Raw genomic sequence first — 71,061 nt, 5'->3', positions numbered from 1 at the left:
AATATGATTTGACATCCATTACTTACATTCATAAATAAAAGAAAAAAATTATTACCAACCTAAAGATGATAAAGAGTACAAAACACCTAAAAATAAAAACTAAACCCGAACTATGAAACAAACCCATTTTTCTTATTTCTTAATGTTTAAACTCATGGAATATCCTTTACAATCGCATGTAATTGATGTTTCCACACTCTTCCTAACACCCATGTAACCAGTGCTTTCATCCAACCTTCTGAAACTCTTACAAAAAAATCTATTTCTCATATAAAAATCACATAGATTGCATCTTTCATTATTCTAAAGACTGAGACTCACATTGTACTTATAAAGTCTTATTACTTGATTACCAAAAATTTCTATACATTATCAATATATTTATCCATGAAACAAACTTAATTTTTAAGTAATTCTAAACTAACAAAATTATATCACAATCCAAAATAATTTCCAATTAAAATTTGAGTCAAATTTCTAACATACTTAATACACCATCCCCTTGCATAAGGGGTCTTGTAGAATAACATCTCAAAAAGTTGTACTAATTGGTCTACTAAAATTGCAAACAAGAATATAATGAAGAAACTAATTAACCCCGTGGGTCAAAAAAAACTAATACCAGTTTAGTATTTGTTTGGTTTGATTTTTTTTTAACTTATTTATCTCTTAAAAACACAAGTAAGATCAAACAAGATTTTTTAAAAAATTCTTGAAAAAAACAACTCTTTTTAAAGAACAAAATTTTAAAAAAAAGCTTAAAGAGGAATTTTATTTTCTCTTCTTTTATAAACACATTAGTTTTTTAGGAAATATCCCTCTCTCTTAATCAATCTCCCTCTCCTTTCACTCCTTTTGCAAATCACTATTCTCCAATGTAAAATCACAATCTCTTTCTCTTTTACCTCTGTCTACAAAAGACTACTAAAAAAAAAAAAAAACCTAAGACTCAGCAACAAAATAACAAAATTTAAGATTTTTTTTATTTTTACAAAAATTAAGAAAAAAGAAAACACAAAATTCAAAGGTGCATTCATGTACTATTTAAAAGTTTTCTTTCTTATTCACTAAAAAATCTAATACTATTACTACTATATAAATTTGAGAGTTGTTTCGATTATTTATAATTTTTTTAAATTTTAACATCTAAAATCGTATATAAACTCGAAACAAATTTATTTGTCTATTAGGTAATTAAAAATGACATAAATATCATTTATAATAATTTTAACTAAACTTAAAATTTATATAATTTATTTTATCAAACAACTTATAAAACGTTTTAACTTAATTTTAAAAACTTCAAAATTACACGCCATAAAAACTTAGCAACAACAAATATTTCGAGTTTAGGCCAAGACATAATCAAACTATGTCTCATGTACGCCCATGTCGATAAACAAATATACATTTGACAGCTTGTTTTTCTATTCTCTATTTTATTTCTTTTTCATTTCTTTTTTCTTTCAATTTCTACCAATACCGGCTGGAATTTAACCTCAATGACGGAAAACGCGGACCAAAGTCTGCCCCAAGTGTCGGTGACGATAAAAATAGGCTGTCAAATTGCAAAAGAAAAAAAAAAGCAAAAGGCAATTATAAAAAGCACACCAATTTTTACCAATAAATTTGAAGAAAACAACAAATTTCTTTTTTGGGTATGCCACTTTCATTCCCAATGAAGTTTCGTTTTCAGATCTTGCTGATCCACAAAAAAGATTATTGTAATTCATTGACAAATCTTAATTTTTGAATAATGTCACTTTCTAACGATGTGAAAACATTTGCACAAATTAAAAAAAATATGAATGGAATTATTCTCTTCCCTTTTCTTTTTCAATAATAAAACTATTCCTTGATTAAATTAATCAAAATGAATATGACGATAATACGTTGCCCGCCCACATGCACATTTGTAATTAATAAATCTCCTTTCAAAACGTTGACACTTTAACATCTTTAAGATTGAGATATTTGAATTTCAAGCTTGGTGTCTTATGCACTTCGTCCGATTGTCATTTATGTTATTCTTTTACAAATTTTTACCTTAATTAAGCAATTATAGTTATATTCTTTTATATCGTCAAATATTAAGTTTATACGACAGGAAAATGTTGCTTTCAATTATTTTATTCTTTTTCTACAAGCAAATAATTCCTGAGCAGCAACTTCAATGTCAAAAATTACATGTTGCATGTGCTTTATTTTTGGCAATTTTTGTAGAAATTAGTTTGGATGGGGTTTATTTTGAAATAACAGCGACAATTGTGTTGTCTATGGTTTATAAAAGAAGTGGAAAGTCATGGTAAGAAGAGATCATGACTTGTACTTCAACTAATTATAGGTAGCAACGTAATTGTTAATTCAACTTTTTTTTTTTTTGCCATCTTTTATATCTCCTTACAAATTAAAAGAAAGAAAAATATAAATTAAAAAAAATTATTTATTACTAGTCATGTTGTGGACAAAGACCAGTGGAACGTAATAAATTACTCAAATTGGACTCAAATAGATGTTAAAAACATATTCAAAACTGATGTTTGTTTTGTTTTGCAATATCAGAGATAAATGAATTGAAATACAACTCTTTGAAGAAAGGAAAATACATATCAATGGATGATTCACAATCAATGGAAGGAGGTAATATGTCAGAGACAAGTGACCAAGTGCCATCCTAAAGTAAAGAACAGGTTCCAGTCGAAGATAGAGAACAGCTGCCAACAATAAACCCCAAACAGCCCCTTGTATTGAATTGAGTGGACCCGAAATAATATGCAGATTTGAATGGTGAACAAAATGTGTTGGTTGATGTTGGGGTGCAGGATGGTTATAGTCCAAATCTTAAACTGGTTGCGAAGAGAAATTTAAAGAGAAAACTGGAGGATCAGAATATAAAAGTAAAGGTTAATGGGAAAACGAATAAGAACTGTGGTAATTCCAAGTTGAACCAACCGTGCGCAGTAGTCCTGGATGCCAGCACCGTTCAGATAAATAAGGATTATGAGCTGGAATTGTCGAGGACTCAAGAATCCTCAAACAATTCAAGAACTTCTCAAATATTTGAGGAGAATAAATCCCAGGGTAGTTTTGTTAATGGAAACGAGACAGTATACTGATGAAATGGAACGTATAAGAGTATTGTTTGGTATGGATTGTTGTTTGATTGTTGACACAGTGGGTATTGATAGGGGTGGTGATCTGGCTTTATTATGGAGAAATAAAGTATTATTAGAAATTAAATCCTTTTCCCTTAACCATATTGATGCATAAATAATTCTTAGAAGACAGAAGTGGAGGTTAACGGGTTCTTATGGGTACCCACAAACGATAGATAGACATATGGGTTGGGATCTACTTGGAAGACTTAAGGAGAAATCTCAACTACCATGGTTGTGTTTTGGCGATTTTAACGAAATATTCTTTGTCAATGAGAAAAACGGAAGAACGAATTGAAATGAATTACGAATGAGGGAGTTTAGGTAGGTTTATAGTGAGTGTGGTTTTCTAGATTTAGGGTTCAGAGGTCTTTTATTTATGTGGTTTTCTAGATGCAGGCTTGATGAGCTTTGGCTTCCATGTCTTGGAGAAATATGTATCTACAGTATGCAGTTCACACTGAAGTTTTGGGAGTTTCGGACCATCTTGCTTTAAAGATTGACTTGTTCAGTCAACGAAAGATTAGATGGCAAAAAAGATTTTGTTTGGAAGCAGCTGGGCTAAATGATATAAATTTTGAAAAACTTATATCGGCAGTAATGGGCAATCAACACCTATCGACATTAGAATTCCTGAACAGTTAATGGTAAACCAGGGAACAAAGTTGCACCTTTAAGGGGCCTAAGATAAGGTGATCTACTCTCGCCCTTTTTATTTGTTATAGTAACGGAAGCTCTCTCTAGTTTATTAATGAATGCAACAGTTAGCAGAAGTATCTCTAGAATCAAAGCTTACAAATGAAGCCCAATTGTTACCCATTTGTTTTTCACAAACGATGGCATGATTTTGTTGAAAAATAATATATTTCATAAAGTTTAAACATTTCATATTTTCAAAATACATGAAAGGTGAATACTTTATATATGAAAACCCACTATAGGCTTGTTGCAAGTAAAGAAAATTAAGTGAGCTCGCGCACACATAAGATTGGGCCAGATCTTGAAAAATTTCAAATTTCTCTCCCTACGCCCGAATATGCACGTGGGTTGTGCTCAAGTGAATTTTTGTACCTTGGCTTTAATTTTTTTAAGCTTTTTCAGCATTTGATTGAATCCTACTCAAACTTTACCATGCTTACCTAGCTTACCTAGTTTTGCTCCAACATTTATCTGACTAAGTACTACAACGTATACCTAACTCAGTATACATGCTAACTAGGTTTTTTTTTAACTCAAGCTTTTTTCTCAACTCCATGATCTAGTGCAACATTCACTATATTTGGGGCAACATTCACTTCATTTTTTGCCTATATATACAACCTCACACCCTCACTCATAACACACACCAAAGTCTTTCATCTTCTAAGTTTTCTCTACTTATTTTCTCTGCCTCTTTTCTTTTCTAGCTGGGTTCTTTTTTTCTACTATTCTTGTCATCCCTTAATAGTATGTGCAAACTACTAAAGAATGGTCTATTGAATCCTAGAGGATAACCGTTACAATCTTTTTACATCGAGTTTTATAGTCCAAAAGGGCAAAATTTATCTTTAAGGATAGTGATACCACGCCTCAAACTTCTTCTTACTGTTTTTACGTGTTTTATTTTATATTCCTTATTTCCCATAATTTTTTCTAGCAATCTTAAGGATAATGGATTCTCACGTTGATAATGTTGTTGCCACTGTTCTTACTACTGTCTATGTTCCTACTACCGCTACCACTGTTAATGGTTCCACTATGACTCCCACTCTATTGACCATTCCTCCTATGCTTTCAGTTTCATATGCTAAACCAATTCCAGATATTTCGAAAATAGAAGTTTTTGATGGCAGAAACTTCAAAAGGTGGCAAGAAAGGATTCTTTTCAATCCTTGATGTTCCTGGGGTGGCTTTTGTACTAATTGGTTCCAAGCCAGATGATGTCAAGATGATAGAACCATGGATGCACACAAATAAGGTATGTAGGCATACAATCATTAGCACACTTTTTAATGAGTTGTTTGATGTATACAGTCCTTATAAAGAAGCATGAGAAATTTGATCAAGTTCTTGTTAGTAATGAATTTTCAACTAGTGGAGTTGATAAATGTGTGTACACAAAAACCGTTGATAGCGAATATGTAATTATTAGCTTATATATAGATGATATACTTATTTTTGGTACATGCATTGATGTGGTCAATAAAACAAAATGTTTTTTGGCTTCTAAATTTGATATGAAAGATCTAAGAGAAGCCAATGTTATTTTGGGTATTAAAATCATAAGATGTGGTAGTGGCTTAATGCTAGCACAAGAGCATTATGTTAAGAGGCTATTTAAAAAGTTTAGACATTTTGATGTCACACCTGTGAGTACTCCTTATGATAATAATATCTAATTAAAAAAATAGATGTGATAGTGTAGCTCTGTCTGAGTGTGCACAAATTATTGACAGTCTGATGCATTTGATGAATTATACTCTATCAGATATAGCTTATGCGGTGTATAGATTGAACAGATATACACAAAGTCTCAATAGAGATCATTAGACTGCCTTAAGTAAGGTGATGAAATATTTGAAAGGTACCATAAACTATGGTATTTTATATAATGGATTTACCGCTGTATTAGAACGATGCAGTGATGCTAATTGGATCTCAGATTCAAATGACACAAAATCCATGAGTGGTTATGTATTCACCTTTAGTGGGTGTGCTATAACTTGAAATCAGTCAACCAAACAATAATTGTTAAATCTACAATGAAGTCAGAATTTGTAGCTTTAGAGTTGGCTGGCAATGAGGTTAAGTGGTTGACAAACCTCTTAGTAAATATTCCATTAGGAATGAAACCAACACCTTCTATGTTTATGTATTGTGATTGCCAAGCGGCAATAGCCATTGCAAAGAATAAAACTTTCAATGGTAAAAATAGACACATTCGTTTAAAACATAATGTAGTAAAGCAGTTGCTTAGATATGAAATTATATCCATTAATTATGTGAAGTTAGAGTTGAATTTGGCCGATCCTTTGACTAAACCTTTGGGAAGAAAATTAATTAATGCTATATCGAGGAGAATGAGACTTAAGCCAAATGAGGAAATCAACAAATAATGGTAACCCAACCTATGTGATTGGAGATCCCATGAATTAGGTTCATATGGTTAATAACAAATTATTTGTTGATAAATTAATACATTATTGAAATTATTGTCCCTTCTATGGTGCGTGAGTAGTGCAAAACTGCAATGCAAGAGAGGTTGAGTTAAACTCTTAGGTGACGTTTGGTATTAGGGATGTAAGCCACATTTCCTGTAATGTGGCTTATTAAATTACATTACAGTGATTTGTTAGTGTTTGTTTTGTAACAAATCACTGCAATGTAAGATTGCAATGCAATCACATTGCAGCCAATGGATGTAATGTGATTGCAGTCCAAAACCAATGCAATCTCATTACATTGCACTCTGCAATGTTCTTAAGATAATTTTACCCTTCAACTTTATTATCTTATTAAAAATAGTTTATATATTATAATTAAAATAAATATATAATATAAGAATAAAAATTAAAATAAAATAAAATATAAAAAAATTAATATTTATATAATATAGATAAAACAAATTAAAATAAAATATATAATATAAAAAATATATTAAAGAAATGAAAAAATATAGAAAATTATAATAATAATAAAAATAAAATATATGACATTAAAAATATATTTAAATATGATATTATATAAAAATTAATAATATAAATATAAATATATTAAAATAAAATATAAAATTTATAATAATAAATAAAAATAAATATATGACATTAAAAATATATTTAAGAAATGATATTATATAAAAATATATATAAATATAAATATATTAAAAATAAAATATAAAAATATTATAATAATAAATAAAAATAAATATATGATATTAAAATATATTTAAGAAATGATATTATATAAAAATTAATAAAAAATATAATATATTAAAATAAAATATAAAATATTATAAAATAAATAAAATAATAAATATATGATATTAAAAATATATTTAAAAAATGATATTATATAAAAATTAATAATAAAAAATATAATATATTAAACTTATTTTAAGAATTAGGGGTAATTTGACAATTAGCATTACATTTCCACTAAAGTACTTGTAAACCAAACACTGCAATGTTATCTTCCCTGCATTTTAATCATTATTTTACTTACATACCAAACACTGTAATGTTATTTTCCCTGTAATCACATTGCTTGCAATCACATTTACTTGCAATCACATTACCTGTAATCACATTGCATTGTAATGTACCAAACGCCACCTTAATGCATTCCATATTCCTTTTGGGTAATGTATTATACTGTAGCATACACTTGATGGAATCAACTTATACAAGTGTGGAGTAAGGCCGCTTCTATGAGAATTATGACAAATTCTCTAGAGCACTTATGAATAACCAAGCATGCACATGGCTTATTGGCGCAAAACCACTTTGAACAGCAGAAATTGTGAGGGTGTAATGTGATTGATGCAAACTATATTTTAAATAAAGAATTTTGGTTCATATAAGTTACAAACTTTTTCAAAATTCTGTGACTTATGTTTTATTCTTTCTAGGGGTGATTCATAGCTTAAAAAGCATTAATCACGATGCATTACACTCAAATGAAATTTAACCCATTAAAACTTCTTATAAAACTTTATGAAATATATGGGGGATTGTTGAAAAATAGTATATTTCATAAGGTTCAAACATCTCACATTACCAAGATACATGAAAAGTGAATGTTTTATATATGAAAACCCACTATAGGCTTGTTCCAAGTAAGAAAAATAGAGTGGGCTCGTGCACACACAAGATTGGACCAAACTTTGAGAAATTTCAAATTTCTCCCCTTACGGGCGAATATACTCGTAGGCTATGCCCAAGTGAATTTTTATACCTTGGTTTTAATTTTTTTAAGCTTTTTCAGCTTTTGATTGAATCATACTTAAACTCTACCATATTTACTTAGCTTACTTGGTTTTGCTTCAACGTTTATCTGACTAAGTACTACAACATATACTTGACTCAGTATACATGCTGACCAGGTTTTTCTCTAACTCCTTGAGCCTTTTTCTGAACTCCCTGATATGGTGTAATGTTCACCTACTTTGGTGTTAGGTGAACGTTGACTTCATTCTTTACCTATAAATACAGCCTCACACCCTCACTCACAACACACACCAAAACCTTTCATCTTTTAAGCTTTCTTTGCTTATTTTCTCTGCCTCCTTTCTTCTCTAGTTGGATTCTTTCTTTCTTTTGTTCCTGTCATTCCTTAATAGTTTGTACAAACTACTAAAGAATGGTCTATTGAATCTTGGAGTATAATTGCTACAGTCTTTTTACACCGAGTTTTATGCTCTGAAAAAGTAAAAATTATCCTTAAGGACAGTAATACCACGCCATAGACTTCCTTTTACTGTTTTTACTTGTTTTATTTTATATTTTTTTTATAATTTTTTCTAACAGATTCTTGGGAAAGCCCAAGGCTAGAAAGCTTGAGTTCTTAAGGAGATCTTTGAAAGATATGAAACTACTTCTGGTCAGAAAATTAACTTTAAGAAATCTGTTGTTTTGTTCGGTATGAATAGTGGTGACTTTGAGAAGGAAAAAATTTATCGAATCTTGGGAATCAATAGTGGTAATTAGGGTGGGACATATCTTGGCATGCCATTGGTTTGTGGGGCTCCAAGCGACAAATCTTTAATTATGTGAAGGAAAAGGTGTTGAAGAAAATCTTAAATTGAAAGAACAAGTTGCTTTCCATTGTTGGGCATGAAGTGTTGATCAAAGCAGTGGCTCAAGCTATTCCTACCTATGTGATGAGTTGCTTCAAATTGCCTAACTCTTCATGTAGTGAGATAGATTTGACAATTGCAAAATTTGGGTGATATGGTACAAAAAATGCAACAAAAATTCACTAGAAAAGTTAGATTTCTTTGTGTATCTCAAAACACTATGGTGGTATGGGATTTCAAAATGCTAGCAAAACAAGGTTGGCGATTACAGAAAAAGGTACCCACCATTGGTTACAAAATTCTTAAGGTATGTTATTTTTCTCATGTTGCTTTTATGGATGCCCTAATAAGATCCAATCCTAGTTATATATGGCATATTATTAGGGAGAGTCAATTTGTCTTTCAAAAAAGATTAATTTAGCAAGTAAGGGATGGCAATAATATCAGGGTGTGAGTTGACAAATGGATACCATATGAAACTCTTAAGAATGTATTAGCTTGTAGTGATGAGGTTGGCGATAACATGGTTGTGAGTGAATTAATTGATGTGAATACAATGACTTGGAATGAAGAGAGATTGAGTTTGTATTTTCCATCGTATGAGTGCAGTCTTATATTATCCATAATGCTTAGCTTTAAAAGACCAAAAGATAGCCAAATTTGATTTGGCAATAAATATGGTGAGTATACGTTGAAATGGGGGTGTTGGATGCTAAGCTTTTTAATGGGAAATCCAAGGGTGGGTAGTTCATCATCAAGTATACAAGGAAATTGGAAAACATTATAGACGCTAGGTGTTATGCGGAAATTAATATTGTTTTCATGGAGAATGTTAAACAAAGCTTTATTTACAAAGGAAACCCTTATACAAAGAAACATTAATGTGAAACCATGCTGTGCATTTTGTGGAGTGGAACTGGAAACTCTTTTCCATTGTCTTGGCACCTATCAATTTGCTCAGCTATCTGGATATCGTCAAAGTGGGACTTTTGTGATTTATGCTACCATTTTGAGTCAATTATAAATTTTATCAAATGCTCTATGATCGGTTAGATAAAGAAAATGTTGAAGAGGTTGTAGGGATTTTATAGGCTACATGGAAGGCTAGAAACCCACTTATATTTAAAGAACAAAAGCTAGATTCCATGATGGTGGTAAAGATGGGCCTGGATATAGTGTAGCAATATCGATTAGCTAACACCTATTCAACAAGGAGTGATGGTTTGGAGAGAAAATGAATTTGTACTTGGACTTGCCCCAATGGTTTGAAGATCAATTCAGATGCTGCAACATTTGAAGTGAATGGCACAAAAATGGTGAGTGCTAGTTTTGTGGTTAGAAATGAAGCAAGGACAATGTATTTAGCTAGGGTTAAAAAATTCAAGCATGGATCTTTTGTGGTTGAAGTCGAATTGAAAGCCTTAGCCTAGTCTTTATATGTGTGTTGTCCAAATAAGTTAGATGTAAAGGAGGTCGAGTTGGACAATAGTGTGGTTATCAATTGGCCGTGAGAGAATAATTATAAAAGAAATGTGGGGAACATTGTTGAGGACTGTTGTCTACTTATGGAGGAACTAAGGTGCGTTGGAGCATCATATTGTGCAAGGGAAGCTAATCGTTGAGCTCATTCAATTGCCAAATTAGGAAAGATGATGCAACAAGAGAATGATTAGCTTATATGGACAAATTTAGAGGCTTTGCCAGAACAAATCTTATGAGTGTTAAGACAAGATTGGATCGGGTCACAGGAAGTAGAAGACGAGGATCGATTGTAGAGCTTTGAGATTATAGAAATACATGTTTTGAGAGTACTCTTTTCTTTATCTTTGGTTTTTTTTCCTTTGGGTTTTTCTTTAGAAAGGTTTTTAACGATGCTTTAAATTCATGTGTTATGGTCGTAACAAAGTTTACTGGGTGGAGAAGCCTTATATTGTTATATTTGTTATTCTCTAAACGTATTCTCTCTTGATGATTAATGAAATTCATCTTTCTTCGAAAAAACAAATTCAAGTGTATGATCAATTTATTTTTAATTAACATACAATATACCTATTGTTAATTGGTGCATATAATCACAAGTTAAGGTGATATTTATTGAAAATAATTTTGTAATTAAAGTATTTATTTTCTTGGATTAGATAAAAGAAATGCATAAATGTAAAATTATTTGCCTTTTGAATTGTCTCCTTTTATATTTGATGAAAATTGCACATTAAATGTAAAATTGTTCTCCAAAATAATATTAACTATTAATCAATGCCTACAAGCACACATTAATAAGACCTTTGGTAAAATAACAATTTAATTCATATTAACAATTACAATTAAATATCTATAAAAACCTTTAATTAACAAGATCCTAAAATTAATTATTATTGACTCTCAGTGTCATGAGCCAACCTTGTATTAGATGATGATAGCATAGAATTGTTTAAGAGATTGAGTCTTTTTATACCTATAAGAGAAATGTCCCACTTTCAAACAATGTAATGTCTCATGGTAACACTTCCACAAAAACTTGTTAAGTTTTTATAAGAGGAGACCTTTTAGAAAAAGAATGTCCTCACTTTTATAAGGGGTGAACAATCGGTAGATTATTGAGCTACCTCACTAGTAAACGTATGTTTGTAGCGATTCATCTAGGGCTACTCCTATAGCTAGATGATAATATGTCTTGAATCCTTTATAATCAATTTCATATTAATAAACATTTTTTCCTTTGTGACTAAGTAATTGCATATATGGCATTTAATATGGTTTTTTATTATGATATAAGTTCTTTTAATATGATTTGTTGTTATTATTAATATTAAAATAAATACAATCAAGTATTGACTAACTTGTGTAAAAGCATCCACTCAAATACTATACGAACTATCACATAAATAAAAAAACGTAATTTATGACACTCAAAATATACCATTCTTTAACCAAATAAACCAAACGTTCATCTACATAAATATGATAATTAATTATGGAGTTCATAATTTCTCAACGCCCTTTATAACTAATAAAAAATCAATATAATTTAAAATACATAATTACATTCCAACCTCTTTTGGCCTTTTGGGCGAATCCCCATCCTCCAGATGTCATTATGGACCACTTTCCATTTGGCGCATGCTTAAAAGGCTGCATTAATTGCTTTTAGTCAGATGATTGAGAGAGATCCAACTATAATGATTTGTAGAAATGTGTGGCAGTGGATTAAATCATCACCTGAAGAGTTTGTTTTTAATTCTATAAACATGAAATCCACCTGATTGGCTGCAAACTTTATATCGTTAGTGGGTCATTCATTCTTATTGTACTTTAGCCACATATGAGTGCTTGGAGTCTAGGTTGTGCACAAATATAAAGTTTGTCATTTCAAAAATAAAATTATATATAAAAGGCAAAAAGGGCAAAAGAGAAAACGCACTTCAAATTCTTTTCTTTGGGAACAAGTGATTTCTTTGCAAGGTTTACCTTTTACTACTAAAATTATCCTTTAGATATTTTTCTTTCTTTCTATTTTGGATAAAATATTTTTTTTTGATAGTCACACAGTTAGATCAATCATAAATGATACGGAGATAACAAATAATAAATTCATGAATATTAATTTTTTTGATTAATTAAACCATTGGACCATGTGTCATATACTTTAAATATTCTCTATTATTTTTAGTTTAGATGGAGAAAAAGGCTTTAGTGGCGGTGGTTATACGTTTGCGAGGTAACCTTGTATCATAAATACAACGGGAAAAAAGGTGAAATAATTTAGGTAGAGTTTTTTTTAGCAGAATTCCTATAATTTTTAATTAAAAGGGTAATATAAAATAACAATGGCAATCAATATTTGCAATAGAACTTAAAAAGAAGAATAATACGTCAAAGAATTATTTGAAAATGATGTATGCAGATAAATTTTAATCAATAATTACTAAAGGATGAAAATGTGTCATAAATTTGAAATAAAAACCAATCTAAATGAAATATAAAGATCAACTCGTTAAATTTATTGAAACTTTTGCATGAATGATTAATTGAATGAATGCGATTAATTTAAGTGGTTGGATTGCTATTCACCCTTTAAATGCCATAAATTTAACTATTTAGGTTACTATTCACCTTTTCAATGTGATTAATTTAAGTATTTTGATTACTGTTCACCTTTTAACCTTTCTAATCAAAAATTTCATAAATTTTATTTCTATAATTTCATAAATTTTTGGTTCATAAATGAAAATAAGCATAATACCTAAAATACCCATTAACTATTAAAAAAGATTAAAATAAATTTTTATTTTTTATTACTTTTAATCAAGTTTTTGTATTTTTATTTTAAATCGAATAAGTTCTTATAATTAATAGTTGATTAAAAAATTTATTAAAATGTTATTTGTAATTATACCGCATGGTATATTGATATATTATAATAGATGATGTCATAAAATATTGATATAGACATGTGACATTTTCATCATTCACAATGTGGATATTTAATGATAAATGATATTTTGATTAATGATAATTAGTTAACAATTAATTATAAATATTTACTTGATTCAAAATAAAAGTATATGAGTTTGATTAAATGCAATAGTAGAATAAAAATTTATTTAAATTTTTTAAAAATAATTTAAATGTTTTGTAAAGCATTATGACATGAAAATACTACAAAACCTGAGTTAAGAGGTTTTGAAGATAAAGGGAAAAGTATCTAGGCAAAGGTTTTTTTTTTTTTGTCTTTTAGTTGGTTCATTTTGTTTTTTTTTTTTCATTTTTTTTATTATACTTTGAGTTACAAAATAAAGATAGACGCTTAGGTCTTTCTATAAAACTCTTTGTGCTTACTAAAAATGGAACTTATGATTTCATATATGGTAGCAAAGCTAGTCCACACGATTGAGTTGAACAAATAAGTAAAGTTGATCATTGGCTATCCACCAAGGCCCAGTAGGTGTGACCCTTATGTTCGGTCCCCATCGTACTTGATTGAGCTAAACAGACATATATTTATCCTGTGAGAAAGACATTGATCTTGAGATCAAATCGGGTCTTTTACATCTTAATTTCACTATTATTCATAAGTGGCTTGAACTAATTTAATGCATTGATCATCTCATTATATATATTTTTCAATTCAGATGACAATTTTTAAGTCATTTTAAAGTATTATAAGATTCGAACTTCATATTTCTTTTTCAATTTATCACATGCATAAAAAAATTATATTTCTTTCTCGTTTTTTCATTTTTTAAAAATGTTAATATGTTGCAAGTAGTATTTTTCAAGAACTATGATGAATTTATTAAGCCACTCCTTGTTTTCAAGTATATTTTGCAGAGAAGGATCATGATCACATTGACAAGATTATAGGCTTACTTTCAAAAATAAAAATGATTGAATCATGCTCATGTCCTCAAGAACAATAGGAATTAAAATCGGGAAGCATAATTGATGTGATCGTAGTTGATGAACTGCAAGTAGTTGCCCTACGCGTTTGGCTGGTTATGAAGAAACGCATGCCAAGAATGCCGACACAGTCACATGATGAAGCAGAAGCAACGTTTTTCACATTTCTTTCAAGATGTTTTCCACTTGTGGGGGAAACTGGAATTTACATCACTACATTTTTGAATTTCGACTTCTTCAAATCCAAGCATTTAATCATTCCAAGGACACCCACATGCATGTTTGCCAATCGGTTCATTGTAATTTTTGGGTTTGGAAGTATGGATGTAGAATTATTGATGGGCTTTAAATGTGGTAGGGTTAGAGAATAGATAGGTTGTCCTGTTTTGGCCCAAATACGATATCACGTAATAATTTACGAATGCCATTCTTTTATAAGGTTATCTCATGCGGAAGGGGGCATTTACTTTTTTGTATATATTAATTATAATATTTTAATTTCTATTCTTGTTTACATCTAGCAATAATTAGGTATAATGCGCTCAAAATTTTTTGAATTATTTAAAAAATTTAAAGAAGATATTTTTTTATTACGTTTCAATGAAATTTTTATTTTTTTTAAATATTTGTAAATAAATTTTTATAATTAATAATTGACTAACTGTCATTAATCAAAATCTTATTTATCATTTTTTATATCACATGATGCTTACGTGAAGAGTGAAAATAACATGTGGTTACATCATGTTACATCATTATCCATTGTGATATATTAATGTGTCACGTCAATACTATATAATATAAATTGACAAGTAATATATTATCGAATAACAATTAGTTAATTATTAATTATGAAAATCTATTTAATATAAAATAAAAATATAAAACAATTAATTAAATATAATAAAAAAACAAAAATTTATTTAAATTTTTATGAATAATTTAAAAATTTTTTAAGATAATATATTTAATAGCTATTTGTTGTGTAATGTATTTTCATTAAGCTGATGATTTTACTTTTATGGGTATATAGTAACAATTGTGTATAGGTAGACAAATGTGATATATGTATGTATGTACATCATTTAACAATAATTATGGATATGTAGCATTACTCTGGAAAAAATAATTCCATAAATTCAAACTTTAATTTTGCACCAGCCTATCATTATTACCCAAATATATATTGTGCTAAGATTCAGATAGTTCCCGATATCATTACGTTGGTAGAATTAGAAAGAAACAATTAGGTCCGAGTTCTGACAAGAAATTGCGTTTCTTTATTTGTCAAGAAAATATCTTTCATTCATCAATAATTGGAATCTTGACTTTTCAATTCCATTTGGAGCAGCTCTATCAGGTATAACGTCATCTATCATTCTTGCACGTGGTCAAGCTGCATGCTCACTATGTTTTATATTTCAACAATTTTCGAAGTGGGAAGCCAGTAATTAATCCCATTTCATTAAAACTATATACAATTAAGTTCAATCAAACCTACAGAAAGGACGAAAAAAAAATGTCCATCCACCCTGCCTTTTGCTAAGCCCACATGGGCAACTTATGCATGACAAGGAAATTACTTCGTTAATTAACAGCTTCTTGTAAATTCCCAAATCCCAGTTGTAATATATTAACGTAAAGCTTTCTTCCAACAATGGGTTTTGGAAATCTCTTTCACAACATTAATCCTCAAGAAAATTGATTAGAAGCTGAAGGAGCATTTAGATCATAAATAGATTAATTTCCACGTAATTATTAACAATTTTGTGGCTGTCTAATGCAAGGCGGTGTATATAATAAACTTAGAAAAATTAAATGATGATGCCGGTTTAGGGGTACATATTATCAAGTAGAATGAGAAAGATTATAATATATATGAATGAAATCTCTTGTTGTCAATTCGAAGCAGACAAGAGACTGCAATAATCCTATGTCTCCTTGTTTAATTGATTTACTTATTTTGATGCTCATGGATCAGTCCATAACGATATTCACATTGGAGGTAAAAAAATATTCTTGTCTCTTATTTTATAAATCATATTCCTTTATCTATCTTAGAATTTACATCCAAAACTTCTAAGATGAACTCTTAAATTTAGAGTAAATAAAATTAAATTAAGTTAAATAGGTGGAAATCGCCAATCATGTAATCAGATTTTAAGTTGTAAAAACTAAAAAATTATCAGACACTCGGCATTTTATTTGATTAATTATGGTTGAATTTCATTTTTGTTTTTTCTTTTTGGGTGCAACTTGATAGCTGGGTTCATGGTCAGATAGACAAGAAATCAATCATTGGCATTGGTCAAATGGGAAAACAAAAGAATTTTGAATGCTTTTGTGGCTGTCTAATTAGGAGAGACACATCATTATTTCCTTAATTTAAATAATTGCATGGAATTCCAAGACAGATACATGCAAGGGAAGGTAATAGAAATCAAGTGGTCAGTTTGATTATTTGGAAGATGAAAATCAAGATAAGCAATGCTTTTTTTATTCATAAAACATAAAAAAAAAACTAATATTTTACATGACATATATATATATATATTGAATAAGCTGGAAGTGCATGATGAACTATATATTTTATGATAAAAGGATAAAATTAACTAAAACATCTTTGGGAGTTTCAAAGAGCTATCCTTAATGGAAGTTCATGAACAGAATAATCGAAAATTCATACACATGGAATAAAATGAGGAAAAGTTTATGAACACATAGCAGTAGGTGAGAGGAAAGACATTATGATGGTCAACATCAACATAATAATAACAAGTGTGGAAGCTCACTACTACCCTTCAATCAAAAACTTAACTGGGAAAAAAGCATGCAATTTAAAAGCAATTTTCAGTTGGCTGAGTTTGTATGGGAAAATGCATACCGGGTCTTATGGGATTGGGCATGTGATTAGACACGTGATTCTTGCTAAACACTAAAGCAGCTGGTTATGGCCCCCCAGTAAGCCACTTCCTCAAGAAAGATGGAAAACTTAATTAACAAGTTGACCATCTGAAGTTATGTTTTGCCTAATCATTTTAGCAAAGCAAGTGCAACAAAATTGTACGGACGGTCACATCTGCTGCCAAAAGGGCAAAAAGCTACCAATCATGTACTGAAAGCAGGCATATGCGCTGCTGCTGCTTACGGTTAAATTTTTTTTTTCAAAAAAAAAAAAAAAGAGAAAAATTGGTACATGAAAATTTTTTAACTAATGTAGAAGCTAAAAACTATTTTTTCTGATATCAGATTTTGTCCAACTTATGCTTTCTAGAGTTAGAAAATTGCTCCAAAAACTAGGCAAAACAGACCGTATGTACATATAAAATTTTATTCTTTCTCATAAATCTTTTTATCCTTTATGATCTGTAGTGCAATTGATCCTCCATGTATATTATGAATCAATCAGAAACACAATCTTAAAAGTACATAAGGAGTTTAACTAGCTTTATTAAGTGAAGGAACAGTAATAGTTTGTCCTTTTTAGAAGCAAGTGCCAAAAACAATAACACACCAGCAATAAAGCTTGTAGTTTGGTGCCTGCAGTACCTTAATCCACTTGAAACTCCTTGGTTATGCATCTGAAAGGCAAACATTCTTTCGATCACTTACTTAATCTGCAATCAAAAGTTGTCAATATCTTAAAAAATTAGGTTGCTTGTGATTAAAGGAAACATTGGCTGTGATACTTTCAGGTTCAAGTCTTTCGATGATGCCAAAAAAGTGAGCGTGTGCTTGCTTTAGCATCTGATGCCTAAATGTCTTATTGATTCTTTACAACTTGCTGGCTATTCTATATTAACCGATGTGAGCCTTCAAAACCTTGTAATTTTGACATTTGGGTATATTTACGAAGTCAGATGGTTAGTTGAGGAATTGAATGATCAAAACTCAAACTCTGGGTCTTATGTTACATCATTTCATTCATGAGACAGTTCAAGTCCAAATTCCCACATCACACCATATATAGTATTATTAAACACTGAATAGTTCCCCATACTAGTCTGTTTTCCATGTTCCAAAAGCTTGGCAAGACAAATAATAATAAAAAAACAGCTTTGATTGTAAGCTTTGTCTTCAAAGCTGTCAACATGCAATATCTCTTTGATTCTCAGGCTGCCTTCGACTTGAACCACTCAATTCCCTTCGTTACAACTTAGATTTCAGAACTGTGTGATTTCTGGAACGCGTGCAAGCTGCTAACAGCGACCCTTATAATTTAAGTCCAATTATTTGAGTCATTAAATTGTACCACATCAAAAATCCACCCTGCCATTCTTCAACCTCACATGACCTTCTATTTTCAATTCTATGATAAGGGACATACTTAATGTTATCTCATTCTCCATTGTCCAGAAATATTGAGGAACCTTCCCCAATTCAAATGTCAACCAAGAACCAGGCCTCCTTTGTAGAATTATGCAATTTGGTACTAGTTTGCATTACTAGCTAAAGTTGTGAAATAAATCTCAATCTTTTTGGTTTAATGCAGACTAGCTAGCTGTTAAACTGGATGCTTACTATGTTAATTCTTTCGATTTTGCTTACAGATTACTCTTAGTTTTAACAAAAGTATGTACAAATGTGAATCTTATTTTACTTAAAAACAGCACAGGTGAAAAAGCCAACCATTCAACAAGGAAACTAAGGGAGCTCTCTTGTAGAATATTGATGCTCCACTTTAAGCGGGATCAGCATGTGATTAATCCATGTTAAATATCACATCGAGTCAGATGGTCCCCTTCTTTGAGAAAACTAGCCGAGCGCTCAACACTGTTAATTAACAAAGTTAAGACATCTGGAGGAGATTCTTCAGATTTTCATGCACGATACAATGATGAATGTACATTGTTTTCCTTATGGATACAATTGAAGAAACAAGGTCAAAGGATGGAGAGGATTTGAACCCTGAACCTTAACCCTTCAAGAGTAATTACAACCGATAAGCCAAACCCAACAAACGGAACCGAAACTGGGTAAAGATCTGTTTAATTTGCAAACAATTTAATTTAGCACGTTATCTAGATGCAGAACCATTTGGTTGCTAAAAAATGTTCAAGCAGAGCCTACGAAAACTCTTAGGGAATCTAATGAATGTCTCAGCATGAAGGCATTTGGAATGATAATGTACATTCAGTAAATAACTTGCTAAATACTTAATATCTGGAACATTACTTAATTCGCCATTCGGCCAAAAATTTTCATATCAGAATCAGAATGAGGCCAAAGGAAGTGGAATAATTCCTGCAGCAAATAGTTGTGTACTAGATATTCCACATCCAACATTGCTATCATGCAATGCCATCAGCTATTGTAGGAAAATGCTTCAAAAACCTTCTGGGTGTTGAAAAATTGATGTTAAAAAGTTCCAGGGTAAGAAACGGTATTTTCTGTTTAATGGTGTACCAATGCCTGACGTGGCCTTGGAGAGTAATAAATGAGAGAAGCATGAATCAGTTTTGTTCCAGGGTCCATTGTACAGTATGCAGAGGCAAACTTTTCCAACTCTGCTATTGACTTCTTTTTTTTTCAAATGCTAATTTGGCCAAACACTTGCCACTAGCTCTGCTATTTGTGTACAGTTGGCTGATCAATTTCAAGTAGGTGGCAGGTTTTGAAATTTATGTTAGACTTTTCTTTATTCTAACAATGTTTTTATTATCGAGATCAGTGTGATTAACCGGTGATGGTCTGCATGAATATATTTTGCCCATTAAAGAGGAAAACAGATACATGGGATTGGCAATGTTTTAAAAGAAGTAAAACAGAAAACCCATACTCTATATTGTCAGATTGTTTAGATCTAAGAATTAACGAATAGTACAAGCCTGACATGTAAAGAAAAGGAAAAATACAAAATAGACAGATTCTCTGTGAAATGAAACTAAGATAAGGTTGAACATCTTGGTTCAAATTAGATAAAAGAAAAGAAAATTTCCATTACAAGATCTTAAGAAATTAGACTATCTACTCAGATTCTCCTTTTTTTGTTTCTTTCTTTCATTTAGCAACACTAACTTCCAAAACAAACCTTTTCTTTGCCTGGAAAGTTGTCCTTAAATTATAGTACGTTATTCTAAATTTAAGTCTCTTCTCCACAACCACTTACTTTGAGCTTGAATTCCTGTCTTTCTGAGACAAGAGTATAGCATCAATGGCTTCTCTTACTTGAGAAATATCGGGAGCTTTCCCACCTTGGACAGGCCAAAACTCATCTGTTGCCAACACCTGCATCACAAATCACAATACAATTGTAACTAAAATCGCCCCACTTATCAACTCTCAACTCTCTATGATTAATTCAGGCTGATGACTAATAGACAAAGATCAATAAATCAATGATCAGAAGCTGAAATCACACCTTCACTTGCAACTGAAGAAACTTGACGTAGCTAATGGCTTTCTCCAGCATGGTAACCAGATCAACCTGTGCAAGACAAGGATAAAGATCATTTCCAGCTTTAACTATAAACAAATTGCAATTTGAAATATCACATCAGTAGTAACAGTGACTCACCTTGGAGCCATTGGGTACCAGTTCCTGTAGTATCTTCAGCCGCTCACTGATCCTCTCACGTCGATTCTGGGTAACAGACATTCTCTCAATGTTATTATTCATTCTTAGTTTTGCTTAATTTGCAATCAAACTTTCTCAAAAGAAAAAACAAGTCCACTTGAGATCGCAAGAAACCTTGGCTGCAATACTTTGAGGGTCCTTTGATGGTCCTGACTTAGTTTTTGCCTTGTTAGCTTCGTTGGAGCATTGTTTCTTCAAAGCTTGATTGCTCTCTCCCTATAAACAATTTTGTCAGCAGCAAATCAGAAGCTATCTTAAATGAACTGACTATTTGTTACTTGGTTTGATTGGAAAAGAAGAATATTACCGTATGGGGACGCTTGAGGCCAGCTGCTTCTGGTGATCCTGACTCCTGGATACTATCAGCAACTACAGCTGCTTCTGAGTATAACCAATCCCCATGGTTTTCTTTTGTAGCACTTGTCATGGAATTAAAATTGCTAGCAGTTTCAAAGCAGCTGAAATCTTCCACCACTCGAGGATCGGTACTGCTCTTCGGATTCGCCTGATTCCACTGGTAATTCTGATTCAAACTGCCCCCCCATATTGAGTACTCATCTTTGTGACTACTAGTTTTCAAGTAAGTGTTTTGCAGAACCCTCTCATTTTGCTCAAAGCTAAGCAGAGATCCATTAGTCCCATTCATGAAGTTATCATACCCGTTGCCCTTGAAGTTTATCAAAGAATGAACTTCCTCTGGGTGATAGTTCACAGGCCGGAACGCCAAACCATCAGAATTCACACTGCTTGGAGAAGAAAATGAAGTAGAACTACTCATGGAAAAATTCTTGACAACCCCACCAGGCTTTTCCAAGCCACCTCCTCCTTCAAATTTGTAAGGCTCAGGGGAGGAAACATCCCCCAACAAGTTTCCACTAAAGGCAGTGGTTTGAACTGAGCAGAGAGGGTCCTTGGCAAGTGCCATCGAGAGAGTGAATAGAACTAGACTAGAACTATTTGGACTAGTTCAAGCTGTAGGCATATGCAGAAAGACAAGAGCCCTACAAGGGCCTATTTATGTAGAGGTTCAAAGTAATGGATTAAATATTAACGATGATGGGCTTTATTGCATTTTTAAACAAGAAAGGGCAATTAAATATTGGATTGAAAATACTTATACTTATCGGAACAAGAAATCTGTATTAAGTATTGCATAGATGTAATGAACTAGCAAACTATATAGATATGATATGAGTGTATCGGGATTGTTAGCTGGCAGAGGTTAATATAGATTGGAAGATTAAAAAAGAAGACAGCAGAGAAAAAGAATGCAAAGCAGCATAAGCTTCGGCGGATTTTTCTCCATCCCACGTCTATCAGATTCCCATATTTTGCTATTTAGTTTTTCACACACTTTCAAGGAAGTTGGCAACTAGTTTTGACGGAGGTTGCTTCCTTCACTCCTTCCAACTTCACTTGTGCACGTGGATTTCTACTGTTTTCTTTACAATTTTATGGTTCATGCTGGCTTGTAAGTTAATCAGGCAAGGATCCCATGCTCATCTTATCTAGCAGTACTAGGCTCTTTGATTAGCATAGTGCTTCATATATCTGGCAAAGTCTATAGCTGCATCTATAGCTGAAGATTTTGTTGTACTTCCAGTCCAGAGTTTTCGAATCTGAACTCAATAATTTGGTCACTAGAACAGAATATTAAATCACTTGAGATCATGAATTAAGGTTTCTCTTTATTATAGGATCTACTAAACTATAGGCCTTAATTTAAATATGAAACCAACTAATTAAAATTATATTATCATTGATTATCATATCTAGTTTACGTGTAGTATAAATAGTTCTCTAAATTTAGTATAATTTATATAACATCTTTCAAGAAGAAATTCGAAAATCCCATTTTACATTTGAAAAATAATAAATACATAATTATATATCAGATTCAACATTGTATATCACCTATACGAAATTATATACAATTGTTTCTTTTGTTTTTTCCTTTTTAAGCTACAAAAGAAAGCAGCACGACTCAAACAGAAAACCTTTAGGTGGATAATTTTTTATTGTTACCACCTCAATTAGGCCTATGGTGACATTGATAACTCTTTTTTCTTCATTAACGAGATGTTCAACTTCAAATATCAATATCCCAAATGAATTAGTTCATTTCTATAAACTCTTTCCTTTATTCGAGAGATGTACTAAATCCAATATCAAAAAGAAATTTCTTCATTATATTTAAAGGAATAAATGATAATTTATTACTTAATTGATATCGATGTCAACAATTGTTTAGATATAAAGAAAGAGTAAAAGGAAAAAGAACTCCAACACTACGCCTTGGATCATCAAATTAATAGCAGAGCAAAGAGTAAAGATAAAAAATGTATTAAGCTTTTAATAAAATATATTATAGTATTTAATTAGAGTCATACTAGGTAGTTAATTATAATTAGATTATGAATGTCATTAGAAAGTTTAGTATCGAAAAAATACCAATTTTCCCCCCAATATTAACATTTTTTTGTAGTAATTCAGACAGCATAAATCATTTGTTTATAAGGACATTTGTTTTATTCATTAGCAAAAAGGTCAACTGATCAGAGTCCTTGAAATATAAGTTAAAAAGCTTCAAGGTAGAAGCTTTTTATAAAGATATATTGGTATGCTATATATGTGAAGTAGCATTTTTAATTGTAAGTGCTTTGCCTTCAGTTTTTTTTTTTTTTCCCTAAGAGGTGGAATACGCGTTTATAGATAACATTGCAGCTAAGATGCAATTACTAATGAATAAAACTAGTAGTAAGCATGGAACCCTCTTAGCTGGACTGTTTCATAGTTTATCGTCTTGGATTATGAATCTAAGGGGCAACTACTCCCTGTGTGAACCTTTTATGGTACAGTACCCTCAAACATAAGCGTAAACAAACCAAGTACAAAAGTCATAATGTAACTCTGATCTATTCTCATGTACTCCAAATCAATATGAACAATGAAAGCACACTCATAGAGAACAGAGATTCGAGTTTGAATTTTAAGATGAAAGCGGCAAGGTTTAAAGTGTGTATATGTTCTTTGTTTATTTTTCAAAAAACAAAATTGTTATTGTTTTTCATTTTTCGCAAGTATATACACATACGTTACAGGCATTTATGCGTTTGTCACTTCTACATGTTGTCTGTTTAGTTTGTTCCGTCAATGTGTTGCTATTGACAACATATGAGATCGATAAAAATATATTACTATAAAATAATTATAATAAAAAATATTTAAATTTAACCCTGACCATTTACAGTTGGTAAATTCAACAATAGCAAAAGAACTATATATGTTATATTAGATATTTAATTTTTCTTTGAGTTACATGTGTAGAGATAAAAGAAAGTAAGATTTTGAATTCTGAATTTTTCTTGAATCTCAATCCTATTAAATATGAATAGTAACTGTTAAAATAAGTTTAAGGTATGAAATATTAATGTATGCACACACACACACACGAGAATATGCATAAAGCTCTCAAAGGATTATAGTAAAGCAGATAAGATCATTGGCTTGATTTCAAATACTTGTTTTTTATTCGGATATACACATACAATTGCCCAAAATATAAAATAAAAATTATTTAATTGTATATGAATAAAAGGATATTTTGCATTTATTGCAATTAATGAGATGTAATGTGTTATATATGTTTCTTTGAACCCGATGAAGATTATCATCCACATGTTCAGTTTCATGGTCCAGAGGAAAGGAGGAAAGCAAATCTGGCCTCGAGAGAAGATCATTTCCATGATTTAAGGGAATTGTTGCTGTCCTTATACCATGAATTTGGAAACTCTTAAACTCCAAAAATATCATGGTGGCGCATCACCATGTCAACATTTAATGAGGTTTTAGTCTATTTTTTAATTTCATAAAAATAAAAAATAATAACTAAGAATTTCATAAAAAAAAGAAAAGCTACTGCTTTAGACTTGAAGTTATTATGATTTTATAAAAGGGAGAAACATATTTGAATTTGAAAAATACTAAAATATTCGACAATATGATTGCTTCAATATTACTCGCAAAAAATATAAATATTCAAGAATTTATCATTTATTATCTCTATTTTATTTGTGAGCAGTCAAATTATCTGAGGGTTCATTAGACCTCAATCGTCCTAAAAAAATCTTACTCCTTAATCATTTTTTAACAAGGAATACGAATTCAGTGAGACACCTTATGAATATTTTTATCCTTTCACCTTTTGGATAAGATGATTTTCAAATTTGTCTAAAAAATTCTTTAATTAAAATGGTTAATTGTATTTTATAATCACAAATAGTTTAACTTCCTGTATTGAAATTTACGCTTCTGTTTATGCGGTGCCTTTACTTATGAAAGGGTTCAAAGATTGAAAATATTCTACAAATAAAGAAAAAGAATGAAATATTCGTCATTATTAAGAAGGATAATTAATGTTACTAAAATATTTAACCAACATTTAAGGAAGTAAGCCAGCCAAGACAGAGAATGCATGTGCATAAAACAAAATAAAATAACCTTTTTAATCCAGGTGTTGATATGTGAAGAACCCGTAAGATGCTCAGAAGAGAAAATTATTTTTCAGTCATTAATTGAATTCTTCAAAATTTTCTGTTTTAATCACTTAATTTTAAAAAGTAAAATTTGATCACCAACATTTATAATTTTTATTATTTTGATTACTTATTGTGATAAGAATTTCTCACATAACATTTTAGGTTGACTAAAATAAAAAAGTTGGATTTCTTTCGAAAGGAAAAAATAATTCACTCTAAACAAAACCTTCCCAATGTTTGTGCCCTCTTCGGGAATAAACGCTCCGTAGTTTTGGCATATCCTGCTTATTTCCCATACCCATTTCAAATACAATGATGAAGCTTCAGATTAAAGACCTGCATTGGGAATGAAACAGGCTTCGTTTTGGAAGCTATCATGGCAGGAGGTTTCATCGTGCCCTCCCAATTTGATGTTTGTCAAAAGGGTTTTATTAATAATTATCTTAAAAATTATTGTCAAGGTTATTATAATATAATTATAATATATTTACCGAATGAATCGAAAATTATCACATTCATTATCATTGTAAATATAGTATTATAAATATGAGCAATAGGTAATCAAGAATATCAGTTGAATGTTCCAAGGAAAGCAAAAGAAAATGGAATGGAGAAGCCTTCGTCCACCAAAAGTATAAAAATGATGTCATGACAATGAAATAGTCAACTTCCACTAGCACTCCTCTACGGAAGACAAAATTATCACGGAGATCTGGATAAGACAAATGTTACTCAAAGTCAGATAATCAACCAACCCAATAAAGTAAAGTGGTACTAGCAAACATAAGGCAGGCTTGCTGAAACAAAATTTCCATATTTGAGCCAAGGCAACAGCTTAACCAGGTGCATCAACTTAATGTAACAAAAACTTGTAGTTTGATTTCGCAATAATAAGTTGTATTTTTTTCTCACTTCAGCCATAATAGCATCAGACAGTAAGCAAAATAAGTGTGCAACTAGTTAATAAAAGCTTCTTAGCTGGTTTGATAGTAGACAGATGTTTCAAAAGACCCTAGGGCTGAGGTTCAAGTTAACAGAAAATAGAACAGAGAAATACAGTCAATCAGCTGCTATGCTACAATGGTATACATCTTATATTACATAGACCAAGACCAAGGTTTGTACTAAACCTAACGAAGTAATCACTACAAAAAACAGGAGGCCATTAGCAAGGTTCATGAGGCCACTGAACATGGTACTGCTTGATTCAATGAAATACCAGTAACAACGAACTTGCAAATTTCAGTACATGCTTGTACACACAGCCACACATCATTCTTTAAAGGGAGGAAAGGGGTTTCATGAAATGGTAACTTTTGAGTAATAAAGTTATATAAAGTAACATTATTCTCTAAGTGATAATGCAAATTAAATTATATACACCAAAACTAATCAACTGACATACAGTGAAATCTTTTCCAAAAACAACCTTAGTCAAAACATAGAGAAAGACAAACCAAAACTTACTGAGTATCAACACATTTAGCCTTTTTCTTTTTCCTGCGTCGCTTTCTTGAAGAGCTTTCACCAACAGCTGAAGACTGTGCAACAGCTGTAGGCACAAAAACAATTGGAAGATCAATATGTTCAGAACCTTCTTCTAATTTTTCAATTTTGAACACATGGTGAGGACGTTTTGCCCCTGAGCTTGACGGTAGAATTGCAGTAGTTGACACACTGTTAGTGACTAGAGCAGTTTCAACCTCTTCATTCTTATGTATCGATGTGTTTGCTCCAGCAAGTGTAGTGCCAATATGAGAAATGCTTGAATCCTTGACTTTATTTAAAGCGACATACAATTTAGCTTTGGACTTGATAATCTCTGAAAGAAATGTTCCATACCTAGAATCATCTGCATTATTGGTCCAACTACTTAATATGTGGCTTGAAATCAAAGTAAATGTAAGTATATGTGTATGTATGTGTGTGTTTGTGTTTTTCAAAAGAAGAGAAAGAAAGATACCGAGAAGAGAGAGGAGAGTAGCACGTGCCGCTAATTGTTCGGCCTCTTTTTTATTCCTACCAGTTTTGCCACTATAAGTCACACCATTAAAAACTAAAGAGGATACAAAAAGAGGAATCAATCCTTCTGACTGAATGGTATCATAGGATGGCATTTCCATATTCATCTTGACAGCAAATTCGTTCAAGATAGACTTGCAGAATACCGTATCCTAGAAAACCAGCCACCAAGAATTTAGCAAAACATTATAAAACAAGTAAAATGAAACTATTTAAGGCTGTTTAATTTTATAAAGCATTTTCCATTTTCTATTTATATTTACACTCGAAATATGAACAGTAAGAAAAAGAGTCAGTCATTATGAAATGACCTTCCTCAAAAATAAAGGGATTTCTAATGTAGTTAAAAATTTGGAAAATAATTTAAACTAATTTTTCCAATATCTTAGAAATTCAAAAACAAAGGTTTCCACCCTTAGTTGTTATACTCATTTTGCTGATCAATTATAATGGAAATATGGAGATGGAAAATGGAAAAAAATTTCTAAAACTTAATGGGCTTCGCTTTTTTTCTTTCCCATTTTACTTTCTGCGGGGAAACATCTTTACTTATTTGCACACACCATATTGTTGTCTCACTTCCAAAGTTTATCTACTCAACAGTAAAAATTCCTATCATATTTCCTACTAAATAGTAAACAATTACTAAAGATAAAGAAATCGTAGAATTAGGGATAAAAATCTCACGCCATCAAAGTCAAAAATCAAAATACCTTTCTTAAACTTTGCCCATTTCTTTAACATGGAACAAGATACGAGACAAAGGAACCAAAGGTCGTACCAATTTGACAAGCTAAGTTGCAAGATAAACAAACCCTAATGAATGACCCACAAACATTTAAATAAAGAAAAAGATGCAGTTGTAATTTGCACCCAAAAAACCAAAAATTCCAATATAATGCAACAAACCTCACGAATGATAGGACATCCTTCATCTTTTATCTTCTTTGTTTAATTTTATAAAACATTTTCCATTTTCTATTTATATTTACACTCGAAATATGAACATTAAGAAAAGGGTCATTCATTATGAAATGACCTTCCTCAAAAATAGAGGGATTTCAAATGTAGTTAAAAATTTGGAAAATAATTTAAACTAATTTTACCAATGTCTTAGAAATTGGAAAACAAAGGTGTCCAACCTCAGTTGTTATTCTCATTTTGCGGATCAATTATAATGGAAATATGGAGATAGAAAATGGAAAAAATTTTCTAAAACTTAACGGGCTTCGCTTTTTTTCTTTCCCATTTTTACTTTCTGCAGGGAAACATCTTTACTTATTTGCACATATCATATTGTTGTCTCACTTCCAAAGTTTATATACTCAACAGAAAAAATTCCTATAATATTTCATAAACAATTACTAAAGATAAAGAAATCGTAGAATTGAGGATAAAAATCTCATGCCATCAAAGTCAAAAATCAAAATACCTTCCTTAAACTTTGTCCTTTTCTTTAACATGGAACAAGATACGAGACAAAGGAACCAAATGTTGTACCAATTTGACAAGCTAAGTTGCAAGATAAACAAACCCCAATGAATGACCCACAAACATTTAAATAAAGAAAAAGATGTAGTTGTAATTTGTACCCAAAAAATCAAAAATTCCAATATAATGCAACAAACCTCACGAATGATTGGACATCCTTCATCTTTTATCTTCTTTGTTATACACTCTAGTGCAACTTTGGCAGCATCTTGTTCAGCTGCTTTTCTATGTGAAAAGGTATCCGGAGAAGAATAACTTGTTCCATCAACTACTACAGTAGACCTAAACCTTGGAGCATGCAAAGATCCTTCATTAGTAGTTTGATATACTGGGAGCGGTATGGATGATCTTTGAGTATGCTCCTGCAAACGATTCTTATGCATCAAGGGTTCTGGAGCCCCTAAACATAATCAATGCACAAATTAGTAAGGAGTGCCTACTTTTAAATAAGTAAAGGCAATAGACTCAATCAAAATATTGCTTATAAGCAAGCCAAGTAAATTAAACTATGTAACATGAATTTAACCAAAAAATGATCTTAGACAAAAATTATGAAAACACGATACAGAATATCAAAGGTGCATAATAGAGCTTAACATAAAGCTTTTAAGTGTAAGTTGAATAAGAATGAAGTATCTCTATCTTCAAGCGTAATTCACTTAAACTTAATTCAATGAGAGAAATACCCAAAATACCACAATTCCAAAAGGACAGTAAAAGCAGCCTACATTGACTATTTTAATGTTTCATACACAAAAATTCACAGCCCACTTGGGTGAAACTAATGGAGAAAAGATACTTTTCGGTCATTTGTGTTGACAGGAACAGAGGGGCAGTATTGGAGCAATGTTTGGAAGCTTCTGAAAAGGAAAAGGGAAAGAGATTTGGAAAGTTCTTTCACTTCTAAACAGGCAAACTCTTCAATACGCTTACACTACTGAAGCCTATCTTTACTGTCAGATTATTTTTCAAATTCTACCCTTATGATTCCCTCTTGTGTTCAATATTAACCTTATATCCTCACTCTTTTCCAACTTGGAATGGTAGCTAGTTTTACACCTTCCCCTTCCTAGCCTTCTATAATAACATCCAAATAAAAAGATGGTTATCTGCCATTTCACCTCCTTTCCCTATTTGCTTATTCTTCCTTAATAGGCATAGTCACTCGACTCTTGGCTTGCCGGGCACAAAGCACATTTGCCAAGCGTCATCCGTTGCAAAGACCTTCCAAAAGTACAGTCCCCTTTTTAAGCAGCCAAAAAAATGGCATTTTAAATTTCCCAAAAATGCTAAAATAGGTTTAAATTAACATTAAGTTTTAGTTGAGATTTCCTCAAGTCCCTCAAGTCTTACTATAACATTGAAAACTTTAAATATTCAAGATTTTTATAGTTCTAACTATTTAAACCCATATTTCTATGTAGTTAATTAAACATAAATGATCATTAACCGTAGATACCATCAAAGTTTAAAACCCTAGCAGAATTAACACCATTCCAAACACCCAAAAACAGCAAAAATTAAAATAAAAAAATCTAATCAACCAAACATTTTTCAAACGCATTAAGAGAAATTAGTTACACCTAAGATAAAAAGCCCAAACTCTTTAAAACATGAAGCAAAATATCGACATTATCCAGCAAAAAAAAAACAAAATCTTTAGAGAAAACTACCCACAAAAAGTTCAAATGTAATACTTACTAGAAGGATTCGGAGCCGAAGGTTTATTGAAGAGTTTGGATTCGAGAAACGCTAAAATGGGATTCTCCATTTTTTTTATTTTGCTTTTAGGGCAGTAGCAGATTTTCTCCACACTTCACAATGGAGGCCGAACTTATTTTTAAGCTGCCCAGGATGCCGAGTGCCGACTGCGTTCAGTAAGGGTATTTACGTCAAAGTGCTTGCACTTTGTCTTTTAACAACCGGTTAAACAAGTTGCACAAGGTAACACGGTTTTTAAATATTAACTTGCTTAGACAGCGCAAAGCAATTAACCTGTTCAAGCATAATATTATTAACATAATTAATTTATTTAAAACTCACATGATTGCTTTATTTAAACATAACTAATCTATTTAAATATAAATAATATATTTATTTTATTAATTTTTAAAGATTAATATTTTAAGACATAAAACTAAAAAAATAATAAATTATTTTTTATTATATCCAATCAAGTATTTATTTTTTGAATTTTCGTTAAATAAGTTTTTTATCTAAATATTAACCAACTACGATTAATCAAGTTATGATTGCTAGTATAATGCCACATGTTAATGGCGTGACATATTAACATATTATTTTGATAGATAACATTACTACGTGATAAATAATGTGACTAAAGATTTAGTTAAGTGGAAGGCAAAAATGAAAGAAGGCAATACTAACGATAACAAATTATATAATGTGGGCATTTTAGTTATTTTAAAATCTATTAACGATATTTGAAAATTTGGAGTGAAATGTTTATTTTCAATATTAATAGATTAAGAGTGAATTATGGTCAAAACCTAAGAGTAGGAGTATTTTACTAAATTTTAAAATAGTGCGAATGTTTTGTTTGATTGATTATTTGTTTTTGGATTAAATTATGTAATTATTTTATGTACTTTATAAAAAATGTAGATTTAATCTATATACAATAATTTGGTTAAATTGAGTGCTTGTACTTTTTCAATTTATTAATTTTAACTCTAACTCTAACATTATTAAATTTTTACTATTAGATATGTTAAAGCCACATTTTAATTAAATTGATGCGATGATTTTTTATTGATATGGCGATTACTATGTGCTAACATGGCAAAAATGTTGACCTAAAACTTGTTGACATAACAAAATTGCTAACGTGGCAATTGCTGACAAAGAGTTTTTTGAAATTAAATTTTCATATTACTTCAAAATAATATATAGATGTTACAAATAGGTTGATGAAATGGTACAAAGATTAATAAACATATTCACACTTTTTTTAGCAGCAAGAAATCAAGGTCAAATTATATAATTAGTCTTTGTACTTTATTAAAATGGTAGATTTAGTTTTTATATAATAATTTGTAAAAATTGAGTCTCTATATTTTCTAAAATTAACAATATTAGTCTAATATACTAAAAATTTTATATTATTTATGTTGATATGACATATAATTATGTTAATGTTACATTTTTTTGTTGATATAATATTGAATTTGATGACATGATAATGATGATGCGATATTTTACAAATGATGTAATAAGGATGTTGATATAGTATGACCAAACACTAATATGGATATTATAAATGTAAACATGGAATTATCCAATATGAGCTAATAGTTTTAAATAATATTGGAGAAGAAACAAATCAAAAATATGAATAAGTTTTTGAGATTTAGGGAAAGAGTGTTTTGAGATAAAGAAGAATTGAATCTTTATACTTCATAATTTAAAATTATGAAATAGATAGAAAATATCACATCATCATTAATAGATTATTATATTTAATATCATATCAATAAAAAAATATCTTATGACCATGAATAATACAAAAAATTCAATATTGTTAATAATTGGATGGACAATTTCAATTTTCAAATATATAGAAACTCAATATTTATAAAGTATTGCCCAGAGAGTAGATCCATCACTTTGTCAATGTATAAGGATTAATTGCATAATTTAACAAAGAAATCAAAACCTATGAGTTAGTTCGGTTTTTATAATTCGATTAGTTCAGTACTTGATTAATTAATTTTGGTTAGAATGATTTAATCGATTTGATTTCTTATTTTAAATTTTTCTAACCGAAATAACCAAACCAATTGAATTGAATAATATTTAAAAGAAGACAAGTGAGCTTTGAGTTCAAAAAACAAAACAAAATTCTTCATTCTTTATTATTCAATTAAACAAACAAAATAAAAGAAAAGCTCAACAATTAAAAAAATAAAACAAAATAAATCTCAACATGAGATCTTATAAAAAATGTCACGTCCTTACATTTTTTCCTTCCATCTTCATGAGTTTGGGATTAGGTGATCGAACCGAGCTAATTAAAGTAGTTTGGTGCTCAATTTTTCAATTATTAAACTACTTCAATTCAATTTTAATTTTTTTAAAAAATTTAATTTTTTAATTTTAAAATTTTTAAAATCGATTTTACTGAATTAACTATTTGCACATCCCTATCATAACCGTACCCACAGGCTTAGAGTTTGGAGCAACTTTCGCATCAACCTAACATAACCCTCCCACCAATATTTAGGGAAGGTATGGTCAAAATAGAACCAATTGCTGGCTTAAAATCTAGAACTAGCATACACATCGGGTATATCGCCAAACAACTTGATAATTTGGTTGATGGATTTATTTCAAGTGTTCTTCAGGCGATTCTTTACAAGCTTTGCTCCATTTTTCTTGCTTGTTAGAAGGACTTTTTATAAGGATAATAAATGTACTTCTCTTTTTTTATTTTTAAGGTAATCTGGAGAAAGGAAACTTCTTCCAACAAAAAAACAATCTCTTTTTTTTTTTTCTTTTTCCTTCTCTAAAATCTCAGCCACAATTCATTTTTCAAGTCCCTTTAGATAAAACAGAGTAGAGACTTTGATTAGATATACCCATTTCATTTTTCTGCAGTTTGATTAAATGTTGTAATTTTTCTTATTTTAGACTAAAATAATTGATTTTTTTTTATATTTGCCAAGTAATTGCCATGTCAGTACACAGTTAGCACTGCATTAACGAGAAATGTCATGTTAGTTTGGTCAAAATATTATATCAGTATACTTAATGGTAAAATTTTAACAATATTAACATTAAAAATTAAAATTAACATAATGAAAAAGCACAAGAACTCAGTTTATATAAATTATTGTTTATGAGCTGAATCCATATTTTTTATATTGTATAGAGACTAATTCTATAATTTAACTTTTATTTTTAATAGCAAATTGTAGATAGAATAACAAACAATTAGGGATACAAGCAGTGATGGAGGGAGAGGGTGATCATCACCTTTCAGTTTTTAATTTTTTTTTATTTTTATGTATATAATATTAAAAATATATAATTTTACCATCTCATATAAAAAGATTTATATTTGATACATAGATTATGTATAATCTTTATATCCTATCAACTCATCAAAATGTGTCACTTTATTAATGAAGTAAACTAAAAAAACTTTTAAAAACTTAAAATTAAATATTAAAAAGTTATAATAATTAATTAAATAAAAAATAAAATATTGTCACTTTTCAATCTCTGTCAACCGTTTTTTTCCTTGTTCTCCCCTTTTCTATTTCTTTCTAAAACAATTTTAGATTCTTTTCTTCTTTTTAATAGATTGAGAAAATAAGATTCAAATAAATATTTTCTTATTCTTTACATATTGAGGAAACTAGATTCAAATAAATATTTTCTTATTCTTTACATATTGCGGAAACTAGATTCAAATAAACAAATCTTATTAGTATAATTTTATTTAGTTAACAATTTTGCTTATAAACAACAGGATTAAGTCCAAAATTGTTCTTTTTCACGGGCATTAGGTTTTTTCTTCCTTTGAATGCACTCATAAAATTTCAAATTCCTTCAAAATCAAAATTCTTTTGAGATTTAAGTTTATCATTTTACTAAAACCCAAAATACTAATAAATTTAAACTTGAGATGCTAAACTAAATCACATGTTTTCTTGTATTTAAACAAAAATCATTGTTTGTATGATATATTATATAAACATTTTAATTTTTAACTAAACCTCACGATTTCAATGTTTTAAATGAAAATCAATCATATTTGATAGGATATTACTAACCATTTTACAAGGATTTCAAAATTAACTATTTGAGTGAAAGTGAATTTCCCTTTACAACACCACGAGAAAGGGAAGTGTGATATGACTTCAAAGAAAAAGAACAACTTTTGGCTTAATTTTGTTACTTAGAAGCAAAATTGTTAATTTAACGAAATTTTGTTTATAAAATTTATATATTTAAATCTTTTTTTCTCACTTTTTTAAAGATAAGTGTTATCAATCTCTCTATTATGGTTTCAAAAAAAGTAAAAAAAGAATCTAAAAGTTGCTCTTGAAGTTGTAAAATTTTGCAAAATTTAATTTTAAAGGAAGAAGAGGAAAAGCAAATGATGGAGTTGAAGACACATAAAACATGAGAACAAGAAAAAGAATAATAGAGAGAAATAGAAAAGTGAAAATATTTTTTATTTAATTAATCATTATAAACTTTTAATATTTAATTTTAAGATTTTGTATTTTACCTCATTAATGAGGTGTCACATTTTGATGAATTGATAGTGTATGTACACTGCTAGTATATCAAATTAACCCTTAAATCAAACAAATTAATCTAAAATAATGGTAAGTCATTTAATTTTGACTTTAATAGCCTGGTACAACGCTTCCTAAACCCAAATTCTTTTTTTGTTGTTTTTCCTAGGCACACAATTTGTAATTTTTTTCTATTTTCTTTTTTCATGAATCACTGAAATAGTTTTTTTATCCAAACCAAATAATTGTATTAAACCTTTTAACTCACACAAATTTTAAAATCCTTAACACTTACTATTAATCTATCGTAATTTATAGGTAATGTTTTTTAATTCTCAAATCCCAATTCAATTTTAATTTTTATATTTATTTTATATTAGTAATATTTGGATTTATAAAGGATATTGTAGGTAAGTTATTGTTATGTACTTTTAATTTAATGGATACACTTTTTATTTTTTAATAAGTGAAGGTGAAGATGAATTTGAAAACATAAAATCACGTCGAGCACAACTTATGATGTGTAATATAAAAATTTAATATTAATTTTTTTTGCTTTATATATATTTTTATTGGTAAATCTAAAACCTTACTTTTAAATGGTTAATGAAATTTTATATTATAATTTAATTTTATTTCAAAAATGATTAATTTTTAGCTTCAAATCAAATTATTGACCAGATATATGATTTTGTATAATTACCCTTTAAGCACAGATCATGTAAAATCCTAGATAGGCCATTGAATATAAGTGAACTCATAAGTAAACTAATTAACAATTAAGGTTGTGATTGAATGAGATGATATAAGTGAGCTCGTAAGTAAACTAATTAACAGTTGAGGGTGTAATTGAGTGAGCCTATGTAGTGCATTCAAGCTTGGCAGAATGAAAAACTCGAGGCTCGAGCTTGGTCAATCTATAGTTTCTTATGCTTAAACTTGATTAAGCATTATTTTTATTACTTATATACGACTTGAAAAATAAGGGAGTAACTCGAACTCAACTTGATCAAACTTAAATATTATTAATTTAGATAAAGAATTCGAAACTCAACTCAAGTTAAGATTCAAATTTAAAATAAAAATTCAAAAAAAATTAAATATATAAATAAATATTACTTTGTAATTATAGGTGCCCACTCAAACAAAATATTACATAAACTTAAGAGAAAATTGTGAGAAATAAACCTCCTCATAAATCCAATTCAAAAATATCTTTCATTATAATTTTAACTATATTTAACTAATTTTTGACATAACTTGATAACAATGCCCTTTAAACAATTTCAAACAAATTAAAATGGTTCTGATTTTTCTATCTTGCCATCGAGATAAAAATTTCAAAATTAAATCTCAATTTCTCTATTGCCAAATACTATTTATCTCGCAATCCCAAAAAGTAGAGGTCTGTGTTTTAGATTTTTGGGTTTATTAATTATTCACAGAAACTAAAAGTAGAGAGGTTGAAATTGATTAGATATATTTATAAGTTAGAACATTGTATGACTTTTCTGACTGCGAGCAGATAAATCAATTAGTTATTAAGCATTGTATTATTAATTTTTAGGTATTGTGAGACTGATTTTTAAAGATATGCGTTTTAAGTTCTTAGGTTTATTAGTTATACATAGAACCTCAAAGTTGAGGAGTTGAAATCGATTAGATATATTTGTAAATTAGAACATTATATGACTTTTGAAACATATATCTAGTTGAAAGTAGATAAGTCAATTAGTTATTAAGAACTGCATTACTGGTTTTTAAGCATTGTGTCATTGGTTTTTAATTTAAGCATTCAATCTCTGATTTTGAGGCATTAAGTCTCTAATTTTTAGGCGTTATGTGATTGAGTTATAAGCATTGCGTGATTGATTTTTAAGCAATATCTAAGTCACACAATATCTAAAAACCAATCATGCAATGCCCTACTAATCAATCACGCAATGTCTAAAAATTAGTCATACAATACCGATCAACCAGTTACGCAATGCTTAAAAACTAATCACGTAATGCTCTGTTAATCAATTACGCAATATCTAAAACTCAATCATGCAATGCCCTATCAACCAACCATACAATGCCTAAAAATTTATAACGCAATATCAACAAATTAGTCAGGCAATACTTAAAAATCACCAAAACTACCAATTTTCATTTAACAAAATCAATAACTTTAAGCGCCACACCATATTCCATTTAACAACACAATTAACGAATATATTTACTTAATGAAGAATACTCAAAATGTTCAAACGTTTTTTTTCATATATCAAAAACTACTCTAAATACTTAAAATACTCAAAACGTTTAAATTTTTTTTTCTGGCAAGAAATACTCTGAAAATGAATAGTTTAATGAGAAAAGCTCAAAATATATGAATTGATTTAAGGTGCGAATTTAAACATGGATCGATTTTATTAAAAAAATTATATTAAAAATTAATTTTTTTATTAAAAATAATTAAAATTATAAAAAAATTATTTTCAAAATACTTTTCTCATTTATAAGAGATATTTGTTTAAAAAAAAACCCCAAACTTAAAGTCAAGCGGAACTCTTACTCCCATACTAGGGAGTTTGAGCCGGACTCTGCAAACAGTCGAATTTGAATATAAGGCTGAATTTGATTAGCCGGGCCAGCTTGCAGCAAAGCTTTCAACTTTCCTCTTTCCATCCTTCTTCCAAACCCCCACCCCTGTCAACTCCGCTACAAATCTCCCTTCAATTCCACCCGTTAAACCCAAAACTAGACCAACCTAATCCCTGAAAATGGCCAAAAACAAGAAAAGATCACATTCCCACCGCTCCCCTTCCCCGCCGCCTCGGAACCCCACACCCCCAAGACAACCGATTTTCCCTTCCTACCAAACAACCCCAAACATCCAGCCCAAAGTCAAACTCCTCTGTGAAATCATCTCCACGACGCCTTCGTCCACAGTCGAAGCCCTACTAGAAGGCGCCGGCCTCCGCGTAACCCAACCCGACGTCGAAAACGTGCTCAAGCTCTCCTACTCTTTCCCCTCCCAAGCCGTCAAGTTCTTCCGTTGGTCAGGCTACCAACTACAACACCAACATTCTCCTTACTCCTGGAACCTCGTCGTTGACTTGTTGGGTAAGAACGGTCTCTTTGATGCAATGTGGGACGCCGTTAAGTCCATGAAAAAAGAAGGGATAGTTTCTTTGGCTACTTTTGCATCTGTTTTTAGTAGTTATGTTAGTTTTGATAAAGTTAGGGAAGCTATTTTGACTTTCGAAGTGATGGAACAGTATGCCTGTGTTAGGGATATTGTCGCTTTGAATTCTTTGCTTAGTGCTATTTGTAGGGAAGGTAAAACTATTGATGGCTTGGAGTTTTTGAGAGTTATTAAGAGTAGGATTAGGCCGGATTCGGATAGTTTCGCGATTTTGCTAGAAGGGTGGGAGAAAGAAGCGAATGTTAGTCTTGCAAAGGAGACTTTTGAAGAGATGGTTATGGAAATAGGGTGGGATCCTGGGAATGTACCGGCTTATGATTCGTTTTTGAATACTTTAATTAAGGGGAAGGATGGGATTAATGAGGTTTTGAAGTATGTTGATGTACTGCAGGAGAAGAGGTGTTCTCCGGGGATGAAGTTCTTTAAGGAAGTACTGGATGGTTTTCAGAAAGTTGGTGATGTTAGAGGAGCTGAGTTGATTTGGGAGACAATGGTGGGGAAGGTTGGGATTAGGCCAGATACAGAGATATATAATTTGATGATTGCTTTGTATTCTTCTAAGAATTATATGGATATGGCAAAGAAGATGTTGGATGAGATGGTTTATACTGGGGCATTTCCAGATTTGCAATCATATAATTTGCTGTTTCATTTGTTGATTAAGAATAGGAAGCTGAAGGATGCTTCAGTGCTGTTCAATGAAATGGTTAAGAATGAGTGTTTTCCAAGTAAAGCAAATTGTATTGCAGCAGTTAAGATTTTTATTGACATTGGGGACCCTTATGTGGCTATAAAAGTTTGGAAATTCATGATAGAGAATTATGATTCTGAATTGGAGGAGACTGGAAATTTGTTGGTTGTTGGGCTTCATGATGCAAAACTGCTTCCTGAGGCAGTTAAGTATGCTGAGGGTATGATCGAGAAAGGAATCAAGGTCACATATGCCACGTTGTCAAAATTGAAACAGGGTCTTAGCAAAGCTAGAAAAGAAGGGGTATATGAAGAACTTTTAAGAAAGTGGAAATCCTCTTAGGCAGGTTGAAATTGCTTGAAATATATCTTAGAAACAGTGCCTGATCATGTTGTGTATTGTTTCCCATTGACTGCGTGGCCTGCACAATTTTTTCGTCGCAGAAAAATTTCAGTATATATTATCTTTCTTTTGTATATGTGATAAATAAGATAAATTTGCTCTATGGATAACTAATGAATAAGTTCACACATTTAATGCCATCTGCCTAATACTAAACCATTTTTATGGGGCAGGACTCAGTTTCCTGGTTTAGTAAAGTCTCATTGAAGGTCCTAAACACCACAGTTTTTATTTCTAGAGAATCGGAAGTTTTGATTTATGGCTTACTGCTACATGCTTAATGGTGTTCATGCATGTGCTGTTGTGCCCAAGTTTGTAATATAGCAACGTATTTGAAAATCATAGCTATTTTAGTTGTGATTAGAACATCCTCTCTTCAAGTTTCTCTTAATTTTTAGGCAATGAATCTGGTGGTTTATTCAAGTTTTACTCAGATAATTGTTTTATAGATATGAGTGATTAAACTCAGTTAACACAGATTATCATATCAGATCTGATAAGAACTTCCTGCTGACACTGCCGGAAAGTTTGCACGGAAGTACGTTTGAATTTGTTTCCATGAATATTGAATATCGATCTTGTGATTTTAGCAGAGGTATTATTGTCTATGTTAATCTTTGTTTCTATCGTGACACAAATGAAAAAGATGAGTTAAGAGAAGATTTAAGAGACCTCTTGCTATACAGACAATTTATGGAAATGCTAATTCATAAGTCCTAATCCTTTTCTTTTTTTGGCCATTAAAGAATGGTATTTCAGTGTACCAAAGTTTTGCAAGTTTCCAGGCCCATATTGAGTATAAATTATATAGTTTTTTTCCTTTCAGTGGAAGCACAAATAATGGAGATTTTGTTTTTCTGTTTAAGGGGAAAAAACCAAAGAAGATTAGAACTTAATTTCTCGAGTGAAGAAACACATATACTAGGTATTGACCTAAGTAGACAAATAATTATAGAATTAGGTCAGCAAAAAGGCTGAGCAGTATGCCCATTTTCATTTGGGACTGGCACCAGGGTAGAATGGGAGAATGAGAATTGAGAACCAGCTTAATGGCCCAAAAATATTAAAAGAAGCCCAAGCCCAATGCTTCGGAAAGGTCCTCTTAAGTTTATGCTTTGCTCATAGTTGTCTTTTTTATCCTTTACCATTTTATATTTTGCTACAAAATAAAACTAAATAAAAAATATAGTTATGTTTATCAAAATTTAACAAATTGGTTTCAATATTGCTGTTACATATAGTATATGTAGCTATTGATAATCTAAATTTATAGGAGTGAGTCATGTTATTCTGTCCAACATCTCAACTATCTAATTGTTCACAAATTAATGGTATAGAAGTAGTAAATAATAAATTTATGAGTATTTAACCTTTGTGATTAGTTAGACTATCGGATATTTTAACATTTTTATTGATTGAGAACATATTGGGGTCTAAGCTCTATCAATTGGTCCCAAAAATATTAAATAGGTGACGGGGCATGAATATGACGCCGCCCCAAATTAATGAAAGAAGAGAAATGGAAATCCTCCAATCTCTTTATGGTATGAAACTATAGAATGTGAGGTTGAGGTTAAATATTCCGAGTCCAAATGCTAAGAAACGCATCATGTCATGTGGGGCACCATTTTTATGCCCTGTGCCCCTATATTTAAACATTTGAGTTCTGATGACTGATTAAAGGCAAAGGGTCTTTTTAAGGTTTTAGGGACCACATCCCACTTTAGGTCTAGACCCACTTAACCATGTGATACTAGACCCTATTAAACAAGTCAAACTTTTTTTTTTTGCCATTTTTCCCCCCCCTTTATTTTAGTTTATTAATTATAACCAAGCTTATCAGTAAGAGCAGTGCCTTTTGTCCTGGGGAATGCCACCTAAGCGTTTAAAGTGGGTCTTCTGTAACAGTAGACATGGGCATTTGGCAACAAAAACATAGATGTAAGATCTCCTTTCAAGGCAAATAAACACTAGACATTGAGCCATTTGGGTAGCTTAATAAGTATAGTTGGATACTGAAACTGTCTTCGATACGGTGTTGAGGTGGGGGAATGTATTTCCAAGTTTCTCTAAAGCCAAACCGAACTCATTTTAGCCCTAAGCACTCAACTCCTACAAACCAATTATTAAAACTATACTATTTTTATCAGTGCCATTTCACAAGTTTTGGGAATTTGAAATAATATAAAAACTCCATCACCTTTCGATCAATGCCGTGCATTGTAAGTTGCAATTCACTACTATTTATAACAAACCAAGTTGGACCTTAAGAAACAAAAACTAACTAAAATGATTGTGATCCACTTTATGGGAAACCTAATTATCTCCAAAATCACAATCCAAGCGATTGTTAACACATGATTGTACATAGAGCCAAGCAACTATTTTAAGAAATCAAACCCATTTATAGAACAAACAGCTCCATGTGCCTTGACCTCAAAATTATTATTTGGGAACTTAATTGCTATCTGCTACTAAATAAACATGCTCCACCTAGTAAGCAGTAACGAGAATATTACCACCTCGACAATGGGAGAAATGGGCCCATTGGCCCCCCGATTGCTTAACATCAATCGCCCGATCAATTGTAGGTTGTTTACCTGTTTGTGTTTCAATAGTATTATTTAAATAAATATAAAATATTAATAATTTTATAGATAAATTAATATAATACAACATGATTAATGATACATTAAAGGATTCAAGTATGTACACATATATATTTATTAAACATATTATTCAATACAATATGATTAACACGCTTATTAAATAAATCAGATAAAATTTTATACGACATGATACGATTGATAATTTATTTAAACACAATTAATCTATCTAAATTTTTATTAAATAAATTTATAAATGAATTATATGAGTCAAATTATACGGATTGATACTATAATCTGATTAATTAAGTAAGTTAAACAAATTTCAAACGAGTTAAGTGGGTTTAACCCATTTAAGACACATAATTGTTATATCTTAAATGTATCAATACGATTAATACACGAAGATAATAATCCTAAACCCAAATATCACTTAACTCTCATGTCGTTCTCATGTTATAAAAACAATTGTGTCCTAAATGTCATACCTAATCAATTGTTTTTGTTAACCATGTTGGATTTAATCAAACTTGTTACTCCACATGGTGTGGCTGGTCTTGATGCTATTTATTTAGAGAAGTAATTCTCAACGTTTACATTCTAACTTGAGATTAAAATAATTTATCCGAAACTTGTATGTTTAAAAATAATTAACAGTAACGTGTTTAGATCATTTTGAATTATACATTTTTGAAATTGGAAATAATTACAAACATCGCCATTATACTTGTTTGGTTATTTTTCTCAATGCTAACAAATTCAGAGCCTTTTTTAAAAAGAAGATTAGGTACATTTAGGGGCTAAAGAGAAGTTTATGGGCCTTTAGATTTAGAAAGAAATTGGAAAGAGCAGAAGTTTCCAAAAAGTTAAATCAAACTTCGCAAAGCAAAGTTGACATGACTTTTATTTCCAACTGCTCTTTCGCTTTGATTTGTTCATTTAAGTTAATCTAGTACGAGTAGTTAAAACCATTAGCCTAATTCGACAGAATACTTCCTTTTGGTTAGCCATAGAAGACGTAGTTTTCCATTCTATGTTTTTCAAGGTTTTTCCATTGTTGCTGTCAGGTTCTTACGTGCAAAATTACAACTAGAAAATGACATCATTGGCTTTCGTAATAAGCTAGGTTACCATGCGTACGGTCCACAGTAATTATAAACTCTAAATACGTCCAACGAAGATGCTTTACTTGGTTGGCAAGAAATCCTCTTTTTAAAATGGGTAAGGTATGAGATAAGAAACCTCCCAGGTTTCTATCACCATCTGTTGTTTGCCCTTTACCTGTTTTAATCCCATGTACTGACTTAGCAGACTTGAGCCTCACGAGGTTTCTTGTGGGAATTTACTCTGATCATTACACCCTTCATCCAATTACAAATAAATACTATACGTTTTGTGAGCACAAGTTATTGTCTTACTGCAAAAGCATAACGATAAAAACAGATTTTAATCAAGTTTAAAAGGCTCAAAGTAAGGCATATGACACTTTATCTCAATTGTAAGAAAGATATATGTTGGATTTTCTCCATTTATAGACTAATTCATTGTTTGTTTAGTTTATGTAATTGATTAATTTCTTTTATTCAATGTAATAGTTCTGTTCTGTGTGTTGCAAATGGTTTAATTTGAGTGTAATTAATTTGTAGGGGTTTATATAATTTTATTAAAGAAAAGCTTTTAAGGTACATTTTTCTTGGTAGATATGTGAATAGCTACACTGAAGAAAATAATCTTAATATAGCTACTATTAGTTGCCATTTTCTTAATATATAAGAAAGTGACAATTTTTTTAAAATAAAAAAAAAGATAAGAAAATGACAATTAAGAGATGTTTTGACCTAAAAAAAATTAATGAAGCCTAATATTACACATAGCTAATTATACTAAGTGAACCTTTAGTACTTCAGAATTAATATACTTGCTTGTGGACATCAGTTATCTAATAAGCTATGGAGTTTGGCCGGTCTAGACAAGCACATAGGGGAAGCCTAAATGAATATATATATATATATATATATATATATATATATATATATATAAAAGAAAAACTTATTGTGGGATTCAATTTCAATGTTGTAAACTTAATGGAATATGAAAAGTATAAGTATTTTTTGAATAGAATGGAAAGAAAAGGACTGGTGAAGGGAAATTGTCTGGCAACTGTAATGTCAGCTGGTGGCAAAGCAATCAACAAAATGATTGGACATTGCTTTGATATACCTGTTTTAAAGAGACAGAATCATGCAGAATTATTTATTTATACATAAATAATGTTTAGTCTCTATAAATTTTACAAATATATAATTTTATGTTCCTAACCTAATTATTGTTACTCCACTAATTAAAAAAATATTTAGACCTTGGACTTTTGTTTTAAAAAAGATTGAGTCCTTGAACTTTGTCATTATTTGTTTTTAATTTTTAGGATTAATGTGGCCAAATTTCTCATGGTTTTATTGAAAGCATTACGGAATTAAGTAGGATATTTAATGGTCCCTAACACAATTATATGAAAATTAATATAATAACATATAAAGTAATATTAATATCACCCAGTTGAATTGATCTACCTTAATTTTTATCATGTTAACTCTAATGAACTTTAAAAAACTTGAGTCAATGATTAATTAACTTTAGATTTCACTGTATCCCAAAGTTGATTATTCAAGATATCAACTCTTCCATGCTTGTATAAGGAGGTTCCTCTCAAAAGTCATTTGAATAAGGGTATTGATAACAAATTAGAATAATATTAATTTATAGGTATAATATCTAAAAATATCATTGAACTATTGAGGAAAATTTAAATAAGTCTTTATTCTTTTATTAAGTTAAATTAAGCTTTTGTTTTTTTTGTTATTTTGAATTAAATAAACATTTACTAGTAACGATTGATTAATATTGTTAGTTAAAATGCCATTTGTCATTATATGCCATATGATGTTAATGTGACGTACTAATATATTATAGTATAGATGATGACGTAACATATTGATATGGTATGATGACATAATAATGTGATATTTTATTTTTTATGTTGACGTCATAATGGTATAAAATGACAAATAATAATTTAAATAATGATAATTAATTGGTCAACTATTAGTCATTAAAATATATATATTTGATCCAAAATAAATATAAAAATTTTGATTGAATATAATAAAATAATAAAAAATTGTTTAAAAAATTTTAAATAATTTAATTTTTTTTAAAAATATTATATCTAGTGTATTTGATCAAAAGTAAAAGCAAAAACATTTCACCTGAAAATTGAGCCATATTCAATCACAATTTAAAATAATTCAGACACTAATTGTCATTCTCCGTACGAAGATCTCTTCACTAAAGTAAAAAAAATAAAAAAAATTCTATCATGCATGTTCTTAGTGTCCATTGCAATTCAAATATCATTCCTTGAAAAGCCAGAGTAGCATTATCTTTTAGACAAAGAAAATTTGCACAAGTTTCTTGTTTAAAACCAGATGGTGTCTACGAAACATCATGTTTTCTACAAAATTTGTATATAAAAAGTTTAATCAAAATGTGGGCCTCTCAGTTTGTCAAAAGTACAAACATAATCTTTGCTTCCAATGACTTCAACCAGCTGGCCTAAATAGTCCGCCTCTAGGTAATCTATAGCATACAATTTCAATTGCAATAAATAAGAAGAAAAAGATTGACTAGAACAACCTTAGCAATAGGAACGATGTGTTTTCGAAATTTAAAACAAGATTCTTCTCTGTGAAGACTTTCTCTTAATATATTTTTTCTTTTACATTAAAATGTTAGAGCAAGAGAGTAGATAAATTATTCAGCATTCCTTACCAATTATCCTTCTATTATGTTTCTCAAAGAAAAAAAGAACCATCTAAAAAGGTAAAATTGTATTACTTGTCCAATAAATTGAAACCTCCTTTCAAAAAAGAGAGAAAAACCTATTTCCCAAAAGCAAATTCTACTATCGTATTAGGTGTTAAAGGGTTGAGTTTAGTCGTCTTGATTTTAGTACCATAAAGAGACTTAGGATAAGAATTGGTGCATGGTAATAAGAAAAATTATCAAATTGGTAGGCCCTAATCGGATACCAACTCCTGGCGGTCTGGCACACGTGTGAAGACCAAATTCATGATTATTATTCAAATTCCATGCTCTATTCTTTGACCAATCAAAATCAAAATTTTTAAAGTGACCAACCTTACCAGAAACCCAATATTTTGGACCCAATTGGCATCACTTCAACACAACCGTAAAAGTGAGGTAACCAACTAGGGTCCCTTCTTGTCATTAAATTGAAATTGTGGTTGCAAACAATTTAGGTCAAGGTTTTTTTGAGCCTATCCTGGCTTTGAGTTTTTAAATATGATTATGGTCATCTCAAACTACCTTTTTTTTATATATATTTTTTTCTTTTAGAAAATAATGATTAAGATTTGGTGTTAGGAGAGGTGTCTATCAACTATAAATAAACATACAGTCATGAATGTAAAAGGAGCTTTCTATAAAGTTTGAGCATAACAACTATACACTTTTTAATGTAAAATGATTAATATAGAAATTGTAACTTTGGAATAATAAATATAAACTTTGCCATTAATAGCATCAATAAAATTTTTTTAATTACATATATAGACTCATGGAATGTTAAACATATGATGAGTGTTAATTAGGCGTGTTTCTGAATCGGGTTTCTCCTCAAGCCCAAGTTACCTAACTCAATTGGGTTTGAGCAAAATATTGTATTAATATATTAATATATTTTAATTAAATTTGAAATATAAAAATATATTTGAAAAATATTAAACTATAAAATAGTTTTTATATTTTAACTCTTAATGGTCAGGTTGGGTTTGAATTTGATTTTGAAGGTGTCAATCAGGCTTGACCATGGACACCCCTAGCGTCAATTTCTTTCTTTACATTTATATATCATCTCTCAAAATCAAAATTTAAACTTGAAACCTTTGAATTTAAATTTTAAGTTTTAGTTATTAATTCATCTATATCAATTTGTAAAATTTAACCATTGATTTTTATAAATGCCAGTTGCTTTTTTCTATTAGTAAACTTAAACCAAACTCATTAATGTAAAGGTTTAGCTTTCACCACTAAGTTTCTAGAAGATATAGTAGTTTTCCTGCGCTTAAATGAATATAATTTAGTCTCCTCACTGAAAATTATTGATCGTCCGAGTGCTTGAACTAAGGTGTTGAACTACAGAAAAAAAAAATTGAAGAAAACAAGAATAAGAAACACTACAATGCTAAAGTTTAATGTTGACATTTTTGTTCTGATTTCTTTGGTTTGATTCTATTTGTTATCATGTTGTCAAGAAGTTTATACTTTTTTGTAGTAAAAGTTTGCTATTATTTGAGTACATTTTTTATAAGAATGATATGTTTTCAACATGCATTGTCCATGCTTGCCCTAAGATATTTATATTTCTTTGGACCATTACTATTATTTGCTTTCATAATTAACAACATGCTTTGATATTATAATGTTTTCATCTTAAACTATTTTTTATAGTTAGGTTTTGCTATTTTGTTTTTACTTTATTACTTTACTTTCATAATTATAATCTCATTTGATTTAACCATTTTTTTCGTTTATTTTTAACATAATATCTAAAAAGAACCTTAGAACTATTTAGGACAATTTAAATAAATTTTTATTTTTTTATTTCTTTCAATAAAGATTTTTACTTATATTTTGAGTTAGATAAACTCTTATAATTTTTTTTAAAAGCATATTTATTAACCTCAAGAATCAATTTATTATTCCAAGTCTCTTACTTATTTGGTAGGAGACTTTTCACTGCTTAAGGTCCTAGTTTACGCAAAAGAAACATGTACAATTTCAAAAGACAATTATCAAAATACCATTTGATTAATTGTTATTCACCAATTATTGATTAATTATTATTAATTGAAATATCATTTATCATTTTATATCACGTGATTTTGATGTAACATATTGACATGTTATAGTAGATAATAATGTGATATTCTAATATAATATAATGATATAATTATATGGTATTTTTTTCTTACCATGTTAATATTATGAAAGACATTTTGATTAATGACAGTCAATTAATTATTAGTTATAAAAACTTATTTAATCAAAATAAATGAACATAGACTTGATTGACTATAATAGAAAAATAAAAACTTATTTGAATATTTATAAATAGTTAAGAAATTTTTTTAAAAATATTATGCTCTTATTTTTCCTTGAAAAAAAAACCTGTTAGAATTTGATGCTCCTTCTTAATGATCTTGGAAATGGGGTTTTACGAGATATTCAGAGCTAGCTTTTGTGCCATTAAGTGTAATGAATTTTTGTGTGTTAAAAAATAAATAAATACCAAGATAATTCAAAATGAACGAGTCTTTATAGATCCATAGAAAGAATATCTAATATTTCTGGTTGTATATACATATATATATATAAATTAAATGTATTAATTAATGATAATTTAACAATATGAGCAATGTGCCCTACAACATGTTCGTTTGCAATTAATCAATCTCTGACATGCTGAATCCAGTTCCAAATACTAGCAATTATGATAACAATGATATCCAACCTTTTAAGTCACCTTACACCACCTACCTTAATCTTGGTAAGGCAAATCATCCAAACTTTCACCTTTCCAACTCCTTTTTTTTTTTTAAATTCCTATTTACTACCTCTTTAAATTTACTCATAAATAAATTTGTACTATCCTTCACCGTGGTAACTATATGAAAGAAATATACATATTTTTTTGTGTGAATGGGAAGAAATGGTTTCCCTCTTGTTATTATTTATAAATGCTATGGGCTCATATACTACTTTTTCATGAAAAATATATAAATATAGAAACAAATATTAGTATAAAGATATAATCAACCAATTAAAGAATAATTAAAGAAAAATTCAATATAAAGTTCAAATAAACCTATGTATATTATAATGGTTTTGAGCATGAATTTTCAGAATTTAGCTCAAGACAAAGCTAAGCAGAGCCGAGCTGTCAAGTAAAAAAAGAGTGGTTGTTGGGGAGAGATTGGGTGGTCTTGGATGGCCACCAAACTACATTTAATTATGGTTAAACATGATTTGTGTGAGTGATCAATTATTCTGTGTCTCCAAACTCCACTTTAATACACAAACCCACAACCTTCCACTTTTTCCCTTTTAACAAAATCAACAATAATTCCCTCCTCTTCTCTTCCTCTCATCTCTCCACTAATCATTTCTTAATCCATTTTCCAATCTGAAAACAAAAGAAAAAAAAATCCTCATTATCTCACAGGCTTCTCCTTTTCCTTATTGGTGCCCCTCCTCTTTCTTTGTTTTACATTTGTCAACATCCACAAATATTAACCTTGTGGGTTCATTTTGTCCACTTTAGTGTTAGGAACAAGAATCTCAACTTTTGTTTTTCTTCTTTTTTTCTTAAATCAAAATATAATTTTAGAAGGCAATTCAAATTAAATTTGATTCTTGTTCATTACTTTTCAATATTGTTATTATTCTCATTCATAAATACAAGATCCCCACAAATCAATAATTCAATCTTATTAATATAAACAATAATCATGAATATATTAAATAATAGATAAAAACATAATAAAGAGGATATTAATTTTCCTCATAATTTTCCCAAAAAAAAATCAAAATTGTAATCCATACCCATATCTCCTCCATTCTTCTTTGGCTTGTCTTTGCATTTTTCACCTTCTCCCATTAGTATAGTCTTTAATAAATCTCTAATATTTTTGCATGGAAAGGTTTCAATTTTTGTGCATAGTTTATGTTTACCTTACGAATTACAATGCCCCATAGCCCTTATTAGGTACCCACCTCACTCTTTCTCCATCTCTCTCTTTTCTCTCTTTTTCTGAGCAAAATTCCCTCCCCCACTCTTCAAGCAAAGCAGCTTTCACTTTTCTTCTTTTTTATTCTCAAAAACAGAACCTTTCTTTTTAGCTTCTCTCTCTTTCCTCTCTTTTGGTTTCTGGGTTTCTGTGCTCTTGTTTTTCTTACATTGAGATCTGTTTCAAAGCTATGGGCTTTTATGAAGAAACTTGCACCAACTCTAGAACTACAAAAAATGGCTTGACAGCTCTATATGCAGCTACCTCTACTCCACCTACAGATCATTGTTTTCACTACAATGAGTCAAAAATCAAATCTCTTTTCACAAAAATGATTTGGGATTTTGGTTTTGCTTGTATTCTTCCTGGTAGTCAAAGGAAAGGCTTACGGAGGAACCAGAAAAACAATGGTGAGAAGAAAGGCAGCAATTTGGAGCATAACAAGGCTTGGTTGTTGGCTGAGTCAGGTGGAGGAGCTGAGTTGACAAGTACTGAGCCACAATCAGTTCACTCATCTTTCAGGTTCAGTTTTTGTTCTCAAGTTGAACTTGAAGCTATGAATGCAAATTCTTTGAGTTCAGCTACTGTTTTGATGGTGAATTTGGATAATGGGGTAAGTGAGGAGAGAGCTAAGGAATTGAAATGGAGAAGGATTGAGTCTTTGGAAAAAAGTATTTCACCTGTCGCCAATTCTTTGGTTAGATTCAGCTATGGTGAAATTGTTTCAGCTACTAGGAACTTTTCCAAAGGTATGATTTTTAATGAATTTGGTTTCTTATTTTTAATTTCTTTTCTTAATTTTTCTTGCTGGTTGGTTTATTGTTTTTGTGTGGGATTTTGATTGGTTTTTATTGGAATGGGGTAGGGAGAGTTTTGGGGAGAGGGGCATTGAGCTTTGTTTTCAGGGGTAGAGTTGGGCTATTGAAGACAGCTGTGGCTATTAAGAGGTTGGATAAAGAAGATAAGGAGTCTGCTAAGGCCTTTTGCAGAGAATTGATGATTGCTAGTTCTTTGCATCACCCAAATATTGTTCCTCTTTTGGGATTTTGTATCGATCCTGAGGAAGGTCTGTTTTTGGTGTATAAGTTTGTTTCTGGTGGAAGCTTAGAACGCCATCTTCATGGTAAGTTTTTAGCTGTTTTCTTATGGGGATTTTGTTTGGATTTATAACGAATTTTGAATGATTTGTGAGATGTAATTTGCAGATAAGAAGGGAGTAAAGGGACGTCCTTCAACTCTTCCTTGGTCTGTTAGGTATAAGGTTGCCTTAGGGATTGCGGAGGCAGTGGCATATTTACACAATGGAACTGAAAGATGTGTTGTTCATAGAGACATTAAACCCTCTAACATTCTTCTTTCTTCCAAGAAAACACCCAAGGTGAGGAACTCGGTTAGAATTGTTAAGTGGAACAGAGTCGAAGTTGGTTTGGTCTTTTTGCAATTGATCATCTAATTCTGTGATTGTGGTGGTTGCAGTTGTGTGATTTTGGATTAGCGACTTGGACTTCTGCACCCTCAATTCCATTTCTTTGCAAAACTGTTAAAGGAACATTTGGGTATGATATCAAGAACAATTTTTAAAAGAAACAAGAGGAATTCTTTTTTCCATTTTCCTCCATGAAATGCTCAGTAAAGATGAATTTGCTCCCTAATTTTTGTAAAATTAAATTTGGTTTGCAGGTATTTGGCACCTGAGTATTTCCAACATGGAAAAGTATCTGATAAAACGGATGTTTATGCTTTTGGGGTTGCCTTGTTGGAGCTGATAACTGGACGGAAACCAATTGAGGCAAGAAGGCCCCCAGGAGAAGAGAATTTGGTCCTATGGGTAGGTTATTGTACTAATTTCTCATAAAACTTACCATGCTTTGCATTGACTTTGTGATAATTGTAATTGGTCCCCCTTAATAGCTTTCCTTCAAGAACCAAGGGGGGGAGGGGTGGGGGTGGAGTAGACGTCGAAATTGACTGTACTGAAAATACTTAAACCAGTTATAGATGATGACCACCTGATAATGAAATTTCTCCTCATAGTGGTCCGCGGAGGTAAAATGTCTACTTGCTCATAAATCATTAGATATTTGGGGTTTAAACAAGTGCTCTTGTGGTGAGACAGCTCTATCATGGAACTTCCTTCTGTTTTTTTCCTCTATGGAAATTTGCGGAAATGTTGTGGCATATTATTATCAATCCAGAACTAGTATTCTAAATTTTTCAATAGCTTCTCAAATCTAGTTTTTTTAGAATTCATTGATGTTGTCATCGTTTGTGCTTCAAGGACCAATGCTTTCGAACATAATCATGATTTGGCCGTCAGCCCTATGTAGTTAGGTTGCTCTGATATGGTTTGCACATTGCAACTCTTTGCAACCTATTACTTGTTCACTTTTAGTATAGACCTTATAATGATGGTAGCTTAATATTAGCTGTAAAGTTGAAATTGTAATCTTGAAGTTGCTTTTTCAGGCAAAACCTCTTTTGCACAGAGGAATGGCAGCTGTTGAAGAATTGCTTGACCCAAGACTCAAATGTACTTTGAAAAATTTAACTGAAATAGCACGAATGATGCAAGCTGCAGCAGCCTGCATAAGCAATGAAGAATCACGAAGACCTGGCATTGATGAAATTATTGCTATGTTGAGAGGTGAAGAAGAGCCATTTTACCCAATTAGGAAGAAGTCCAATTTCTCTGGGATTATTGATTGTTACCCTCAATTACAACATTCAAAAAGTGAGATGAAGAGTCACTTAGCTTTGGCAATGTTAGGAGTTTCAGAGTTTGAGGATGGTGATCACCTTTATTGTCGTTGAAACACACTGTATTTCTATTCATCTGATTTATTCCCCCACTTTTTTGCTTTGTTGCTTGCTTGACGAGAAAGTTTAGGCATTAGAACAGGGGCAAAGAAAAAGAAAAAAGAGTAACTGAATTTGTAAATAGGAAAAGGAGTCTGATGAAAGCCGGTTGTGTGTACATACCCTGAATATCCACCTCTATACTCCTGGAAAGCTACTGATTTTCATGTTAAGTTATAGTATTTGGAGTTCTAAGATTGTTGAACTGTCCTTATTGTTGATAGTAATGTTTTGGAATTATGCGCTTCTGCATAATTTCAGTTCTTGTACAAACAGGGTAAGTTTTGGCTTCCAATACCTTGGTGACCGGAAGACCTTGCTTTTAAGGTATCTTGTCAGATAATGTGTGAATTTCATTAACTGTGAGTAGATTTGTTCAACTGCAATATTTCTTAACTCAGATTGGCAGTGCTTATAAACTGTGGTTGATTGTTAAGTTTGTTGAATCAGTAAGGAATCATCTATTCTGTCACAACCATGACAGTGGCCAAAATTAGGTCAACTGGCCAACCTTTTTTATGATATAGATTGGCGAGAAGATTCTGAGATGGGAAGCATGAAACCTTGAATAATATTTGTTTATACGTACGTGCATACATATATATATGCATGCGATGAGCTTACTGTCTGTCAAACAATTTCCTATGTAGTTTGAGCTCATGTGGCAATGATCATTTTATTATATGTTAAATCAACGAGGATGGATTTGGTGGTATCATCTTGTCGAACAAAATAGATTAATAAAGTTTGTAGCTCATGCATTGGATAAGCCTACCCAGGTTGAAAAAAGGGTCGTGGATTATCAAATATCCTGGGTCAATAAAAAAACCTACCTTTCTTACAGTTGACAAGCAAGAAACCAAACACTGAAAAGCAATTAAAACTTGAAAGACAGGAGGTTACAGTTTAACTACCAACAAGTTCTATCATGTAACAAAAAAACAAATAAAGAAAAAAGAAATCCAGTTGGACCCATATGAAGAGTGAACCTCTCACAATCATGGAGATTAAAGTTTCAAAAACAAGTTATCAAATTGGGAAAAGAACGTTAAGCATGCATAGCTAGAAAACTTAAAATATTTTCGCAACATCTTTCATTAGGCCACTGTTGGCAGAGGCGAAATCAGTGAACTCCTGGTACGAAATGTAGCCGTCACCATCGGTATCGATCTCAGCCATCATCCGTCTAATTTCATCCCCCGTGACAGACCCGAGTGTCTTCAATGCATCTCCTAGCTCGGCTGCAGAGATTTTACCGTCACCATTGGCATCAAAGCGTTTGAAAATGCGATCGCGCTCAGCCTTCTCTGCTTCATCAGCCATTTCCTTTTTGCTGTGGTATGTGGCGGTGAGAGTAAACTTGTTTATGGTTTTGGGTTATGTTTTGTCGAATGAGATAAGAGTGAGGGGGAGAGGAAGAGTTTTGGGTTTTAAAGACATGTTGTAGTAAGAGTTGAGGTTGTCCTTTGATGAAGGGAATCTGGCATTAAGAACGGATCACCTGTAAAAATGCTGGTGACTTCCAACCGCTTTACTGAAATTAAGGTGAAAAAAGAACACCTGTCTGCATTAGATCATAGCTAAGGAAGTGTAGGGACAAACTTTAACCAATAGAATCAGTCAAGCACCAATGTCACCATTCCAATTTAATGACAAGACAGTATAATGTTATCTTAAGATGTTACGTTTTTCTCCTACTTTTGTCTCTTTCATTTTTTATAATTTGTCCAAAATGCATTTTCATTTTTTTTATATAGTTAGCATTTTATTCATCCATAGAAAAATTTGAAGATAGGGTGAGTGTTTATAGCCTAATTGGCAGCCACATGAAGTTGGATTAATATTTGAAGAAAGGGTGAGTGTTTAAAGAAGATTTGCATAGAAAGCAATATGAGATTGCTATCTGATTTGACATGGGGAGTCTTCCTTAACCAGCTTCAATCAATTGGATCAAATAGAATTTCACAATAAAAAGCCTTCTCTTGTCAAACAGAATAAAATAAATCATAAGTTTCACTAATGATGATTATATATGCAAATGTTGAGCATGCTCCAATGCCACAACTCCCATTTGGGATTTGGACAAGAGCTCTGCATATAAAACCCAGAAAAATTTAGCATGGTTTGAGAACTCTAATCCAGAGTTCAGGACAAGTCAACATGGTGAAAACAACTCAAGCTCAACTCAATTATGAAACTCATAAGGCTTTAAACATTGTGAGAGGTTAATTTTTCAGACCCGAATTAAACTGAAAGGATAAATGAAAAAATAACCACAATACTAAAGCACTGGCTAGGGTAGTCAATCAAGCTTGAGTGTGAATATTCAAACTTAGCACTGACCGAGTTGAATCCAAATATTGTTCGAATAGAGCCTGAATAACTCATGAGTGGACTTAACTGACACCCTTAATTTGAGATTTGAGTTTACCTCTATCCTTTTAAAGGGAAGGGTAGAAAAGCCTTCCATCATTCACTAAGTGAACCAATTTAAGCTTATACATGCTTCAGAGTTTGTACCGCTTTAGGCAAATAGACTGTATATATACTACAAAATTGGACAAAGAGAATACAAGAATCACCAATTGTTGAGTAATGATACTGATGTTCTCTGTTTACAGAATTATAATCTCACGCAAGAAGCTTGCATAATACGGAAGGTTGGGGCAACTTTAGGCTGACAGACAAGGTAATAGTGATGAAAGAATATTACTAGGGCATATGCAGATTATTCTATGAGCTCAATTCCTATTTGAGCCCTAGCCACCAAAAGAGATTAAGGTACAGAACTTGAAGGTCACCTAATTACAGGAGTTTGGAATAAAACCTATGCTACAGACTTGAGAAAAGCATCAAGAACAGCGTCTCTAGTTGGCAAAGCTGGAATTGCACCTCTTTCCGTCACAGTCAATGCACCGCAAACATTAGCAAACTTGAGTGCGTCTCTCAATCGATCTTCATCCTACAAGATTAAACCGATAACATTACAACTTGATTCATATTTCTTCGGTTAATGAGGAGAGAACAAGAGAATTCTCATCACAATATCTATACTCTGACTCATGATTCAAGGAAACATTATGCATGGTAATAAATTGAAAACTATCAGAAAATGACAGGCAATAATCTCGCAGCCCGAAATTCTTTACCATTGTCCAACAACAGAACTATGTATTTGACATGGTAAATCATCTAAATTATGTATTTGAAAATTTTAAATCACTATTTTTAGTCTGATCTGAGTATATGTTCAATAACCTAGGATGAAGTGAATAACACACACAGCAAGCAGCGTTCAAGCTTATAGGTCCACACTAGTAAGCACGTAAGTGTTTTAGCTTGTTCTTCAACAAATTAAATGCAGTCTTGACAGTTGATGCATACTTTATTTTTCATGGTACTGAGTTCAAATGAAATATATCCTTCCGTTTCTTCTCCCTACACAGCCCCTCTCCCCCCAAAAGCTCCATTACTTATTTGTTGAATAGAAATTTGACATTTATGTTTGTAGTTATAGTTCTTAATCTTAATGAGATGACAGCAATTACCATTTGAGCTACCGGGCAACTTGCATCTCATAGGGTTTCAATCACATCTGTAATTAAAAGCATTTCTGGCCCAAAAAAAGTTGAAAGAGGAAGAAGTATTTGGATGCTTTATTTTTCTAAGTATTTACCATTGACTCATTGTTGATAGCAGAGTCCTTACAGTAAAGTCATTAGGAATTTGTATTTAATTGCATTTGATCCATGAAATCATGAAGTTCTTTGTTATTGAAATTCTTTCAAACAAACAGGCGCTTATGAACTTTACATTCAGAAATCATTGAAATGTTAACAAGTTTTTTTTTTTTTTTCGTTTCAACATAAGAAGGAGAGGGGACAACAGCTTCTGCAGATCACACAAGTCCAGGCATATAATATGACAAACTAGATTGAGTGAAGACAAATATTTCGACGAAAAATTTAAAACGAAAATGGGGGGATGAAAAAAGAGAGGGAAAAGAGAACACAAGAACAGACACGCATCACCATGGGTATGCTGGATGGCAAAGTTCCTTACAGATAGGAAGGGGGTACATATGTTTGCAGCATTGATTTACAAATGGGACCTTAATCCATGTCAGCCTCAGCTATTAATATCCCTAAGAGAAGGAAAACATTGAATAAAAGTAGCAAGTATATTATTGCACAAAATAGAGTTTTGAGGATCAAATTGCAAAACTCCTGTACTAATTGTGGACTTCACCTAAGACAAGTAAATTGGTAGTACTGGGGGCAGATTCGAAGCTCAAATGGTCGAGTGAAAAACATAAAATATGCATATATTTCATTAGGATAAGCAGGTTATTATAGATTATTTGATAACATTGTAGTGATCACTCAATTTAAGTGTTTCTACTTGAAAGGGCGATACCTGAAGCAAGGAAAGATCAGAAGCTAGTTGAGCTAAAATCCCAGCTACAAACGCATCCCCAGCACCAGTGGTGTCTACTGCTTCTACCTTCAAGCCCTTCACTCTCCCATTGAATTCCTGCAAAATATGATCTCTTTCTGATTTTCAAATCACCGATAAAATAGAGTGCTTGTTCTCGTAACTTGTACTTTGTAGAGGAATTATATTAGCCAAACCCAAAGAAACACCTGATAATAATGTTAACATGATAAACCGCCTTTAACTTTTCAGGGTGCCTTTTAAGGATAGCCCATTAACATATTGAAGGTAGTTAAGGATTCTCAAAATGCAAATTGACAGCTGTTTAATGCAGAAGAATGTTTCTTTAACAGCTGTCAATCCTTTCTAAGCCTCAGATACCAGATTCTGGAAAGTGTTGGAACAAGTTTTTCATGATGGTTAAGCATCATAAGAAATATTGTCACATATATTAAAGTCCAAGATAACTGTCAGAGCTTAACAAAATGAATAAATCTCTTTGTAAGAGATTCAATTATCAAATGAAGACTAATGATCATCAAGCTCTTTTCCATGGTGCTCAAAACTCCAAGACTCTGCATCATCAGATATCCAAGCATATCTCCTAGCATGTTAGAAGTAATCATCTTATACATCAAAGTAAGAATCTACTTGATTTTTGTCAACTCCAAAAAGCAAGAATCTAAAATAGAGATGGGCAAAAAGCATGTCCCTGACAAATTCTTCCCCAACCCACGCTAGTTGGAGCTTTGTTTGAAAAATGGGGTAACGTGTGGTAAGGAATGGCTTTCAAAATAAAAATCAGCGCTGGGGTGAGGTTGTGTTTAGGTTGCCATGTCCTGGCCCACTAGTATATTTAAAAATATAATGATATTACTTTTTTTAGTTTTTGTTTACATATATGTATTATATTACATAATTTTGTTATTTGACACTAATGTGATTATTTAACAATAAAATGTAGTTTTATTAAAAGGATAAATGATTTCATGAAAAATTTTAAAATAAATAATAGTAATAGTATATCAGGATGACACAAGATTTTTTTCTCAGAGGGCGTGGATGGATTTGAAAAATGATAACCTGACCTTGGGGGATGGGAGAAGGGGGGTGGGGTGGGGGTGGGTGTTGGTCAGGTTCATAGTGACCATATCAAGGTGCCCATTGTCATCCCTCATCTAATAAGAAGATTCCAGCCATCAGTGTTCAGATGAATCCGGACATTCAAATAACTTTCATGTGGAAGGGAAAATAAATGTCATAAGAACTTATTTAGAGTGCTTACCTTGGTGTAATAACGACAACCATCTGGGCCCTCAGTAACAAGAAGCAATTTAAGATTTGAGTGGAATAATTTACGGACAACAGCATCATCGTATGGATCTTCTCCTTGTGTTAGAAAAGAAATCTCTTCTTCACTTATCTGAAATTCACTCAACTCATTAATTGAGATCATCAATACAGTACTGCCTTTTACTTTGTGCATTGCATTCTACCTCTGCTTAAATCATCTGCTATGATAAGTTCACTACCTTGATAATGTCGGCAGTATCCCAAATGCTCAGAATTCCTTCCCTGGCACTCTTGGCAGAAGGCCACAATGGAAGCCTAAGGTTGGGATCGTAGGACAGAACAACACCTGCATCCTTTGCAGCTTTTGCTGCAGCCATATGAGCTGACTTGCATGGCTCTGTAATAAGACTTATAGAACCATAATGAAAAATTTTTGCCTGCCAAAAGATGGAGATACATATTCAAATATTACATAAATCAGTGAATTTCTGAAAAGAGAAAAGAAGAAAACAGAAACCAATTTGCTATAAAGAATGGGACCCATACAACAATTAAGCAGGATTTAACACCTTGCCATTGCCTAACAGAAATATTAAGAGCCTTAGATAATGAACTTTAAAGTTAAAAAAAAGATAAGGTAAATGAAAGGAAGGTGCAATGGTATTGATGACCAATGTACTGTTAGAAATGCAAACATATTCCACAGCATAAAACATGTTGACTCATTTAACATAATAAAAAGGTTAAAAATTTAGTGTCCCTTCAAAAGTTTGTGTACTTGAACTATGTAACAGCATGGAAGTCACCCATGACACCAAATACAATTATACATATAATTTCTCACTCTATAACTGTTATATTTAGACGATATTTGCTGCTATTTGTTCTCTTATATTTTGTGGGTGTAGGTGTTTTACTTTTGTTTGATTAACAGTCAGAGTGGTGCCATACCTTCCTAATTAAATCAAAATCAAGTTCGTTTTCTTGGAGCAACATATCTGCACTAGGATTACGATAAAACATGAACTCACGTTCCCCATCACTCCTTAGTGTTACAAATGCCAAAGCAGTTCGTGCACCAGGATCAAAGCGCATCCCTTCATTGTTGACATTATTTTCCTTTAATATGTCGGCAAGCATGTATCCAAATTCATCTTCACCGACCTGTCCACATGATATAATACATCAAATCTAAGTAAAAATATAAATGAAAAACAAATTTCATTTTTTATTTTCATCTGTTTAGATAAATACATAACAGCATATCTCAATGTACCCATACAACCATACTAAATTATATGTGGTAAAAAATACGAAATGACTTATGAATAATGTCAAATTTAGAATCCACATAAACTATCAATTGTATTGTCCCAAAAAGAGTATATAGCCGGACTGTAGTTATTCATTAAAGCAAAAGAATAAGTAATTGTTGATCATAACTTCAAAGTTCAAGGCCGGTTCCTGCTAATTGATTGAAATTTTAACTTCCACGGAGAAAAACAGGTAAGTCCTTCCTCAACTTTATAGAGATAATATCATCCTCTTAGTCATCATTTATTATGATGAGCACCGTGCACCTTTTACATGCATGACCTACAGATGCTCTCAAGTCTTCACACATTTACATTCTTATCAGAATTGGTGGATGTCAACTACAAGAGCATGACGTTGGAAGAAAATAATCTTGTGAAAGACTAAAACCTCTGTATAAAAGGGGTTAGTATAACAAACTTCCCTTAAAAATGATTGAAATTGACAAACAAATAGATTTCGAAATTATCATGAATCTTTCTCAAGGCTATGCTGCCCAATTTAATGATGAATCAAAGAATTGATAAGGGAGCATGATGTTAACAGAATAGAGCAACGAAAGTTGATAGGATTAGAGGTAATGTTAATAAGCTGAAGACATTCCAGAGGAGAGATTTTGAAACCGACCTAGGACAATAGCAAGCATGAACCTGATATGTCGATATCATACTTGATAAACAAAAACAACCCATATATCTATTAACCAGGGGATATTTTATGCAAAGACCAACATCAAAAGGTTTTTGAACAGAATCCTATAAAACTGATTATATAAATTGAAATTCCTAAGGTTCTTTACAATGAATATTCACTAGAAAGAATAAGAATGTTACAAAACTAAAAATTCAACAGACAGAACTGAGGTAGCAGTCATGGTTTTGAAGTGTTGACAATTAACCGAGTATAAGAAGCAGGTAAATAAAAGAATTCAATCAAGAAAGTACCTCTAGAAATTCTTTAAAAGAGGGCAGAAAATAGCTATTCCGTAAACAAACTGAAAGACAAGCTAAATTGGCTAATCAACACTACAGCAGCTGAACTAAACATACAATTGCCACAATCACAATTTTTACACCCATGTATAACAAACAAAATGAACCAGTACATCTGTAATGTACCTTCCCAATAAAAGCTGATGAGCCTCCAAGACGAGCTATGCCAACAGCTACATTAGCAGGTGCACCTCCAGGGGCTTTCTTAAATGCAGGAGCATCTGCCAAAGAAAGCCCACTGGTAGTTGGGACAAAATCTATCAGCATTTCCCCAAAACAAACCACAAGGGATGAATCATTTGTTTCAGGTAATCCATCACCAGGAAACACTTTACCTAAAATAATAAATATGAAAAACGAAAGGATTAGTTGTAGAAAGTAAGAAAGAACAAAATATACAGAGGTAATTGGAACTGAGGGTCAAAAAGAAAGACTACAATTGTATTAACATATAAAGTTCATTCACCAATTATCATCAGTCCAGCTTTAATACTAAGTTCAGAGTTTGTTCAAGTTCAAACTTTGGGGTTCAACACATCTGGTGCTATTCAACCAGTCTCAAGATGCCCAAGTAAAAGCACGATTTGCTGTCGAGAAAATATGAACCCAGAGAATACAAACATAATCCCCTCCTGGCATTATTATTAATAAAAAAGGACCGCCAATTGAAACTACGAACAGCTTGATTTGATTTTTCTTTCCAGTTCACACAATGATAGCTTAATGTAACATTATTTTTTGTTTCACATTGAATCAAAAGTAGCTTCCAAACTTTAACTCTAAAGATATCATGGTGTTGCTGAAAGGGTAGAGGTTGGAGGAAATGTGAGACTATACAGGCATTTTCATTACCAACTGATAGAGATTTAAGTACACAAAATGAGCCAGACCAGTCAAAGACCATAATCCTTTGCTAATTTGAACTGAATGGTAAAAGACATCAACCAAATTGTGTGTACACATGATACGTGTGTGGGGATTTTATGAACACTATTTGATTGGTTCTTCAAAAGTTGCTGAAAGATTAAAAAATAGCTCTCCAGTGGAATCTTGATGCTAAGTATGTTGAACCTAGCCGCATTGCTTTACTGATGGGGTATGTCAGTTGGGTGATTTGTATTGGTAAGTATGTTAATAATTTAGGATTACATAAATTTCAAAAAGACTACATAAACTCCTAAATATCTTTGCATCACTTAAACTGATCCTTAATTCAATTAATCAAATGGCAGTAGCCACTTTTCTTGATAACGTTTCTTCCTTTTGCTTCTATACATTTGTTTTCTATATGTGCACATGTCCATTTTCTAAATCAACTTTTACTCAATATATGATCATTAGAAAAAGGCAAGCAAGTATGCTTGAAAAACCCTTATTTTCCAACTTCCTATATAACTAAGTTTGGAAATCCTTGTCTTTAAATTTTCCAAATTTAGCTACGTACCTTATTTTATTGATCATATTTAGAATAAAAATGAAGACAAAAAATGGAAGATACATTTTCCAAAACTAAATGCGCCCTAAATTACTGCAATAAATATATAAAAAAAATATATCACCATTACTCAAAACTAACCGAGACTGCCCTAAGCATTACAGACCAAAATCAAAGCTAATCATGTGGTCTTAATCCTAGTTGAATAAAAAAAAACAAAAAAAAAAGACAGCATTTCACTTCTTCTACATGAAACTTACATAATAATAATAAAATATAAAACATGTAAGAAGAATTAAACTACCTTGAACTTGCACCTTATGACCCGGAAAAAGCGGAGAGGAAGAAACCCCAGAAGCTCTAACTGTCACACGACCGAACTTTACGGAATTATGCAGTGGAAAACAAGCCAAACCACCCGAAAAGCAGAGGGAAGTTGTGTAAAGAGCAGCCATAAAAAAATTATCACAAAACAAGAATTAAAAGAAGAATTCAATTATTATAAAATGTTGATCGTAAATTTGTGGTAGTTTAAATTGGAGATGATTGAATTGAGGTGGATAAAGGGTGGGTGAGAAATGGAATTGGCATTGGATTCAACTAAAAGCCAAAAAGAAGGATTCTTTTGGCTATGGGTTTTTGTTTGGAGGAAAAGGATAAACAGAGGCAGTGAGAGTGAGAGTGAGTAACGGAGATACCAAAGGAGGGATTTTAGTAATTTTATACCTTCGGCTCTTGTTTTGATTCGCTGCTGCTCCTCCCTTCATGTGGACTATAAGCCCAGATTGTCTTTTGCAGTAAAAATCCAATTCTCAATCAGTGAAGCCTCTCACTCCATCAGATTTTTCGGTTTTTTTTTTTAATTTTCAAAATCAAAGTAAGCAACCATTAATTTTTCTGAATGAATCAATGGAACTTGAAATTATTAAAAAATATTAGGAAATTTTAAATTCAACTTTTTTGGATAAAATATCAGATTTTTTAAATTTTAATTAAAATTTCACATAAATTGATTAATATAGAAAATGTACAATCCATCCAAAAGATTATTTTGGCTGATCACATAAATACGAAGATTAGATTTCGTTAATGTTTCCATTATCTAGTTGACATAGTAGTATTTTTTGAATAATTTTACCTTTTTGCTTATAAAAAAAAAACTTTTCTCCCTTATTTTTTTTCTTGGCCACCTTATTTGAGAAAAAAATAAAGAACAAAAAAGACATTTTAAATCTTTTATATTTCCTATTAATCATGTTTATATTTTTAGATCTAATTATCCATTTCGAATCATTTTGAAATTTAATTGATTTATGTGAAATTATATTAAAAAATCAGAAGGATTTGAATATTTTACTCAATTTTTTTAATAAATAATAGGTTTACTTCTTCTTAAATTAAATACTCAAATGTAATTTAAATATATTATTCCAAAAACTTTGTATTGTTATTGAAATTAAATTTGTCCAATAATTCCATGCATAAATATATGAAATATATTAAAGAATAATGATAGCAATTAAAATTGATTGTGTGTTTTCTTTATCTTTTTCCCGAGAAGTGATTGTTGAGATAAAAAGGAACCAGAAAAGCGTGGAATCGAACTTTGCCAATACCAGGCATATGAGACAGCACCATTAATCAACTTTTACTTAAAGCAGAAGCTGATGCATGTGTCACGAATCTACTTTGGAACCATCAGGTATACGTGACAGCACCATTAATCAACTTTTACCTTAGCTGTGTCACAAATTCATATTTTTAATAAAAAAATTAATAAATAAAAAAGATTTTTCTTTATAAATTAAAGATTTATTATATTTTACAATAATAAGTAAATATTTAAATTTATTTTGATATCATTTGTCACATGATTATATTTTTAACTGAAAGGCTCTAATTTATAAATTTCAAGATTCACTCTATTTCATGTGATTCGTGACATTTAACAGTGCTTACTTTGATTGTTTCATATTAACTACAAAATCCATTAAATATAGATATAGAAAAACAAAATAATATTAATATAAGTAAACAATATAATTTTTTTTTAAAAAATAATATTTTGATATGAATTATTTGAAATACTTTAGCATTTCCCAAAATTGGGATTTGTCTGGAAATCATATATATAACACACGTAGTTTATGGAAACAATCATTCGCATTTGATGGACTGTACGTCAACTTAGGCATGTACAATTAAGTCCAAATATATGTTCAATGAGATCTCTAGTTGCATATGCTACTTTGCTGTGCTTAGCAGGGTGAATAGAAAAAAGGGAAGTATGAAGAATTGAAGGAGAAAGTGAAAAGATTGAAATCATATTTCTTCTTTTTTATTGCTATGTATGCTAGGGAAGATGACAAAATTAATGAAAAAATAATAATTTTCTTTCCCTTATTACGTGGTAGACTTGAAAAATGAAAAGAAAAAAAGTGAAAAATATATTATTTTATCATTATACTTTTGTAATTTAAGATAAACAAATAAAATTTTTAAAAACAATAGATAATCTTGTAAATATTTAACACTCAATTCTCTCCTCCCTCATTTTATCTCTTGTAATCTTTCCAATTTGAAATGATTTGTTTTTATAAATAAAGATAAAATATAAAAATCTCTCATGTTTATCCCTCACTTTTCTTATCTATCAAGTATCGAGAAAATCATTTTTTTTTCATGTTTTTACTAATCCAATTTCCACGTTGCCAAGCAAAATTATCAAAGATTGACAAATATACTATTAATCCATTAGAATCTTAATCTGCTCATGACTTTTCAATATATATATATATATATATGATCTTGATAAGAAGAGGGTAGATTATACTTTCTCCTCATTGGTTTGTCGGTTTGACAAAATCTTCCTTGTGATATTATTTTTGACTCCTACACCTAATATGTTTTTTTCATTAACAATAAATTGTTATCGTGTTAACTTTTGTGTATTTGGTATATAATGGCCAAAAAAAATCTTAATTGAACTCTTATCTTACCAAAATAAATTTTACAAAGTTTGAAATGACACCTAATAAAATATTTTGAAGCTCAATTTGAATCCTCAGAACATTTCTAAGCAAAACTCAAGGAAAAAAGAGCATGCGAGACTATCGATGTTAAAATTCACCTTTATTTGATTTTTATAAAATTGAGATTTAAAAAGGTAAGCTTTTTTAAAGTTTTCCAATTTGTAACTCCCTTCTAACTGTTAAGAAAGTATAATTTGAGCTAAATTGGTTTTTTTTAATTGATTAGAAAATATATATATATATATAAAAGAGTATTTGACTAAATATGTACTAGAAAATATATTAAAATAAATGTAAAGATATATGAAGACCTAATAAAGAGTAAATATAAGCTTTCAAAAAAAAAAATAAAGAGAAAAAATTACTCTAATATAACTCCTCATTTTAAAACATGAAAATTTTGAATGCCCCTAACTTGGTGCATAAAAGATAAAAACGTTTCTTGTCAATGGGTTTGGTGTATAAGTCAACAAGCTAGTTTGTGGTGGAAATGAAACAAGGAAGAAGGATGCCAGCTTGGAGTTTCTCATGGACGACATGGCAATCAACTTCAACGTGTTTAGTGCATTCATAGTAGACTATCACTTAACAAAATAATCTATTGGATACGAAAAAATATGAAGATCTTTTAATAAAAATTTCAACCAAACAATTTCACAAATAATCATTGTCATAACACCATACTCAGCTTCTGTCGACGAGCAAGAACCAATAGTTTATTTCTTAATTATTTTGCCAAGAAAGATACAATAGGCAATAGCTAGTTTTTGAACGATAGTCACACGACATGCGGCCAATCGTAATCACAAAATGCAAGTAATTGAAGAGAATACCAGCCGAAAAGAAAAGGCCTAGCTAGAAACAATTTTCAAATAGCAGAGGAGACAATATGTTGGATCCATATGTGGCTTACGTGGAAGATGCATGCATGAATTGACTCAAAATGTGCACTAAATAAGTTGTAGGATAAATTAATCAATCAATGAGGTGCGATATAAAGAAGAATCTTATAGTTGCTCTGCTAATATTTGACTTCATGCTCAAATTAAAAAATAAAAAAAAATAAAAAAATATAACGCAGTTAAAAAATAAACTAGTATTTAATTAGAGAAACCATTGAATCTTATAGAATCAATATTTGTGTTTTTCTTTTAACTTTCAAATTAATTATAAACATTTATAAGTTTAAGGGTTACATACCTTACTCTAAATATCATAATTAAGAGCTAATTAAATCTAAAATTTTTGCTTTTTCACTTTTAAGATTTGTCAAATCTTCAACTATCCAAGTGTTTGGTTTCTAACCGTAATCATTTTCAAAAGCAAGATTTGTGCTAGTAAGTTTTATTTTTAAAACAAAAAGATCAAAAGTTCTTGTCCAATCTTATTTTTTTTTCAAACAAAGAAAATTATTATTTTTTATTTATAAATAGATGAGAAGTAGTTGGAAGCTTAGAGTTTTAGTTTGCTAATATAATATATTTACATAGCTAAATTAAATTGTAACCTTAAATACAACAATTGTATTTTAATTTAATTAAGTTTCTGTGAATTTAATTAATTTTTCACTTTATTTTGATCTTTTTCAATTAAGTTAACTTAAGTAATTATTCATAGTTAATTCCAATCATGTTACTTAATGTGTGTGATCGATTAAACTTCTAACATGTTGTCAATAAATATAAATCCTAATCAAATATCAATTTGATAATTGATTTATATTTATAAGTCATGAACGACATCTAACGATACATCATGACTACTCAAATGTTAAAAAGTTAATTAAAGAATTTGATAAAATTCTTCAATGATAAACCTGTCAGTGCAATATGATCCTTTCATTAAATATCTTGGATATATCATTAAGCAAAGCTCGGTGTCTACTTATGACATTTCATATTAGTTCTCATAATTCATTATTAACTTTATGAATTTAAGAAACTAACTTTCTTCAAATTCATCATATTTTGGTCAAAGAATTTATATAAGTTAATTAAGAATTGAGAACAAGTGAGGTACATCCCCTCATATCAATTGGGGTGATGAATCCTCTCTTGACCACTCATTTACTTTCACATGCTTTATGGTATATCCAAAAATACTTTGTTTAGACATTTAGTCACTTCTAAACTTATAGGGGTGAAATCAAAGTATGTCATTCCTCAAACAAGAAAACTTAGAGTCTTAAGTCTGAGAACTAGTTGTATGACTAATATATGAGAACATATTCCATAGACACTTGAGTGAAATATCAAATGGAGTTCTCATAACAGGCCATGTTCAGTGAATTTGTTCTTTAACAAGTACTCACTCATTATCCTCAAGTATCTCATACACTTCAATATATGAGATCGATTGTTTACTTTCCAAGTAAAGAGTCTTAATATGTATTAATCTTTGAGTATTGTCAATATCCTGTCTTGACAATACGATGACTATGAACAATTTTAGAAACATGACTTTGATGCGTAATGCTCTCATGATTATTATAACTTTATAAGTCTCTTGTGGACTTCATCCAGTTAGTATTTAATAACTCCTTATTATTGCGCTAACATGAAAAAAAACCTCTATCACATATAATTATGGGATTAAATATGCTTTAAATGATAATATATATTCTTTAACTAATCTAATTGGCTCAATGGTATATACCAACATGCTCTTTAAAAGAAGCAGTAAGTCTCAAGTTTTATTTCATAGGAAATTCAACAATTTTAAAACTTAAAACCCAACAATCTTCAAGAATATTAAGTGTGTAATAAGCAACAACATAATTATTTTTCTGATCATGAAGAGAATTATTTTGATGAATCTTAAAGATGCTCTTGAAAAAAAAAACGATTATGAAAGATCAAGCAAAATCTCATTTGTAGAAGACATGTAAATAACGCTTGCAGCAATGTCTTTGGAAATCACGTTAAGTAACCAAGAGGTGATCATTCTGTTAAAACACTTGAAATAAAGTATTAGAATTTTCATTAAATTTAGAGATATTGGTACTGGCTTCAAGAGTCATGCAAAGAGCACAGCTCCAATTTGGATAATTGTCACTAAGAATGCTCATAATTTGATAAAAAAAAATGTGGGGAGGACGACTACTCATAAATTGATTCGGTTGTAACAAGAGTGGTAAAGATGAGGTTCATGAAAGAACTGATAGATGATGAATCCTTGGAGACTGTCGTGAGAGTGGGAAAGAGATGGTTATGATGGTGGAAAAAGAAACGCCGTCAGCTTATCAAGTCGAGACTATATTAAGAAAATATAATTGGGGCTACATTGTTTTTTTTTTTGTATTGATTGGAAAATAAAGTGTATATAGATATATAGATATATATATATATAAGAATGTATGACTAAATATGCACAGAAAATACATTGTAATGGTATTAAGATGTTTATATTGTAAAGTGTTAAAATAAATTAAAGTTAAAGCTGGCGAAGTGTCAAGTGCGGGTGCTGTGAACAAAGCTAGAAAGCGGAGTGCTGTGAGTCCCTCCCTCTCGTTTTGCAACTTAAAAACCAAATGAAATGAGTCCCCAAAATGAAGTGCTAAAACCTTTGGAATGAATGCCGTCAACTCCCGAAAGAATGGTTGCCCCCACATAATGGAAGCATGTGCCGCTTGTCCTTTGAACGAAGAACAAGCAAAGTTCGTTGGTAGTTAAAATCGAGAGCAGCCCGAAAACAACAAGTTAACAATTAAAAAGTCGAACCAAGTCACGTCAATTTCAGTGGGTTTGCCTTTGATTTGCTTTTTTCTAGCCCACGCGCTTTCTATCCAACGGAAGCAGGCACTGAAATATGATCACACGTTTAAGTGTGACGACCGACGACGGATAAGCCTAGTAGCATATCTCATATTCCAAATTTTATAATAGATAAGAATTGTTTTCCTCCATCTATTTGTTGTAAATTAAATTTAAATTAGTCAACTTAGGAATAATATTTAAATCTAAGAACACGCGTTAAACAGGTAGGGGTCACAATCATAGCAGCAACCAGTACCTTGTCCTGCAAAAAGTCTTTCCTTTCAAGTCACACAATTTCCCATCCTTTGGCAATAATTCCTGCTTTAAATATATACTTGTCATTTTCCTACTGGTTCCCACACCCCAAAACTATCCTACGTCGAACCACATCCTATTTTTTCCTTCTTAGGTTTCACGCGGAAAAAAACGCGTTTGTGCTTTACAGTTTACACCTTATAAGTACGCCTCCAATAAAACAAAAAACATAAAGCCCTAAAAATTTTTTCCTCCTTGTTTTTCTCTTCCATCTCCAATGGCGAGTCCCTTAGGTTCGATGGAGGAGATGAAGGAAGTGTTCAAAAAATTCGACAAAAACGGCGACGGAAAGATCTCCCGCGACGAACTGAAAACGATCCTAAGTGCCTTAGGATCCCCGCCTTCTTCCGACGAGGTTGATCGGATAATGTCGATGATGGACAAAGACGGCAATGGCTATGTCGATCTAGACGAGTTCATTGCTTTCCATGGAACGAACATCAATAGCAATGGCGACGACAGCCAGTGTGGGAACAAAGAGCTGAAAGATGCCTTCGACATGTACGATTTGGATAAGAATGGCTTAATTTCCGCTAACGAGTTGCATGCCGTGTTGAAACGGTTGGGGGAGAAGTGTTCGTTGAGTGATTGTCGAAGAATGATTAGTCAAGTTGATAAAGATGGCGATGGCAACGTTAACTTCGAAGAGTTTAAGAAGATGATGACCAATGCTTGAATTGAAGTTTGGGAAATACCAGGTTAAGTGGTAGGTTTCTTTTAGGCTATCTAACTTGTTTTTAGTTTAGGAATCTAATGAAATAATATTAGATTTAGTTGTGTTTTGGAACTTTTAATTGTGGATATTACTGCTACTTTATATTAGACTTATTTTTCTTTTGAATATTTTGTTTACTTAGAACATTAATTTGTCTTTTTATATTTCATAAAAACTCAAAATTAATTGATAAAACTGGGATAAAAATATTGGAAGGAATATAAAAATTTGAGAAATTAGGATTTAATTGTTTGATGAAAACATGTGAACCCTTTTTAGGTCGTAGAAACGTGAAAATTGAATGCCTTTCCTTTATACATAATAAACAATTTGATTAATTAGGGAATATCAATTTAATGGGAAACCGTTGGATTGGGTCCGCATAAATTAGGGTTTTCCTTCTTTTTTTTCCTCTATGGTGATTCGTGTGGAGTAATGGGCACGGAAAAACTGATAGGGGCAGATGCTGAGCTCAACACGGTTTTGGTTGGTTGCTTACTTGCTTTTACATTAAAATCCTTTTGTACTTTCTTTTCTCTTTTACTTTCTTTTATTTCTGGTAATAAGTTATTTTCAACTTGTGGGATTTTTATTTAATCTTAATTAGATTTTTTATGAATAGAGTTAGAGCATTTTTAAAAAATAATTAGTTACATAATTAAAAAAATTTATATATAATTTAATAATCATTTATCTAAAAATTTAAATAAAATTCAAAAATTATTGGATATATAAAAATGCGCATTAATAATAATAATGGTGTCATATATATATATCTGAATAAAATTATAAAAAGAATCTCTCTCAATATTAAAAAATAATTTTTTATACTCAAATGAATTATTTTGTTACTTTGTGTGTTTTAATTTTTATTTTATTTTTAATTATTAATTAACATATTGGGTTATTAAGTTGAATTATTAAGATATAATATG

The 71,061-nt window shown here is 30.9% G+C and overlaps 7 protein-coding genes across 7 annotated transcripts; 3 read left to right on the top strand and 4 right to left on the bottom strand.

Annotated features, from left to right (window-relative positions):
• Positions 1-20,433: 20,433 nt before the first annotated feature.
• On the bottom strand, positions 20,434-21,830 carry RSL1 (RHD SIX-LIKE 1). The gene is made up of 5 exons (XM_021441041.1): positions 21,213-21,830; positions 21,020-21,121; positions 20,846-20,911; positions 20,690-20,755; positions 20,434-20,556 (listed from the first exon to the last, which is right to left on the bottom strand). The coding sequence occupies exons 1-5, from the start codon at positions 21,828-21,830 to the stop codon at positions 20,434-20,436; spliced, it is 975 nt and encodes a 324-aa protein (XP_021296716.1).
• A 4,108-nt stretch (positions 21,831-25,938) lies between these two features.
• LOC110425783 (double-stranded RNA-binding protein 4-like) lies at positions 25,939-30,795 on the bottom strand. The gene is made up of 5 exons (XM_021440784.2): positions 30,658-30,795; positions 29,094-29,356; positions 27,407-27,617; positions 26,911-27,295; positions 25,939-26,155 (listed from the first exon to the last, which is right to left on the bottom strand). The coding sequence occupies exons 1-5, from the start codon at positions 30,725-30,727 to the stop codon at positions 26,146-26,148; spliced, it is 939 nt and encodes a 312-aa protein (XP_021296459.1). The 5' UTR covers positions 30,728-30,795; the 3' UTR covers positions 25,939-26,145.
• A 7,032-nt stretch (positions 30,796-37,827) lies between these two features.
• LOC110425819 (pentatricopeptide repeat-containing protein At5g15010, mitochondrial-like) lies at positions 37,828-39,876 on the top strand. Its single transcript, XM_021440865.1, has one exon. The coding sequence runs from the start codon at positions 37,994-37,996 to the stop codon at positions 39,449-39,451; it is 1,458 nt and encodes a 485-aa protein (XP_021296540.1). The 5' UTR covers positions 37,828-37,993; the 3' UTR covers positions 39,452-39,876.
• Positions 39,877-49,950: 10,074 nt separating this feature from the next.
• LOC110425796 (putative serine/threonine-protein kinase PBL7) lies at positions 49,951-53,227 on the top strand. Its single transcript, XM_021440823.2, has 6 exons — positions 49,951-50,734; positions 50,851-51,108; positions 51,191-51,363; positions 51,462-51,541; positions 51,666-51,813; positions 52,452-53,227. Exons 1-6 carry the CDS (start codon positions 50,176-50,178, stop codon positions 52,794-52,796), a joined length of 1,563 nt encoding a protein of 520 aa, XP_021296498.1. The 5' UTR covers positions 49,951-50,175; the 3' UTR covers positions 52,797-53,227.
• A 513-nt stretch (positions 53,228-53,740) lies between these two features.
• On the bottom strand, positions 53,741-54,337 carry LOC110425951 (Calcium-binding EF-hand family protein). Its single transcript, XM_021441034.2, has one exon. The coding sequence runs from the start codon at positions 54,162-54,164 to the stop codon at positions 53,913-53,915; it is 252 nt and encodes an 83-aa protein (XP_021296709.1). The 5' UTR covers positions 54,165-54,337; the 3' UTR covers positions 53,741-53,912.
• Positions 54,338-55,364: 1,027 nt separating this feature from the next.
• LOC110425950 (putative fructokinase-6, chloroplastic) lies at positions 55,365-63,019 on the bottom strand. Its single transcript, XM_021441033.1, has 7 exons — positions 62,614-63,019; positions 61,001-61,209; positions 59,520-59,732; positions 58,808-59,005; positions 58,561-58,698; positions 57,258-57,374; positions 55,365-55,803 (listed from the first exon to the last, which is right to left on the bottom strand). The coding sequence occupies exons 1-7, from the start codon at positions 62,762-62,764 to the stop codon at positions 55,669-55,671; spliced, it is 1,161 nt and encodes a 386-aa protein (XP_021296708.1). The 5' UTR covers positions 62,765-63,019; the 3' UTR covers positions 55,365-55,668.
• A 6,569-nt stretch (positions 63,020-69,588) lies between these two features.
• Positions 69,589-70,252, top strand: LOC110425869 (putative calcium-binding protein CML23). The gene has a single exon (XM_021440941.2). The coding sequence runs from the start codon at positions 69,629-69,631 to the stop codon at positions 70,085-70,087; it is 459 nt and encodes a 152-aa protein (XP_021296616.1). The 5' UTR covers positions 69,589-69,628; the 3' UTR covers positions 70,088-70,252.
• Positions 70,253-71,061: the final 809 nt, after the last annotated feature.

The sequence above is a fragment of the Theobroma umbraticum genome, unplaced genomic scaffold (genome assembly GCF_002168275.2).
Source record: "Theobroma umbraticum cultivar Fairchild unplaced genomic scaffold, ASM216827v3 scaffold_12.1, whole genome shotgun sequence".
NCBI classification, from domain to species: domain Eukaryota; kingdom Viridiplantae; phylum Streptophyta; class Magnoliopsida; order Malvales; family Malvaceae; genus Theobroma; species Theobroma umbraticum.
Note: the sequence above shows the minus strand (reverse complement) of the source record. Positions and strands in the feature narration are given on the sequence as shown.

What these genes read in the sequence shown, in the direction of transcription:
- RSL1 (XM_021441041.1), bottom strand. Translation starts at nt 21,830, where the DNA reads ATGGCACTTGCCAAGGACCCTCTCTGCTCAGTTCAAACCACTGCCTTT. An exon ending in TGGTACCCAATGGCTCCAAG is followed by an intron (nt 20,756 to 20,845) that starts GTGAGTCACTGT and finishes TGTCTTGCACAG; the next exon opens with GTTGATCTGGTTACCATGCT. An exon ending in TTCTTCAGTTGCAAGTGAAG is followed by an intron (nt 20,557 to 20,689) that starts GTGTGATTTCAG and finishes TTTGTGATGCAG; the next exon opens with GTGTTGGCAACAGATGAGTT.
- LOC110425951 (XM_021441034.2), bottom strand. Translation starts at nt 54,164, where the DNA reads ATGGCTGATGAAGCAGAGAAGGCTGAGCGCGATCGCATTTTCAAACGC.
- LOC110425796 (XM_021440823.2), top strand. Translation starts at nt 50,176, where the DNA reads ATGGGCTTTTATGAAGAAACTTGCACCAACTCTAGAACTACAAAAAAT. An exon ending in CTTAGAACGCCATCTTCATG is followed by an intron (nt 51,109 to 51,190) that starts GTAAGTTTTTAG and finishes TGTAATTTGCAG; the next exon opens with ATAAGAAGGGAGTAAAGGGA. An exon ending in CTTCCAAGAAAACACCCAAG is followed by an intron (nt 51,364 to 51,461) that starts GTGAGGAACTCG and finishes TGGTGGTTGCAG; the next exon opens with TTGTGTGATTTTGGATTAGC.
- LOC110425819 (XM_021440865.1), top strand. Translation starts at nt 37,994, where the DNA reads ATGGCCAAAAACAAGAAAAGATCACATTCCCACCGCTCCCCTTCCCCG.
- LOC110425783 (XM_021440784.2), bottom strand. Translation starts at nt 30,727, where the DNA reads ATGGAGAATCCCATTTTAGCGTTTCTCGAATCCAAACTCTTCAATAAA. An exon ending in GATGTCCAATCATTCGTGAG is followed by an intron (nt 27,618 to 29,093) that starts GTTTGTTGCATT and finishes CTGGTTTTCTAG; the next exon opens with GATACGGTATTCTGCAAGTC. An exon ending in TACTCTCCTCTCTCTTCTCG is followed by an intron (nt 27,296 to 27,406) that starts GTATCTTTCTTT and finishes CCAATAATGCAG; the next exon opens with ATGATTCTAGGTATGGAACA.
- LOC110425869 (XM_021440941.2), top strand. Translation starts at nt 69,629, where the DNA reads ATGGCGAGTCCCTTAGGTTCGATGGAGGAGATGAAGGAAGTGTTCAAA.
- LOC110425950 (XM_021441033.1), bottom strand. Translation starts at nt 62,764, where the DNA reads ATGGCTGCTCTTTACACAACTTCCCTCTGCTTTTCGGGTGGTTTGGCT. An exon ending in CATCAGCTTTTATTGGGAAG is followed by an intron (nt 59,733 to 61,000) that starts GTACATTACAGA and finishes TCATGTGGACAG; the next exon opens with GTCGGTGAAGATGAATTTGG. An exon ending in GTTGTCGTTATTACACCAAG is followed by an intron (nt 57,375 to 58,560) that starts GTAAGCACTCTA and finishes CATATTTTGCAG; the next exon opens with GAATTCAATGGGAGAGTGAA.